The 72,089-nt window shown below is 34.5% G+C and overlaps 2 protein-coding genes, 1 long non-coding RNA gene and 1 pseudogene across 3 annotated transcripts; 2 read left to right on the top strand and 2 right to left on the bottom strand.

Moving 5' to 3' along the window:
• Nucleotides 1-16,646: 16,646 nt before the first annotated feature.
• LOC143580566 (putative E3 ubiquitin-protein ligase SINA-like 6) lies at nt 16,647-17,738 on the bottom strand. The gene is made up of 3 exons (XM_077063552.1): nt 17,676-17,738; nt 17,420-17,566; nt 16,647-17,297 (listed from the first exon to the last, which is right to left on the bottom strand). Exons 1-3 carry the CDS (start codon nt 17,736-17,738, stop codon nt 16,647-16,649), a joined length of 861 nt encoding a protein of 286 aa, XP_076919667.1.
• A 665-nt stretch (nt 17,739-18,403) lies between these two features.
• LOC143580565 (protein JINGUBANG-like) lies at nt 18,404-19,200 on the top strand (annotated as a pseudogene).
• A 1,629-nt stretch (nt 19,201-20,829) lies between these two features.
• Nucleotides 20,830-21,139, bottom strand: LOC143580559 (uncharacterized). Its single transcript, XR_013143678.1, has 2 exons — nt 21,007-21,139; nt 20,830-20,970 (listed from the first exon to the last, which is right to left on the bottom strand). It is a non-coding gene; the product is annotated as an uncharacterized LOC143580559 (long non-coding RNA).
• On the top strand, nt 20,999-33,896 carry LOC143580558 (phospholipase SGR2-like). The gene is made up of 22 exons (XM_077063549.1): nt 20,999-21,232; nt 21,782-21,882; nt 22,424-22,600; nt 23,677-23,832; nt 24,590-24,661; nt 25,238-25,390; nt 25,501-25,551; nt 26,490-26,660; nt 26,873-27,022; nt 27,160-27,225; nt 28,277-28,663; nt 29,062-29,113; nt 29,230-29,354; nt 29,767-29,839; nt 30,179-30,281; nt 30,554-30,647; nt 30,779-30,841; nt 30,931-30,979; nt 31,097-31,197; nt 31,287-31,333; nt 32,591-32,853; nt 33,549-33,896. The coding sequence occupies exons 1-21, from the start codon at nt 21,037-21,039 to the stop codon at nt 32,805-32,807; spliced, it is 2,604 nt and encodes an 867-aa protein (XP_076919664.1). The 5' UTR covers nt 20,999-21,036; the 3' UTR covers nt 32,808-32,853; nt 33,549-33,896.
• The last annotated feature ends 38,193 nt before the right edge of the window (nt 33,897-72,089 follow it).

The raw sequence follows: 72,089 nt of genomic DNA, 5'->3' as shown, positions 1-72,089 counted from the left end.
AGGGGTATTAAAACACCCTTAAACCTTCTTAAAACCCTAAACTCTCATTTCCACTTGGATCCTCACACAAACACTCTCCTTTAACCTGGATCCAGTCCGAGGAAGGTAGATTTCGTAATTCAAGCATCACCAAACAGCAAGAAACACGTCTAGATCTACGTGTAGACTCGAACTGAAAACAATATGTTCTTGATATAAAGGTTAGGTTTTAGGTGTCGGTTTGTCTTAAGATTTGGTACTAAGGAAAATCATACCTTAATGTGTAAGAAAAATATAAACTTTGTAATAAACAAGTTGTTTGGGATGAGTCGGAAAGAACTAGTGATGTTCTGGCCGAGTTAAAGTAAGAAAATGAAGATGTTATGGCCCAAAACTCATTTCATCAGTAAAACGGACATAACGGGATGTAAGAAAGTGATTACAATGGATATGCATGAAAAACCAGATTCAAATCGAGTTCCTGAGAAACTCAATTTGTTTGGAGGAAAAACGAATCGAACCGAAATGAAACGAATTGAATCGGCCTTTTTAAGGGAATCAAATCGAACTGAAACTTGATTCGATTAGAATGAAACTCGACTAAAATGAAACTCGATTTGTTTAAACTTCAGCTCGACCCTGTCAGGGGCGGGGCTTTGCCCATGAAGATGAAACGATCTGACACTTTGAGAGACTGTTCAAAACTAAGAATATGACATGTTGTGAACTTTTGGGAAGATTTGAACGGTTAAATCTTCTAGAATGAAGTAAAATAGGTAGAAGAGAAATGAAAAAGTGATTTTCAAAGAAGATAACCAAACAAACACAAGAATGATCAAAGAAAATGATCAAAGATCAAGAACAAACAGCAGATGAAGAGAGAAAACTAGCGAATCGAGAAAAATAAATGAAACGAAGAGAAGGATTAAGAATCTTGCCAAGATACCATGTAATCGTTGAAGAACAATGACAAGGAAAGAAAAAAATAAAAGAAGTAGGGAGAAATTTTATTTCTAACATAATGAAAAACTACAAATGCAAGAAACAAGAAAACTATATATATATATATAGAGAGAGAGAGAGAGAGAGGCAAACATATGCGGCACATATGTTTTACGCTCACAACATTTGCTGCAAAACGAAGGTGCTAGAAGCTGGTCAGGAGCTAGATATTTTGCTACTGCCAAAGGACCTTCTAGACCAGCCCTTAATCACCATATATGCTTGATATTTCCTTAGAAACTTCTAGGATTTGCCTTGATATTTTGTATGGAAGAAACTAGAGTTAGAGTGCTCTTGAAACTTAGCAAACTAGTATAAGTAGGTAATGGTAGGCTCATTTATGAACCACCCAAGCTTTTTGTAACAAAAAAACACTTGTAACTTAATCATACTTCGAGAAATATAATCGTCTTTCTTGTATACTTGAGTTCAAGTGTTACACGCATCATTCTCTTATTCAAATACAAGAACCAATACTTTCTTACAGGACTTTCGCTAAAACACTACACACCTAACTACCAAGGCTTGCTTACACCAAGTTCTATGGCCACACGAGAGTGCAAGAAATAAAATTTTGACACTAAGCTAACAACTTGGCTCAAGAACCATTGTGTCTTGGATGGATTCTTGCTCTTATATACGAGCAAATGAAGAGGAGTAGAAGGTGAAGTCAATCAATATCATGTAATCATTTTGTCCTCCTCAAAGGATTATTCATGTATATCACTGTTTTTCAGTCTCATTCTAGTTTTTATTATCATCTTAACAGTTCTGACCTTATGATTCTAGATTTTTTTGATTGGTATTTTGTATTTCGTCGATCGAATATGTTCTTGATTTTCGTATCTGGATTTGTAAAACTATGTTTGAAGTAATACGAGTTTAAATTCTGGTTTCCTCACATAACTAAAAGAAGCAAACAATATAAATTCAAACAATATAAAATAGTAAACTTTTGGGTATAAAAAAGGGTAATAGGTAATCAAATGAGTTACCAACAGGGGGGTGTTGGTAAAACCCAGGTTACCGAGGTGATATTTAATTGGAATCCGGCTTGTAAGTCGGGTAACAGGCGAACTTAAAGCACTATTTTTTTATTTTTTTTTTTGTGGGCGAAGAGTTGAGGAAGGTGGTCGGGATTAACATGGAAAGATGGCGGGCTTTTAATGTAGTTGATCAATAGGGGGTGTTGGGTGGTTTTTCTCTTGGGAGGGTTGGTCTTGTGAACCATTGTATTTCGGTAACCACTATATCTAGCACCTTGCTAGTTTTTTAATGAATTTTCTTTGTTTGTCGTTAAAAAAAAGTGGGTCTAATTTCAACTTAGTATAAAAAAACTTAACTGTAATTAACCAAGAAATCAGTAAACTTCAAAGCTTGGTACAATCTGCGTAGAATTTAAGGGTTCCATTAGGAAGTACGTAAGCAGCTTATGCTACGAAGTATGAAGTTCTAGCTTCACTCAACACAACAATTTGGCATGAAACAAAGCAAGTTTAATAGGCAGGGTTCTTAATAACCTCTACCTAGGGCCATGGTTATTAAACACCCTCGATTCTTGTGCCTAGACCCATTTTTTAGGCGAGGCTTATTAAATGTGCATCTAGTTTGTCTAGGTTGAGAAGGAAAAAGACATCGATCTTCAATTGCGATAATACTAATTCTGGATTCGTAAAATTAAGAATTGGACTTGAAGAATTTAAGGGATTCCAACAAACATCGAAGCCTATAATTAGGGTTGCGGCAGCAATGCCGTGCGATTGTAGAAGAGAATTGCAAATGTCATCTTATTCTTAGTTATTTATATGAGTGAATTATTAAAGCCAAAGATTGGGGCTGCATGCAACCAAGAAGGTGGCAAGAACACGAGAAGCTAAAACCTGAGCAAAAGAAACGCAAGGAGTGCGACTGAAACATAGATCTAGGAGGGGTCAAAGGAATTACATTGGATAATATTTTGTTATTCATGTTTTGGAATTTTAGTTGAATCTTGGATCATTTTAGAACTTAGATAGATGATATTAAATGTCATATAATATCTCTTATTTGTTTTGTTTGAAGAATAATACTATTTTTCTTATATATAATATATAAATAAATTATTTATTTGAGTTTTTCTTGTTCAGACCCTCGTTTTTTTTTTGCCTCAGCCCAGGCGAAGCCTATGTGCCTTGATTGTGCATACTGCATTTGATTACTATGCTACAAAAGTGTTGCAAACGTTTTACCTATAGTTAAAGCTATCAAAATATTGATCAGAGAAGTCGATGATTTCATATATTATTATCAAATAAAGTTTACAATAGGGTATTTATAATACTGGAACAAAGAAAGATTGAGTAGGACTAGGATTCCTATCAACAAGGAAAAGGATAAACGTAAAAAAAAGAAATAATATTATAAATATAAGATAAGATATCCCCAATGGTATTGATATCAAATACGTGTCTTTACTCCCCCTTAAGTTGGAGCGTGAAGATCACGGACACCTAACTTGTTAAGTAGCGTATGAAGTTGTTGCCCCCAAAGGCCTTGGTCAGCAAATCTGCCAACTGGTTCTTCGTGTCAACGTTAAAAGGACCAATTTCTTCATATCCAACTCGTTCACGTAGAAAATAACAGTCAATCTCTACATGTTTTGTTCGTTCATGAAACACGGGATTAGTTGCAATGTTGCGTGCAGCTTGATTATCACAAAACAAAGCAGTCGAATCATGTTGATTAGCCCCAAGTTCCTTTAATAACCATCGCATCCATAATATTTCACTAACTGTTGATGCCATAGCTCGATATTCGGCCTCAACTGAAGATCTGGACACAACCGTTTGCTTCTTCGATTTCCAAGAAACAAGAGCTCCACCAAAAAGTAAAAGATATCCCGTTCGAGACCTCCTCGTGAAAGGGCAACCTAGCCAATCAGGGCCACAGTAAAAACGAGATTCGTACCCCATTCTTTGGAAGCAAGATTCCTTGACCCGGTGTCGATTTAAGATAACGTAGAACACGAAATGCCGCCTCCAAGTGTGCTTCTCGTGGATCAGCAACAAATTGACTTAAAACATTTACTGAATAACATATATACATCCGGTCGGGTAGCTGGTAGGTAGAGAAGACGTCCTACAAGTCGACGATACTGACCGGCATCAACACGTTGTCCACCACTATCTTTATCCAGTTTAAGATTTTGCTCCATGGGAAAATTGCTAGGTCCGGAATTTTCCATGCCACTATCCTTTAAAATATCAAGTGTATACTTTCTCTGACTCAAAACGAGTCCTTCCTTTGTTCGAGCAACTTCTATACCTAGGAAATATTTCAAACTTCCAAGATCTTTGATACTGAACTTCTTATCGAGATAAGTTTTAACCTCTTGAATTTTATTCAAGTCATTTCCGGCTAAAATTACATCATCCACATAGATTAGCGCGGTTACATAGGAGTCTTGTTCTTTGAAAATAAACAAAGAATGATCAGGATTGGATTGTTTAAAACCAATATCAATTAAGGCTATAGTGATGTAACGTCCTAAAAATTATAATATTTAATAAATGAAGATTTCGTTAAGTTGTCGAGCGTTAAATAATATTAGCTAGTGTTTAATAAAGGATCATGGAGTTGGATTAATTATGGTGGATTAAAGGGTAATGGACCTTAGGTCCATGGGCTTTAAGGGATATAAATATCCCCTTAAACCATCCTAAAACCCTAAATCCTCATTCTTACCATCTTATTTTCTACACACTCAAAACACACACATCCTACACCACCATATTCGGCCGAGAGAGTGAAGGTGAGATCCAAGCCAAGCAAGCCTCGATTCTTGTTAGATTCTCGTGATACAAGATAGACTCAAGACCTAGAGCTCATAACCAAGCTAAACCGTAACCTCAAAACGCGTAAAGGTATGCCTTTTACCTTTAAAGTTTACGTTTTTATGAACGGTTAGCCTTGAAACTTGAGTCTAGAATAGATCGAGTATAAACGAAACATAAAGTTGTAAACTTGATATTAAATGCGAGTGTAATGAACCCGAAAATGGAAACGGCTCGATTAATGAACCCTTAAACCTAGTATTGAACGTTTTGAACTTAAAGGTCCAAACTTTACGTGTTTTCGGGTCAAATCATAACAAAAAACGACCATAGGAATAGTCGCGGGTTAGTTAAATACCATATCCATGGATTTCGCGTTAAACGGAGATGATTATGGGGGATTAGAGCGAACAGTGGCTGCGGCTGGGCAACTTCGCCTGCAGCTAAGCTCGTTGCACAAGTTCGCCAAGCCAAGTTCGCTAAGCCAAGTTCGCTGTGTAAGTTCGCCAAGCTATAACTTCGCCTGGTGGTAAGTTCGTTCAATGCTAACTTCGCCTGAGCTAAGTTCGCTGAATGCTTAACTTCGCTGGAGATTAAGTTCGCTTAAATGATAAGTTCGCTAAGATAATAAGTTCGCTTAACGTTAAATTCGCTTAATATTAAGTTCGCCAAAAGTTAAGCTCGCTGAGAAATGAATTAAAATCCTAGTGAAAAATTTGTTAAGACAGTTAATGAAAATAAAATTTTTCCAAGCTGACCTGGCAGCTTAACCCCAGACAGGGGCGCTGCCCCCGGACCCCCGTTCGTTGTGGGTTATATAAAGATAGAAATACGATACAAGTAGTAATAGTTAATTGATACGTGTAATTGTTATACAGTTAGTCGTGCACAGTTAAAGAAGGGAATTATGATAAACTGAGAAAGGAACAGAATTCAGGTGAGTTTCTAGCCCCACTTCCTTGTTATGTTTTCGGGACTGTGTGCATACTCGATGTGATAGTTAATACACTTACCTTAAGTGGTAAGTGTATGCCTTGTATGATGATTGCTTGACGGTGCGTGAACGATCTTCGGATATTGCATGTACCGTCAGGTGTTAGCTAAAGATGTGATTGACATGTATGATGTAAGATAAGATGTATGTATGGATATATATGATGTATGCATAGTGTATGTATGATATGTTGATGGTACGTGAACGCTCTTCGGAGATTCTACGTATTGTCAAGAAAAGTATGCAAGAACAGGTATGGTATGAAGGTATGGAAGAAAGGGTGACTGAACCCTAATAATATCCGAGGATGAAGGGTGACCGGACCCTAATAATATCCCGAGGATGAAGGGTGACTGGACCCTAATAATATCCAAGGATGGAGGGTAACCGGACCCTAATAATATCCGAGGATGAAGGGCACCGGACCCTAATAATATCCGAGGTATGTAGGGCGAAATGCTCTTTATAATGTAAGGTTAGATACATGTGTATTGTGTATGTTAAAGAAAGAAAGTAAGAAAGAATGAAAGCATGAGTATGGATGAGCGAAGTACAGGTTACGTATGTAATGCGTACCTTCGGGCACGTATGTGTGTATGAAAAGTAAATTATGTGATTAACTAGAACTCACTTAGCGTAGCTGACTTTTAGTATGCACGCAGGTGTGTAGGATGAGGCAGCTGGCTTGAAGGGAGACACATGGCGGATGAATAAAGAAGCTGGCATCTGAAGATTTACTTGTTATGTTGAACTAAAAGATATGTTTTAAAGACAAGTTATGAATGTTTGTAACGACTGTTGATGTTTTATGTTATTCCGCGAAAGTTTTAAGTAACTCTGATATTTAGAACTGCGTTTATGAGTAAATCCAACATCAAAGTAGGGCTACCGGTAACTGGGCCTTACATGTGAACTTTTGGTACCAATTCCGAGACGCTTGCTTCAAACCATATAAAGATTTTTGTAGCTTACATGCCCTTGTTTCGCCTTCTTTAGAGAAGCCTTGAGGAATCTTCATGTAAACGTCTTCGTTCAAGTCACCATGCAGAAACGCATTGTTAACATCCAGTTGGTGGATCACCCATTCTTTCTTAACCACGACGGCCAACAAAGTTCATGCAAACGTTTCGTGGTAATTATCTACACCTTCCATTTGGGTAAAACCCTTTGCTACAAGTCTAGCTTTGAACCTTTCAACGTCCTCGTTCGGTTTATATTTGATTTTATACACCCATTTGGAATCAATAGTTCGTTTCCCTTTTGGTAATTCTTCGAGCGTCCACGTGCCATTTTCTTCAAGTGCCTTAATTTCCCTTTCCATTGCTTCTTTCCACCTGTGATCTTTTACAACCTGTGCAAAGTGCTTGGGCTCATTGTATAATTCAATGGCACTTAAAAAAACTTTATGAGTCTGAAAAATTATTATAAGTGACAAAATTGGTTATGGGATATCGATATACCGTTGAGGACGTGGAGAATCGTTGATTCTTGTCGGGTTGTGCATGGTCTAAAGATGGAGGCAAATCAATTTTGTAGTCGGCGAAGCGCTTCGGTTGTCTAATGCTTCGTTTTTCTTTTGGCAACTCGTCATTCTCAACTCCATTCTCAATTATCCCATCTGACCGAAATTTAGAGCTCATATCAATTTCTTCCACACTAAATTCTGAACTGTCATTAAACTCAACATCAAAATCAAGGTTTTGGGCCTCCCCATGGCTTTGGGTTTTCGGTAGTGTGACTGATCCAACCTTGTGTTGGGCTCAGTAGTGGACTGATCCAGCCCTTTGTTGGGCTCGGCTTCCGGAGCCAACGCACTATTATGTAGGCTTGGGACCTGGTCTATTTGAATATACCACTTTATAGGAAACTAGGTTAGGTACCCGTGTGATACACGGGTTGGATAAATTATATTATAATAAAGTTAATGAATCTAAAGATGCACTTAAAACATCTAATAAATTACAATGAAGGCAGATAGAATTACATGACAAACCTCTCTAAAAATCTCTCTATATAAAACGTTCGTAGTCTTTTTTTAAACTTGATCACCTTCATAAAAAATAAGTACTTTGAGTCCTCTTGTTTTAACTCTAGACAGCGCAACATATAACTGGCCATGGGCGAAAACCGGTTGTCTAAGAAATAAATCAACCCTAGAAAGTGATTGGTTTTGGCTTTTAATGATTGTCATTGCGAAACAAACAGCAACCGGAAACTGCCTCCTTTGAAATCTGAACGGAATTATTTTATCTCTTGGTATAAGATTTGTTCTTGAAATATAAGTGCGGTCACCAATATTGGCTCCAGATATGACAACTTCAATAACACAATTATAAAGTCTTTTTACATGCAGTATTGTTCCATTACATAATTACATAGACCATTTTTTTGGTAAACATTTCTAAGTAGCATGATCGGTGCTCCAACTTTTAGTACTAACTTGTGATTTGACATTAATCCATTTAAAACCTCAGGAGAGTACATATTTTCTTGAAGCATGTCACGAACATTTTCATCTGGACATATACTATCAGAGCTAAGGTATTCTTTCTCTTCTCCTGGAAACATGGACAACAAACGTTCGTTAACGTCCTCAACGACCTCATTTGTTGGTGAGTAAGGTTCCTTCACTAAAGAAATCTGGATTTTCATAGTCTCTGAGGATACAAGGATATACAAAGTTAATTAATTATGAAATAGGATCACTGATATCTTTAATAAGAAGATCGCCAGGAATATCAAAAGTCGCGTCACCATCATTTTGACCACCAAGTTTTCCCTCTCCTAAATCCAAAAGCCAATTAGCGAACTCTTTTGTTTCTTGTAATTTAGATTTGTCACTTCAAACGACTAACCTCATGTTTTTTGTTAGTTTAAGTAGTTTGAAAATACCCCAAAGGTAGGATGAACACAAAGATGCATTAACAATGTCTTGCCTCGTGCTGCCTTGAACAATAGGAAGAGTTTGTCTAAAATCACCACAAAAAACGACAACTTTTCCACCAAATGGCCTTTCACAATTCATGTTACCATTTTGATCCAACATGTCTCTCAAGGTTCTGTCCAAAGCTTCAAACGCATGTTTATGAGTCATAGGTGCCTCGTCCCATATAAATAACTTTGTTTTCTTTAATAAATGTGCAGCATCAGTGTTTTTAATGCCACAAGATGAAACCTCAGTAAGATTTATAGAAATTCCAAACCTTGAATATGTTGTTCTTCCTCCCGACAATAATAAAGATGCAATGCCACTTGAAGCAACATTCAAAACTATTTCTCTTTTGGATCTGATTGAAGCAGAAAGTGTCTTCCACAAAAAGGTTTTAGCAGTTCCACCATAAACATAAACAACAAATACAACATTAGTTTTGTACATATTGTAACGATTATATGGTTACTATACACTAAAATTAATAATATCTAAAATTGTAATATTTAAATAATTTATGCAGGTAAGTATAATGTGTAAATTTAATATTGATGTGATTGATTGATAACGCTAATAAAGAATGTTTTAAATCTTAATTAAAATTGTATTTTAAATAATAAATTTAATTAGAAATTACATGATTGTGTCACTTGTCAAAATATTAGGCCAACTAAGGTTCTGTTCAAAGCTTCAAACGCATGTTTATGAGTCATAGGTGCCTCTTCCCATATAAATAACTTTGTTTTCTTTAATAAATGGGCAGAATCAGTGTTTTTTTAATGCCACAAGATGAAACCTCAGTAAGATTTATAGAAACTCCAAACCTTGAATGTGTTGTTTTTCCTCCCGACAATAATAAAGATGCAATGCCGCTTGAAGCAACATTCAAGAAGCATAAAGTGTCTTCCACAAAAAGGTTTTACCAGTTCCACCATAACCGTAAACAAAATATACAACATTAGTTTTGTACATATTGTAAACGGTTATATGGTTACTATTAGGGGTGGCAATCTTGGCCCAAACTCTTTCAAATGAGTCAATTTGAGTTGTTTTAAAAGTTAAATGAGCTGGTTTGGGTAAAAGGTTTTAACTAAATGGGTCAAAAGGAGTCATTTGAAATTACATCCTTTTATTTTTGGGTCAAAATGGGTCGACAAGTTCAAAGAAATGGGTCGATGTGGGTTAGAGTCCTAAGAAAATGTGACAGGTTTCGAATCGGAACGGGTTTTCGTACAAGGCAGGTTTTGGCACGAAACGGGTTTCAGATTGGAACGGGTCCAGTTCAGGTTTCAAGCCAATACGAGTTTTCACCCGTGACGTTTTGGGTTTTGGTTTCTTTTGTTTCTTTTGGGTCGATTCCGGACTCGTTTTTGTTCGGTTTGAATTCTTTTAGTTTCATTTTGATTGATTTTTTCGATTTCGATTGATGTGGTCCGGTTTTGGCTTTTTGTTTCATTTTCGTCGATTCTTTCGATTTCGGTTCGATTCTTGGTGTTTTTTTATGGAACGATGACAACGTAGAAAATTTTTAGTGTTTTTAATTTTTTTGTTAAGATTTATATTTTGAGTTATAATTTTTTTATTATTATTTTTGAATATTTTTTTGAGGGTTTTTAGTCTTAATAGAAAATACTTCAAAAAAATAATAAAAAAATTCATAACTTAAAATATAAATAAAAAAATGAAAAATCTAAAAAAACTAAAATGTTTCCGTCGTTATTTTCGTTTTAAAAAAAAATCAAAACCCGGTTCGACCATAACCTATTTCGACCCAAACCAAAACAACCCTTTTTTAATTGACTTGTTTTGACCCAAACTCATTCTGACTCATACTCGTTTTGACTCATGACTCATTTCAACCCATGACTCGTTCGACCCAACTCATCCAATTTGCCACCTCTAGTTACTATACACTAAAATTAACAATATCTAAAATTGTAATATTTAAATAATTTATGTAGGTAAGTATCAAGTGTAAATATAATATTGATGTGATGATTGATAAGGCTAATAAGGAATGTTTTAAATCTTAATTAAAATTGTATTTTAAATAATAAATTTAATTAGAAATTACATGAGTGTGCCACTTGTCAAAATATTAGGCCAACTAAGGGGTTTGTGGTTCAACCATCATTTTTGTTTATTATAATAGTAGATTTGAAGATCTCTTCCTCATGTTCGGGACAAACTATGGTTTTATATGGGAACATTGTCTCAATGAACTTTACATCTCTAGAAACAGTGACTTTATCTTGTTTTACGTCATATATTTTGTAGCCTTTCGTGCCCCTAGGGTAACCCAAAAAATACCCGGTCTACCCTTTCTTCAAACTTATCTCCTTTGGTTTCCGTGTTTTTGTAATAGGCCAGACAACCGAAAACCTTCATGCAACTATATTCTAGTTTTTGATTGTATAATACCTCATAGGGGGTCTTGTTGTCAATGACTTCCGATGGTAACCGATTTATGATGTAAGTGGCGGTTAGAATGCACTCACCCCAAAATTTTATTGGGAGATTTGCCTCGAATCTCAGGGCTCGTGCAGTCTCAAGGAGGTGTCTATGTTTTCGTTCTACAATTCCGTTCTGTTGTGGCGTGTATGGGCATGTCGTTTCTAAATTAATTCTCTCACTTGCATAAAAATCATGCATATTATTTGAGACGAATTCGCCTCCGTGTCACATCTGATTCTTTTAATTCTTTTATCAAATTGTGTTTTTATCATTCCGCGGAAATTTACTAAACACATGCTAGCTTCACTTTTGTGCTTCAACAAGAATACCCATACAGCTCTACTATAATCATCAACGATGGTAAGAAAGTAACGAGCACGAGTGAGTGACATAGTACGATATTTCCCCATATATCACAATGTATTAAATCAAAACAACCATATGAACATAGCAAATGAGGCAAACACAAATGTAGTTAGATTAAGCATGTTCAGAGTATTTAATCAAATTGCAATTATAATTCAAAAGATTATCAAGTGATCATACTATTTACCTTGAGACAAAGGAATAACAAGGTTCTTATCTAAAATGTTATCTGTCGGCCTAAAGCTTCATAAAATTTTTAATAGTTCGTTTTCGTTTTAACAATTGCGAATATAATTCAAAAGGTTACCATGCATAAACAAAGCCTGAGGTATAACACAAATATGCAGAAACAGCAAAAGTAGCACACAAAGTAAGCATTCTAATTAATATATAACAAGACAAATCCCAAAAGGTCCGTAACATTATTCAACCACATCAAATCGCAGTTACACATACAAATCAGAAAGTAACTCCTAGAAAAAATAAAAGAACACTTGGCATACACGACATTTATTTGTTCACAGTGTTAAACATATTCGATCAAGTGAATCAAGAAACCAAACACTATATATATACATATACATATACATATATATATATGCATATATAAGCCTTATGTCCCTAACAAAATACAACTAAAATGAAGATACTGATGTGTTTATATAACATCCAAATCCCACTTCTACTAAAACAAGGAAACAACAAATACTAAACAATCTTTACCTTAAACATTAAGATAAATATAAATATAGACTTAGACGCCAAGAAAACGAGATTGCACCTTTAACTTTATATCTCCTCCAAACCGCCCCTTTGTTGGTTTTAGGCCCAAAACAAAATCTGAAAACACTTCTGTATTGTATGTGTGTATCTGAGGGCCACGGGATCGATTAAACAAACAATAATACGTAAATAACAACAATTATAATAAACGAATCTTGTATTATTGATTTGTAATTGAAACGGATGATTACAATGGTGGTGGCCGGAGGTATTTATACCTGTCGAAGCACGAAATGAATCTTACCTGATCCATGACGATGTTTCCACGGATTTTCGAGATGAACGAACCGCGTCTTGATCTTCTTCTTCTTCTGCGGTTGCGCCGGCGACCTGCAATGGTTTCGGGGGTGTGGAGGCGACTGCTAAGATATCCTGAGGATTTCTTGTTCACAGACACAAAAAAGTGGTGGTGGCTCTTACTGAGCATGCCCTATGATAAGGAGGTGGAGACCTCCTTATATAGAGTCTCATGGCCACCATCATGGTACCCTAATGGGCCTAGCCCAGTTAGGGTTACCTCCACAAAACCCCCTCGGCCCAATAACATCGTATTAGTCCATGTAATGAAATAAGCCAAACATAATAGATTTAGGGTCGTAGAACCGGGTTTTAGTACCATACCCCTACAAGCCCCCCAAGTCCAGTGTTGCTCCTGGGCGCGCAAGCGTCTAAGTGGAGTGCTGGACTTTATAAGGTGTGAGGCGGTTTTTTCCCTTTTCTTTGGCCTTGTCTTTATTGTCTGAGTTTTGAGAGGCCTTCTTCATGATGGTGACATGTTGTAATAAAAGCCTGCGCGCGAGGCGACTTACAAGCTATAATAATAATGAAGCTCGCGCGTGAGGCGACTTACGAGCTATAAAATAATGGAGCTGGCGCGAGAAGCGACTTACGAGTTATAATAATAATGGAGCTGGCGCGAGAAGCGACTTACGAGCTATAATAATAATGGAGCTAGCGCGAGAAGCGACTTACGAGCTAAAATAATAATAATGCCTGCGCTCGAGAGGCGTCTTACGAGCTTAGAATAATAAAAGCCTGCGCGCGAGAGGCGTCTTATGAGCTTTGAGAATAATAATTGAGCTGGCGTGAGGCGACTTACGAGCTGTGAAAGTAATAAAGCTTGCGCGCGAGAGGCGTCTTATGAGCTTTGAAAATAATAATTGAGCTGTCGCGTGAGGCGACTTACGAGCTATGAAAGTAATAAAGCTTGCGCGCGAGCGGCGACTTACGAGCTATAAGAATAATGAGAGCCTGCGCGCATGGCGACTTACGAGCTGTAATAATAAAGAAGCTGGCGCGCGAGGCGACTTACGAGCTGTAATAATAAAGAAGCTGGCGCGCGAGGCGACTTACGAGCTTGTAGAATAATGAAGCTGGCGCGCAAGGCGACTTACGAGCTTGTAGAATAATGAAGCTGGCGCGCAAGGCGACTTACGAGCTATAATAATAGAGCCTGCGCGAGTGGCGACTTACGAGCTAAGAATAATAAAGCCTGCGCGCGAGAGGCGTCTTACGGGCTGTAAGAATAACAACAGCTTGCACGCGAGGCGTCTTATGAGCTGTGTGAATAATAAAGGCCTGCGCGTGAGGCGACTTACGGGCCATAAGAATAACAACAGCTTGCACGCGAGGCGTCTTATGAGCTGTGTGAATAATAAAGGCCTGCGCGTGAGGCGACTTACGGGCCATAAGAATAATAACAGCTTGCGCGCGAGGCGTCTTATGAGCTGTGAATAATAAAGGCCTGCGCGTGAGGCGACTTACGGGCCATAAGAATAATAACAGCTTGCGCGCGAGGCGTCTTATGAGCTGTGAATAATAAAGGCCTGCGCGTGAGGCGACTTACGGGCTGTAAGAATAACAACAGCTTGCGCGCGAGGCGTCTTATGAGCTGTGTGAATAATAAAGGCCTGCGCGTGAGGCAACTTACGGGCTGTAAGAATAACAACAGCTTGCGCGCGGGGCGTCTTATGAGCTGTGTGAATAATAAAGCCAGCGCGTGAGGCGACTTACGGGCTGTAAGAATAACAGCTTGCGCGCGAGGCGTCTTATGAGCTGTGAATAATAAAGGCCTGCGCGTGAGGCGACTTACGGGCTGTAAGAATAACAACAGCTTGCGCGCGGGGCGTCTTATGAGCTGTGTGAATAATAAAGCCAGCGCGTGAGGCGACTTACGGGCTGTAAGAATAACAGCTTGCGCGCGAGGCGTCTTATGAGCTGTGAATAATAAAGCCAGCGCGTGAGGCGACTTACGGGCTGTAAGAATGACAGCTTGCGCGCGAGGCGTCTTATGAGCTGCGAATAATAAAGCCTGCGCGTGAGGCGACTTACGGGCTACTTTATGTCACGCGCCACGTGCAGATGTTGCATGCACGTGCGTGTAGACTTTGGTTTTGTGTTAAGCGCCAAGCGCAGATGTTGCGTGCGCGTGCGTGTAGACTGTGACATGTGCGAGCATGTGATGCGTAAGCATGTGTAATATGCGTGAGCATATGTGATGCGTGAACATATGATATAAGGATTCCCAACCCCTAAGTTTGGCGTGTAGCCATATGGGATCTTAGGAGGATTCCCAACCTTGCAGTTTGGCGCGTAGCCATATGGGATATTAGGGGGATTCCCAACCTTGAAGTTTGGCGCGTAGCCATATGGGATATTAGGAGGATTCTCAACCTTGAAGTTTGGCGCGTAGCCATATGGGATATTAGGAGGATTCCCAACCTTGAAGTTTGGCGCGTAGCCATATGGGATATTAGGAGGATTCCCAACCTTGGCGCGTAGCCATATGGGATATTAGGAGGATTCCCAACCTTGGCGCGTAGCCATATGGGATATTAGGAGGATTCCCAACCTTGAAGTTTGGCGCGTAGCCATATGGGATATTAGGAGGATTCCCAACCTTGGTGCGTAGCCATATGGGATATTAGGAGGATTCCCAACCTTGAAGTTTTGGCGCGTAGCCTGATACGTGCATGCACGGCGATAGTGGTGACTCGCAAGTGCGTGTGCATGGCGGAGGTCTCTTGCGCAAAACCCAGATGGTGGTTTCCGCGGCGGCACATGCACGGCTGCGGAGTGAGAACCCCCGGGCGTGCGTACATGGCGGCGGAAGTCTAGTAACTTCTGGATCTGCAATTTAAGAGTCAGATCTGCAACTTTAGACCTAAAATCCAGGTCTGTAATCTAGACCTAGATCTGTAAATCAGATCTGGACAGATCTGAAGCCCGGAGCAGATTTAAAACCATCACAGATTCGGAGATCTGATCATTCCAATCACGGATTTTCCTTCTTGCCCAGATCTGGAAGCCTCTTTTTAGATCTATGGATCTTTTTGAGCTTTAAATAGAACAAGCTTTGAAGCCTTTTTCTGTAAACTTCCAGATCTGCGTTTTTCTTGGGAGAGATCTGACAGCCGAGATGAAGATCGAAGGGCAGTTCGTTGCCGTCCCACGGATGGCGCCAATAATGTCGAAGCACGAAATGAATCTTACCTGATCCATGACGATGTTTCCACGGATTTTCGAGATGAACGAACCGCGTCTTGATCTTCTTCTTCTTCTGCGGTTGCGCCGGCGACCTGCAATGGTTTCGGGGGTGTGGAGGCGACTGCTAAGATATCCTGAGGATTTCTTGTTCACAGACACCAAAAAGTGGTGGTGGCTCTTACTGAGCATGCCCTATGATAAGGAGGTGGAGACCTCCTTATATAGAGTCTCATGGCCACCATCATGGTACCCTAATGGGCCTAGCCCAGTTAGGGTTACCTCCACAAAACCCCCTCGCCCAATAACATCGTATTAGTCCATGTAATGAAATAAGCCAAACATAATAGATTTAGGGTCGTAGAACCGGGTTTTAGTACCATACCCCTACAATACCCATGCCGGCGGTTACATTCTACCGTCACGACGGTTCGTATAAACGACGCAACCTTTCGTTTATATTCTAACTAATTACAATAATATACACAAACTATCTACTAATTACACTTTGTACCCTAACTTTGTTAACTGAACTTTCTAACAAAGTTTATCTATTCTATAATAACCTAACAAAATATTTAAAGGAACTTTAACGAGATCGGTGATTAACCAACAGTATTGAAGTAAAGAAAGAATAATATTGAAAAGCATTTGTTGCGGTGGAAAGATGATAAAAGATGCACTCTTATTCAATAAGGGCTATAAATAGCCTACAAGCAAGCATCCAACGGAAATTTAACAACTAATTGAAACAAATACTAAAAACCGACTCATAAACCCACCCGTCAAGATTAGACCCAACGCCCTTGAGATATTCCGTACCACTCTTATACTTTTTTCTTAGCTACATGAAAAACAAAACTTTCTGAATGCATAAATGTATACACAGATACTCCTTGTAAGTATAAAAGTCAAATGGAATCGTTAAGTAAAACTTTTTAAGCGGATGTTCAAACCACTTTGTATATACTTCAGGTACGCTTTCAAGACAAAGACTTGACCATAACATCTGAGCACTTAAACGATATTCGAAACAATCTGTTAACGTGTTGGGACCCACACAATCAACACTCAAAACTCGCCCGTGTTCTTTAAGTTGATGATTGAGGATGAAAACAGTGTTTTCATCTTGTTCTTGAAGAAAGATGTGTTTTTCGTGCGGTTTCACAAGAACACAGAAATTTTCGTGGTATGTGAATCGGGTGGTTGAAGCTGAATGTTGGATGCTGAAATGGAGGTACAGGTTTTCGGAAGAATCTGCAAATTGGCATGACGGGTGAGGGCAAAAGCATGTGGCGTGTGAACACATTTGGTCATGCTCGTTTTGTTTGCCGTAAGGTATGGTGTTTTTGCAACCGTTTTTGCATAATACTTTTACTGAATCCATGAATTTTTCGAAAGCTATGCAACGGTTGTAACCAATTAGCATGCTGCAAGGATATTTATGGTTCATCTTTGAACAGCACGAGGAGCACGCTATATGCCCGTTCGCACACTACAACATTATCAAAAATAAAACAGATCAGTTATGGCAACTAAGGCTTACATATATGAATATAGCACTAACTAGAATTAACACACACACACACACAAACACACATTATTTACTATTAATACCTGAAACACAGGGGAGCTTAATGGCCGGTGGCAAATCGGACAATCCAATACATCAGGATTGGAAACAAACGCCGTTTGGTTTGTAACACCGGATGATGTCATATGTTCCTCCTCTACAACGTCCAACTGAGATGCGGTGTCGGGTATCTGCATATTGATTTTTACTTATTAGAAGCATGGTAAAGCATTTGTTTTAGATTTTACATGTCTACTTGAAAATTGAAATCAAACTGAAAAAAATAATATATAATATTACCAGCTCCGAAGAAGACGGAAGAGAAGGAAAGTTTGAAGGACCGGCGCGTGAAAGATCAGACATGATGTAAATCGAAGATGAATACGATACTGAGATGAATGTGTAGATTTTCGCATAGTAGTGCACTTTGTATAGAGGATTTGATGCAACGGTAACATTGTAATATGATACTTGCTTTAATTCTAACGGCTACTTAGTAATGTAAACATCATAATACGATTCTCACTTTAATTCTAACAATGGCTACTTAGTAACGTATATCATTAATTCGGTGTTTAATTTCAAAATTCAAATTTGGAATGTTGTTTTTGTGTGAAATTAATTATGTGCCCAATATGATTTTTTTACATATGAGTTTAGTTAGTAATATCTTGAAATGTAACATTAGTTTGCAAAAAGTATTTAAAAATATCATAATCTATGCTTACATTATTATTATTATTATTATTATTATTATTATTATTATAAAGCAAACTGGATGGGCAAAATTGTCATTTGACAATATTTTAAGACGCTTTCTGTTTTAAGGCGCCTCCTGCTTCTTCAATGAGGCTGGTTATAGGTTTATACTTCCAAATGGTTTTTAATCTTTAGGTTACATTGAGCTTAGGACATGTTAGTTGCGCGCATATGGTATTTTGATGGTTCATTGAATTTATGATCAATCTTTAATTGATAAGATGTAATTTGTACCTGTTCTAAGCCATCCGGGGGGCAACATTCTGGCCATGTACATATGTTGTCACTCTGTATGGTACATCAACACGGTAACTTAAAGTCCTCAAGACAGAAAAGTTTACCATGAAATGAATCAAATCATTTGAAATCACAAGAAATCGACATGGGTTGTCCATCATCTTCATACCGTGTCAGCTCTAGCATTGTCCAACGATGGATTACTTTTATACTCGGTCTCATGGGACAAAACACTAAAAATTTGGCAGACATCTGACTTCAAATGCTTAGAGTCAGTTGCAAGTGCACATGATGATGCAATCATGCAATTAATGTGCTAGTATTGTCTAGCAATGGACACGTTTATACTGGATCAACCGATAAGAAAATCAAAATTTGGAGGAAGACTTCAGAACGAGAGGACCACACTCTTGTTGCCACCTTGGAGAAACATAAATCTTGTGTAAATGCACTAGCACTAAGCGTCAACAAAAACACATTATACTCAGGTGGCAGTGATCAGTCGATTATTGTTTGGGAAAATAATAAGGATGGGCGGATGGCAATATGGTGGTAGTGGATGCTTTAAAGGGGCACAGTAAGTCTGTATTGTGCTTGAGTGTGGTATCGGATTTGGTTTGTAGCGGCTCGGCTGATGAAACCATAAGAATTTAGAGAGGTATTGATAAATGTTACTTTTGCTTGGGTATATTGGAGGGCCATAAAGGGCCTGTCAAGTGTCAAGTGCTTGACTTTGGTAAAGGATGAACATGAACCATCTTATCTAATTTACGGCGGCGGTTTAGATTGCGGCATCAAAGTCTGGCAAATTTTCGTTCCTTCAACCTAGACAACTTCCTAATCTCGTAACAAAATCATTGCCTTGTTGTTTGGATAAGCCGTTTGTTATTTTTATTCGTTGTGAAGTGAAATGTACTAATTATGTATCATAATCTTTCAGGTTAGTTTTGGCAGCTTTGGTTAATTAATACAAATAATCTATACAACATTGTAAAAAAGAAACAAGAGCATGGGCCAGAACATGACAAATGCATTTTTTTAATGATTTGCCATTCATGAGTAAGTAAATAAAATATACCAATAAAAATGTAGTTAACTTTACATTGTTATTGTATGTACACAATCGACCTCACATAACATGTAAACCAAATTCCGAAACTTAACTTACACTACTAAACGGACCTATCGGTGAAAGAACGTCGGCAATGTGGGCCTGAGTTATTTGTTTACCAACGTATTACGAGGAAAAGTACTAAGAGATTACCAATGGAAAATTTAGCGAGTGATTACCAATGGGTACCTGTTGGTTAACTGGAAATTAGTTAACAATAAAAGTACAACAAATTAACGTATTTAAAACAAAGAAAAAAAAACCTGCGTGTTGCGGGTGGCCAACCAATGCCTATCTAGTCATTATTGATACTAAATTTTATAAATATAAATTGGTAAGCCAACTCCCCCCCCCCCCCCACCCACACACACACACATCAAACAAAAAAATAGAAAAATAAAAAATATATATAAACATAAAAAACCAGTCAATGCAACCACGTAACCAAAACACGTGCATCGTAGTGGCAAAAACAATAGTAAATCAGTCAAAATCACGCGCAACCACGTGAACCAATGAAATCATTACCACATCAAACCATCCATGTTTATCTATATAAGTTTCATATTACTTTTTACAAATTATTACCAACGAATCTTTCAAATGGACTACTGACTAAATTCACCACATTGGGATATACTCGACTTTCGATCTAGGGAAAATCCTCACCTAAGACCAACTCTCATGCATACTCGCTAGAAGGCATGACAGTACGATAAAGTAAAACCCGTTCAGTTCAATTATTCAACTAGTGAACGTCACCTACTCGTCTAGTCTCATATCATCACCTGGTGTCACCAAAATTAAATAATAAGACGGAAATCAAACACGAGTCACATAAAATACCAAAGTATTAAACTACAAACTTTATTATCTTTTGTTGACTCTATGACCCACATATGCCACCTAAGGTTAGGTGTTTTATACACCGCCATCACATATAATATTATCAAAAAACCAAAGTCAGAATATGCCACTCCAATTTCTTAAACATTCCACTATATTCTTTGCATCTAAACAAACCCAAAATAATCATCAATTAAGGGTTTTTAACCATCATATATTCAAAACCCAGAATCAATTCCACCTACTTTCAAGTTTGTGGGTCTTGATCGAGTGTGGGTATTGAATTGGAGCGAGTAATTGTTACTTTATATTGGGTTTTTAGTGGGTTTGGAACTTGCACACCAAGTGTTTGATGAAATGCGTGAATGAAGTTTTTTATCGGATTTAACCCAATTTCAAGTTTGTGATCGTTGATTGAGTGTGTGAGAATCTATTTGCACGTTTTGGATTACTGGGTTGTGTTAATTGGTAGTTTAGATTGTGATATTAGTGGGATTGCAGTTTGCACACCAGGTGTTTGATAAAATGCTTGAATGAAGTTTGTATCCGATTTAAGCCGATTTTAAGTTTGCGGTTCTTGATCGAGTGTGTATCTATCTGCCCGTGTTAGAATTTTGGGTTGTCTTAGTTGGAGAGTATTTGCTAGTTTAGATTGCTGGTTTGATAAATTGCCAGAACGAAGTTTACATCTGATATAAGCTAATAATAATGGGGGAAAGCAGTGGGAAGTATGATGGTGTGGCGACTTCTGCTGAGTTACGGAATACACCGTCTAATATTAGGAGATTAGCTGATGAGATACAGCAGTGTGAGGGGAGACAGAAGTATCTTGCACAGACGAGAAGCCCGTCGGATGGTGGTGATGTTCGGTGGTACTTTTCTAAGATCCCAATGGGGGAAAATGGTGAGTTGTTCACTTGTTTGATTATGATGTTTGACTTCACGCGGTTTTGGTTATATTGTATGAATGTTTTGAGTTATAAATTATAGTCATTCTTTTGGGATTGTGAGTTATTCATTGCAAGCGTCTCTTAGTGTTCTTTCTATTGGTTAGATAGGTTTAGAAACTTTCTATGACTCATAAACACATTATATGGATTCAATTTTCAATGGTGCTCATTTTATTTGTAATTTTTATTCCATTTCTAGAGTACTTGTATATATTAGATACAAAGGGTAGTTTTTACATGAACTTGTCGCGCGGGTTAGTTACGGGTCAAAATTTGAAACGTGCTGGGTCGGGTTGACCTTAACATGAAAACAATAGTATACCATAATAATAATAATCTGAATCTTTGAATAAAGAAAAGTTAACGAGCTTCTATAAGTTAACATTTTTTTCACAGTCCTCTTTAAATCTTAAATATGATATCATGCATAATCAGTTAATCTCTCATGAACGTATCCCTTTCATATTTGTTTACTTAAATTCTATTTTCTTACTTATATACAGAGCTAGCTGCTGCTATCCCACAAACTGAAGTGGTAGGGAAAGGTGATTATTTTCGATTTGGTATGCGGGATTCTCTTGCTATAGAGGCATCGTTCTTGCAGGTCATACCATTTGTTCTCATTTTCTTTTGTATTTAAAATTAGTTGTTGATTTGATATCCATAGTTCATATAAGACTTTTAGGATTACTCAGCATGATGTTGCATATTTGGGATTTTATTCTTCCATGCTTGTTTGATACTAAAATTTGTAAATGAAACATTATTACGTTATTCTATAGGTGGCCAAATGGGCTGGTCTTGCAATTTAATAATGGGTCATAATGGGTGGGCTGTGTTGACCAAAAACATTTTTTTGCTGATAATTTTTATGAATAATTAGTTGGCCATATACTTCTACGCAAAAGTGTGTTATTTTAATATAATTTTGTATTTTGGGCAGTTTGGGAAACTTTTCAATTTTAACCCATTTGACCCATTTCCTTTTAGCTGTTTTCTTGTTTACTCATCTGACTGTTAAATAGATAAACAGAAACCAAGTTGACTCATTCATAAGTAAATGGGCCGAATTGCCACATGTGGATAAGCATTCTATGAAACAAAGCTCAGGGATTTACTGATATGCATACTATTATGTTATACAGAGAGAAGAAGAGTTGCTTTCTAATTGGTGGAGAGAGTATGGTGAATGTAGCATGGGCCCTAAAGGTTCACTTCCTTCAATTTCAGAGTCAAACGATTCACCAAACACTCAATCAAGCAAACTTTATGCAAATGAAGAAGAGAGAGTTGGTGTCCCTGTGAAAGGAGGCTTATATGAGGTGTTGTCTCTTTTCTTCTCTTTTTATGGTTTAAAATACCATCTTGGTTTTAGGCACTTTGGCATAGTTATTGTGATTTTCATTTTGGAGTTGTGTTTTGGTAGTGATTATGTGATATTGAATTATCAGAATCTTTAATAAAATGGGCTATAGGAAATAGTGTCTAGATGTGCCTTTTCCATTTGAAGTCAAAGAAAAGTCCCTTAAGTTAGATTATCAATTTTGTTGTAGCTGGTATGAAACCGAGTATCCAAATCTGATTACTGTCCCCTATACAATCAAGTGATAATTATCAGAATCTGTTTATTCAAACATTAAAAAGTGATCAAGTCACTATAATCAAATAATCATTCATTCCAAAATGGAAATTGAAACACGCGCCCTAGTAATATAGACTTTGGAGAATGTGAAGGTTTCAGATTAAAATATAGTCAGGCTTGTAAACGAACCAAACACACATGAATGGAACATGTTCGTGTTCATTTAATTAAATTTAACAGAACAAGCGATCGAAAGCGGACAATTAAATGAACAGGGCTTTCTTGTTCGTGTTTGTTAAGAAAATGAACATGCTCGCGTTCGTTTATGTTCGTTCATTAATTAATACTATAAACGAACAGTTCATGAATGTAATCGAATGGAAATACCTGAACAAAGATGAACGAGCGTAAGTACATAACTGAGCAACTACCAATTGAAAGTAAGCTGAACATTAACTGTAATGGGTCATATCTTAATTTCATAAACTATACTACATTATGATAGGCCTTAAAAATTAAGTGAATACATAAACGGACGTAAATGAACAAACAAAAACAAACGTCCAAGAACATAAATGAACGAATGAGGCCTGTGTTCACTGTTCATGTCTGTTCGTTTATCAACTAAACGAACTTCCCGCCAAACGGTTCAATGAACTCTTGGTTCATTTACAGGCTTAAATATAATTCATCTATTAATAATAATGATATTGATATATTTATGGGTGCATTTGTTGGCTTTTTAAAAGTCTTATCTTAGTTAAGAAGTTGATTTTGGTGGTATAATGACTTATTTGTTACATGTTACTATTGCAGGTAGACTTATTAAGAAGACATAGTTTTCCAGTTTATTGGAATGGAGATAATCGACGCGTTCTACGAGGCCATTGGTTTGCTCGTAAAGGGACTCTTGATTGGTTTCCACTTCGTGAAGATGTTGCTGAACAGTTGGAGTTTGCTTACCGCAGCCGTGTAAGTGAAGCCGGGCGCGGTTGCCCCAAAATCTTTTTGAATTTTTTTAATAGTGTGATCTAGAAAGCTATACGCATTTTAAATACATTGGATGACTTGTAACTTTTTAGCTTGGTTGTTTAATAGCAAATTACAGATTTTGTGTTTTATGTTTATACGAACTTGCAGTTTCCGTCCTTTAACCAAGGAAATTACAGAAATGATCTTATATTTAAAAGTTCACATTACGTGCTTTCCACTAACTGTTAAAAATTCTGTTGACTTACACAAAATGACTTTTTTGCCCTTTAACTAAAGGAATTTTCACAGTTTTCTGTTGTGAAAAATACACATTTGTGTCTTTTAGTTATTAGGGGGAAATAGTCATTTTGTAAAAAGCTAACAGAAACTTAACAACATTAGTGCAGAGGATAAAGGAGGATTTTTGTAGTTTCTCTAGTTTATGGACGGACCTGCAAGTTGGTATATAGATACAGAAAAAAACTGTAATTTACTCTGTATATAATAAGACAATTTGGTCTGTTAATGATAAAAACATAACAAAAATGGACTAAGTAGATGTGTTGAAATTGCCACAACGTCATGGTTGAATCTCTCATTCAAGGAATCTCAAAAGTTCAATGTTTTAAATTGTACTATTATATTCATATTCTCTTGTTTAATATCAACTTAACATGTATTAAAGCATATTAACTGCAATTGGGTTGCTTTTCTGTGATAGTTGTTGTATTAGGAGCTAATGTGAGCATTTTGGCAGGTTTGGCACCGTAGAACGTTTCAACCATCTGGGTTGTTTGCTGCACGGGTTGATATGCAAGGGTCCAGCCCGGTATGTTTGTGCTTATTTTCAAACTTATATAGTTATTTTTGGGATTTTGGCAAATATCATTTGAGTAACAAATTTGCAATATATTTTTGCTTTTAGGGCGGTTTTGTATTTAAAGTTTTTCTCATCTCTTTTGTCCTTTTTTTGCTGATCTGTCAATCTCTTTTACTCCTATTAATAATAGTTTTAGTGGTATCAATAAAATAGACACACACACACACACACACACCCCTCACATGGAGATTAAACGCACTCACAATACACACATCAACATATAATTTTAATTAATAAATAGGTAAGAATGGCGATTTTCTATTGGAATTAACATTATTATGGTAATACCAAATTGGGTCATATAAAACCTTCCAACTACCAAAACAGGTCTTTCCAAATGACTAATTAAGGCCACATCAGCTTCTTACAAGTCAACAAAATTACCAAAACAGCTAGTCAATTAACTTATGATTACCAACATGAATTGAAAAAAAAGTTAACTACTAAAACGGATCCGAGGTGAAATTATATCTCTCTTTAATATATTTGCTCTTGGGAATTCTAATTATTACTTATTTGTTATAGGGGTTACATGCTCTTTTTACGGGTGAGGATGATACATGGGATGCTTGGCTAAATATTCCCTCATCTGGATTTACTGGCATAGTTAAGTTTGGAGGGACGGGCCTCAAATTAAGACGTGGGTATGCTCCGTCTCATTCACCGAAACCAACCCAGGTACAATGTTATTGGTCAACAAACTTCTTCAATGGTCAAACTTATACGAATCCTGCAGCAATACTCCAGTGCCTTATATTTATTATTTGGTTGGTAACTTGTGTTTATAGGATGAGTTACGGCAACAGAAAGAGGAAGAAATGGATGATTACTGTTCACAGGTAATACTATATATTCTTACATATATATAATAATTCTGACTTCACAAACACAAGTTCTATGTTGCTGTATGTTTGTTAAAGGGGTGGCAAATGGCAATTCGTGTTGGGTTTGAGTTTATATAGCCCTAGTTGAACACTAACCTGGACAGGACCTGCTTAGTCCGATTATCTAAATGCGCCACGGGTTTAAAATAGAGGTGTTAAACATGTTATATACGTGGGTTTGCGGGTCCAACACGCCACGTACGCGAGCACAACACGAACCCCAAAAATTGTGTCAGACATAGGAACCAGAATCCGGCATGAATATTTGCGGTTTGACACAAACATAGCCCGTTTAACCGATTTTTATTGTTATTTTATTATTTTTTTTTTGTATTTTTTCACGAGTTCTAATTTACATTTTAGTTATAGAACCATATGTGAATGTCTCTTTTTAAGCTTTAAGTATTGTCTAAAATACCCAAAATATTGCCATAAAATACTCAAACCTATTTAACTTATGACACAATTTTTTTAAAAAAATAAATAATAAAATTAAAATTAAATGGGTTAAACGGGTCAACCCGCGAACCCACCGGGCTGACACGAACCTGACCTATTTAGTTAAACATGTTCAGCCTAAAACTGACCCGAAACCATCTATACTAAACTCAACCCGTGAATTTTGTGTTATGTTCATGTGAGAAATTGACATCCATAGTTTTAAACATGTTGGCAGGTAAATGTGTCGGTTAGGTCAACTTGTACCCAACCTGTTTATCGGACAGGTTAGCCGTGGGCCTCTGTCGGTTCGTTTGCAACCCAAACCCAATTAGCCCCAACCCTGTGGCCCATTTAATTTGTTGCTCATTGTTGAGACGTCATAAATGTATGGAATTATTAGCTCTAAAGACCCGCATGAATTAAAATTCCTTTGGTGTTCAAATTGCTAACAGGTTCCGGTTCGACATCTAGTCTTCATGGTTCACGGTATCGGTCAAAGATTGCAGAAAGCAAATTTGGTTGATGATGTTGGAACTTTTCGCCTAGTCACACAAAATCTTGCTGATCTGCACCTCACATCTTACCAACGTGGAACTCAAAGAGTTCTCTATATTCCATGTCAGGTAATAATCATGTTAATTGTTATAAACTAGAGCTGGCTATATCAACCCATTTACATAGGGCTATTGTTTGTAAGACCACACAATTATTATACCCCTTTCATTGAAAACATCCTTACCCGTTTTGACCCCTTATTTGAACAGCCTGTTTCACCACCTCTAATCTTATTATTTCATTGTTATCCTTGATGTGATTGGTATTTTTGTATTGCCAGTGGAGGAAAGACTTAAAACTAAGTGGTGAAGCTGCTGTAGAAAAATGCACATTGCCAGGTGTACGCGGGTTGAGAGTAACATTAAGTGCAACTGTTCACGATGTATTATACTACATGAGTCCAATATACTGCCAGGATATCATTGACTCGGTATGTCTGATCAGTATTATAATTGTATTTAGTTTTTTGATAATATAGATTTGGAGCTTGAAAATTACTTGTAAGTTTATGTTTTATTCTTGAGGTAGTTGGTTACAATTTAGATTAATTTCTCTTGAACTTTTCAGGTTTCCAACCAATTAAACCGGTTATATATGAAGTTTCTTAAGAGGAATCCGGGTTATGATGGAAAGGTACACAAATTTGGACCAATTTTATAGGTAAATAGGTCAAATTTGGTATTAATGTATTATACTAGGGAAAAATTTTAAAAATCCCTAAAAGTTTTTTTGTGAATTCACACATCAGTCCTACTTTCATGGTTAAGTTCCTAAACTTAAAACTTAAAAAAATCAGATAAAATGGAAATGACTAAAATCTCAAAAAAGTGTATCTAAACTGCATACAACGTTTTGGATAGTTTTATGAGCTTGTTTTATAAATGATCACAAGTTGAGCTTCACGTATTGAGCTCAAGCTAGCTTGCCAGCCTAAACGAGCCTATTATATATATATCAATCAATCAATCAATCATACCCAGTGAAGTCCCACCAACATCAAAGCTATAAGTAGGGTCTGGGGAGGGTGGGATGTAGGCACACCGTACCTCTATCCAAAGGGATAAAGAGGTGGCTTCCAGAGAGACCCTCAACTCTAAAGTACATATGTTTTTGGAGCAATACAAAGGAAATCAAAGTGCAACAATAATATATAAATATTAATAATACTAATAATAATAATAGTAATAATAATAATAATAATTCAAATACTATATATATGTAAAGAGAATATCATTCTGGTGTGTGACCAAAAAAAGGGAAACATATATAATTTATTTACTATATTAATAACATGTTACATAGTAATTATTATTATTATTATTATTATTATTATTATTATTATTATTATTATTATTATTATTATTATTATACGTAAAATGGATAAAATAATTATGTGTCATGTTACATATAAAAATTATATCAAAATATATACAAAAAAATAATTAAAACATATATAAATAATTAAGAAATTATAAGCGAGCTTAACTTGAGCTGAGCTGAGCAGAGCTCGAGCTTTAAAAAGTACTCGCGGTCCAACCTGATTTTTTTAAATAAAGCTCAAAACAAGCCGAGCTCGAGCTCAAGCTCTCCTAAGTTAAACGAGCTAAGCTAGAGCTTGGGTTCAGCTCGACTTGTGTGCACCCCTAGTTTTGACCCGTTAGGCTTGCTATTTTCGTTTGTGCAGGTTTCCTTATATGGTCATTCTCTAGGAAGTGTACTCTCATATGACATACTTTGTCACCAAGAAACTTTATCTTCCCCTTTCCCAATGGAGTGGATGTACAAAGATGAACCCCATGAAATATCTCCCGAGTCTAATTCTTCCGTAAGTTCTCAAAACCAAGATTTAATCACAAATAACGTGGGTACGGATATGATAGCTTCACCTGTGGAGGGCATAAATGGAAATTTGTCAATACCAACGGATACTGAGAAACAAGATAGTCCGGTTTTAGATGAATTTATAATCAATTCCGAGAATGATGATGTGTCAACAAGCAATTCTAGTCAAGTTAATGAGGAGGTTAACGAGAATGATGAAAGCGTAGTAATCAAGTCATTGAAGGAAGAGGTTATAAAGTTCAACACTGCTATTTTTAGTATTTATATCAGGCTTGTAAACGAACAGAGCGTTCAGTGAACTGCTGGGCAAAATCTTCGTTTATGTTTGTTTACGGACATGAACACAGTTTTTTGTTCATTTAGTTGAACTAACGAACAGATTGATGTTCGTTCGGATATGTTTGTTCATTTGTTTATGTTTGTAAACCGTTCATTAATACTATTTACAAACGAACATAAACAAACAAGAACAAGAAAACCTTTTACGTTGTTCGTTAAATTTTTCTGTTAACGTTAAACGAACACGAACATATCCCGTGTGTGTTTGTTTACAGGCAAATTAGTGAGTATATAAGTGGTTGATGGTTCTATCTTTAATTCTGATTGTTAGTGTTTTTGATCTTGCAGATCGATTGTTTACAAGCTAGAATCAAAGAATTAGAATCACAAGTAGCTGAAGGTACCATCTTGCAACCTGTAAATAATACCATCCATTGATGTGCTTTTTGATGGTCTAATATATCATGTTAATTTGGTTTCATGTGAGATTGAAATTGTGTTTACTGTGTATAACAGTTAATAATAAGCAGGATACTTCAACCGCAAGAAACGAAGACGTGCCCGAGAGTTCTCCATCCTCAAAAAATGATTCTATGAAGAGTTACACCCCTTATATAAAGTACACCAAGCTAATGTTCAAGGTAACGTTTATTTATGTTTCTAAATGTCTTTCTATATTAAGTGCATTTAAAATATCTTTTTTGCCCTTAATGATAAAGACAAAAGATGTTAAAAAATGTAGCAATATTATATATTATATAAAGTAAAGAGTGAGTCCCCTTTATTTTAAGTTTGATTTAAAAACTGATTTTTTTCATTTTAGCATAAGGGCATTGTGGTCATTTTAAAAAAAAATGAAATAGAAGTTTACCTCCATCCACTCCAATGACCATTTGTGTTATGTTTGAGTGAACGATAAGGACTGCCAGTGTAATTGTAGAAACATGGGGACTAAACATTCAATATAGGCAAACTAAAAGGGCCATCTGTGTAATTAAATCTAAATAAAAAAATCTTGCTTTTGATACTTATCCTGCTTTATATTCATGCCAGGTGGACACATTTTTTGCAGTTGGGTCTCCACTTGGTGTATTTCTTGCTCTTCGCAATGTCCGAATTGGAATCGGTAATAATTATTCTGTTATCCTGAAAGAGTATTAACATCGAGTAAACCAAATTTAGTGTTATTGTTTCCAAATCTTCCAACTTTTAATAATAAGCACATGGGTCTTTTAGCATTTTATATGGCATTTAAAGGTCTCACTTCATCTGAACTACCAAACTCTTTTCACTGAATCTTTACACACTTTTACAAAGTAATATATCATAAATGTTATTAATGTGCATCCTTACTGCAATGGACTTTATGCATATTTGATGCATGGTTATAATTTGATGCAGGTTATAAAATTTTTTAGTTGATACTTTACTCTTAAATTTTTATTTTATTTTTAATATTCTTCAGGAAAAGGAAAAGATTATTGGGAAGATGAAAATATAATTGAAGAAATGCCATGTTGTCGTCAAATGTTCAATGTTTTTCATCCTTATGATCCAGTGGCATACAGGTATCTCTCAGCCCTTTTCTTATCTTTCTCTTTATATATAATAAAACAAATAAGCATTACTATTTATATTTATTTCTGGTATACTAATATGACAATTTCTGGTTTGTGTTATTTTTTATAAGTCAAAAGTAGGCCAAATTTAACTTCGTTTAGGGTCACTAGTTACAGTATTATAATACCTATTGATGCTCACATGTAATCTTTTTCATATAGTTTATACTGTATCAAATTAATTATGTTGACACTGGCATTAAAACTGGTCTTTTGCTCAGAGTTGAACCACTTGTTTGTAAAGAGTATATAGACAGACGTCCCGTCATTATTCCTTATCACAGAGGTGGAAAGAGGCTGCATGTCGGATACCAGGTAAACACACTACACGTATACTTATCAACACACCTATTTGGATTGTATTGTCTTAAAACGGTTTAAAGGTCAAACAAAGAAAGTGTTACCTGGTCAACCGACCAATTTTGACCTGTTATGTGACGGTGCAGGAATTTGTAGAAGGAGTTGCATTACGCACTCAAGTGGTGGCTGATCAAATGAGCTTGGCAAAGGTGGTTGTCACCAGTTGGTCTCAATGCCGTTCATTATATTTTGTTTCTGTTGTATAAAATATGATTTAAATGGGGTTTACTTTTTTTAGGTTAAAGTACTCACAATATGTCAATCAAAGGACAATGATGATCACGAAGGTGCATATGATATTTTTAGTGTTATGAAAGCGCAAATATGATATCATGAAATTTTGAAGATTATATATGTGATTTAACTTTTATAAAGTTAATTACTTGTATGTTTTTGTTTTGCAGAAACGTCAGAAGAACCGAATGAAACTGAGAGATCGTATGGTTCAATAATGTTGGAGAGGTTGACCGGGAGTCAAGATGGACGAATTGATCATGTACTTCAAGTACGTATTTTTAACTAAATTTGGTCAATTTCATTTGTAGCTGAAAATACGTTTACTTTTTTAAACTTCATGAAATTGTGATAATGCAGGATAAAACATTTGAGCATCAATACATATCAGCTGTCGGAGCACATACGTAAGTATCTATTAGCCGTATCATACATTTGAGATAACATATATGTTTTTAAGCTTGTTGAAACTTATGTTAATAACATAGAGGTGGCGATTTCGACCCATATAGTTGCGAGTAGGTTACATACTATCTTAAATGGGCCAAAAAATAATTAAGCTAAAAGGGGAAAAAAAGTCAATAATCTATGCATATAAGTTGACAATATTACTTCATCATCATCATCATCATCATTATCATCGTACTCAGTAGATCCCGCCAATAGCAAAGCTATGGTAGGGTCCAAGGAGGGTAAGATGTAAACAGCCTTACCTCTACCCCATAGGGATAGAGAGGCTGCTTCCGGTGAGACCCCCGGCTCGATAGCGGTTTTGCATCAACCCTTAGACATAAGTAACATAGCACTCAATCATCGGGACATCGGCTGATTGGTGCATGACTGCATATATCCTTGTCTTTCGGCTATCAACGCCACCACATGATGCCTAATTAACCTTCTGCCGCTTTTAACGTTATTTTCACGAGATTAGTAAAATAACGTCAAAATTAGTGCAATTTCACTTTTGCCCACCCGAGGGTTTACACATATATACATTATATGCGCGCACCGCAAGCAAGGCGTAAGCTGACAATATTACAATTTCCTAAATTGTTTTCATTCAAAGTTTTAAATTATTATTGCAACAATATTGTTTTTGTAATCCTAATACTGCTCCAAAGGTGTTTGCGGGTCAACCCAGCCTGATCTGTCCAGCTTTGATCCACACTAAAAAATGATCCATTATAATTAGTGGTGTAAACAAGCTCGAGCTTGGCTCATGAGTAGTTTTTCAAGCTCGGGCTTGGCTCATTTTCTATTTATTACTTTGTTATATACGTTTAGAGTTATTTTTCATATGTATTTTAATTACAATTTTTATGTAACAAGATATATATTATTTAGCTACTTCTATCATAATTTTATATATAATAGTATTATATAAATAATATATTAAATATTTTATAGAGAAGTTATATAAATAATAGGCTCGTTTAGGCTCACAAGCTAGCTTGGGCTCGTTTTTTAAACAAGCTTATTTTTAGGTTTGGCTCGTTTAAGCTTGGCTTGATTCAAGCTTTTAGCGATCACATCTCGAGTGACTTGACTCGTTTAAACAGTTCTCATTATTTTTAATGATCATTATTACATGATCGCTTTCAAAACACATGTTCAGTGTCATCTAAGCTTTAAAAAATTCTTCACTTTCTTCCTTTGTTTTGCAGAAAATACTGGAGAGACCGTGATACTGCACTATTCATATTAAAACATTTGTATCGTGATATACCAAAAAAGCCCAAAAGACCCTCGGAAGACACTTCAAATGAAGATAACGAAGACTTGGAAGAAATGTTTGATGAAGAACAGGTTCCTTTAACTTTCGCCAGTCAAAAATTTCTGAAACAACTCTCGGTTGGAGTCAAAAAGTTGGCAAGCCAGTGAAATCATGCCCGATTTTCCTCTTGATCTGTACATAATGTAAACACAGGTAAATAGTAGAAAAAAGTTATCTGACTAGCCCGTTTATATGAAAATAGGATTATTTTGGCTTTATTATAACGCTAATGGGTCGAACGGGTCAAATTTAAAACGGTTGAAAGTAGCCCAAGAGTTACCATATTGTTTTAGTAAATTTAGGATTTGATCACTATGGTAATTATGGTTTTTTTATTATCTATATACCATATCGATTATATGTAAAATTAAACAAAAAAGGGTCAAAGAATTTTTACGGGTCAAACAACCCGACTTGACCCGTCTTATAGTTTACTTGTTTTGACCCATCGGTTATTACTTATCAGGTATACTTGTTATTTTGTTAAAAATTACATTTTGGAATTTTTAAATTCATTATTTACTGTATTTATTTCTCTATATTTCTATATCTCAAGAAAAGATATTTTAAAATTACGGTTCGGGTAAATGGATAAGTATATGTTTCGGGCAATCGGGCCCCGGATATTACCTGATACAATACTCGTTCCATGCCTGCGAATGCTTTCTAAAGTAAACCCGTACCAAGTCCCATACGCGAACACTCGTCCTAAATGTTTCGGGTTTTTTTTACCGGGTTCGGGTTTCTTTGCCATTCCTACTGTTACAACTTTTTTAGTTTTTCAGTCTCATTTTCTTTTTAATTCATTTCGTTTTGTCTTTTTTTTTTTTTTTTTTTTTTGTATACAGGTGCAGAAACTTTAAATTTTGCTGGAAATATAATGCAGGATGTTGTAGTTACCTTAAGTTGCAAATAACTTCCTCTTAATTGTAATCATGTTGTACCTTGTGCTAGAAAAATTGTACAATATGTAAGGGTGAATGGACGAGTAGAACACGTAGTGTGCGATTTGAAACATAGTGCTTGAGTGGTCGTATATAACAACTTATAGCCTTGAGAAACATGCATGATCTTTGAACCAAATGCCAAAAGATAGAGATGACTAAGTTCATATTCCGATTTCAATAATTTCTAGCGAATTGCAATGAACAAAAACATACAAGTGTTAAGTTCATTGTCGAGTTTATATCTTGTGTGCGGCACACAGTTTGGGAAGGTCGTAAATGGATACAGTCGTCCCCTTGGGGGCTCTGTTTTCCTCTTTACTATTTAAAGGCGAGAAATCGAGCATATGTTCGGCCATCTTTAATCCACCCCTGATCATCATCAAAGCCGGAACCACCCGGCACAGGCCTGACATCCTCATAGGCTCGAATTTTTATTATTTTTTAAATTATATATTTTTTTGAAAAAAAAATGTGTATTCTTAATGTTTAAGTCCAATTACTCAACTAATTTAATGCACACTTTTTTGTATCCATTGGCCCCGAAATTTTTTTTACGATTCTTGAAGACGGACTTGGTCATCAACAATCGCTACTAATGCGCTACGCCATCTCAGTTGCCACCATTAACCCTATGTATGTGTTACCCGCCTAACCTCACCTATCCTGACCAGATAAACCCCACACCCTCTCATGGCCTCTCTCTTCAATGAGGTTTATCAATGGTAGTTTGAAAGATTAGTTTGTGATTATTAAGTTTATTTGTTTAAATTCGACGAATAAGATTGTTTTTGTCGTCGTTTTTACAACCAGATTGGTGGTTTAGATTAGTTCGACGGAGAAATGAGCATCGACTGGCTGAATTTCTAGTTTTTAAAAACATTTTATCTTCTTTCATTCAAAATTTCATCTTAATAAGTCATTATAGCTTGAGATTACATATTTTATTTAGCTTTATTGGATTTTAATTGATTTTATTGAATAATATTTGCCAATAATAATCTATATTCATTTTATTGTCACAGGCGGTCTCAAAGTTAAAAAAGTTGGCCGCCAATGGTCCTTCATTAAAAAGGACTTAACAACATTATACTTCTTTCCAAATTTTATACTAATGTTTTAGGGATTTTGATCGGAAGGAGGATACGGGTCGATTGATATAAAACTTAGCTCGAAACGGTGATCCAAAACGATGAAACAATGCTTCAAGTCAGACATTTGATAAAAAAACCGTCTTGATTTGTGTTAATTATAAGTTCAAAAACATAAAGTATGTTAATAATATACTAATATATTATTTAGAACAACATCGGATTAGTGAACTAATAAGACGATCAGTTCGCTGCCTAGTTCGATTCTCAATATATTTTCTCTTATGAAGAAGCAATGGGAAGGTTTGAAAAAGTTTTGGGTAATTGCAAGATAAGAAAGAAAAGAGTTTGGTCCAAATGATTTATTTATTGTAACAAGGTTAGGTTAAAACCTAAATTCTTTTTGGTAGGGGATGTTGATTGATATCAAAATTTAAATGTAATTTGTAATTGCTTGTTGGAAACCATTAAAAGTTGGGTGGGTGGTAGTGATTTATAGAAGTAGTAAAAGTTTAGTGTGAAAATGAAAGTTAATTAAATTTCACGGCCAAATAATTAATGTGGTGGGCTTCATGGAATCATTATTGGAAAACTGGACTTTCACCGACGAAAATCTATCGGTGAAAGTTTGAGTGTTTACTTGCTACTAACCAACGGCTATTTTTCTGTCAAAGTTTGAGTTGCCACAGATAACCCGTTAGTAATATTTAAAAATTTTAAAAATGAATTAATATTTTTAAATATCTAGTAATAATAATAAATTTCCAGCAATAAAAATTTTAAATATGAAGTAAATATAATTTGTATATTTGTTTGTAAATACAAACAAATATGCAAATTATATGGAAACACTTACTCGAAATCTTACTTATTAGATTTCATTGTGGAAGACATAATTTTTTTTGAACAATTCGCCATGATATATCTGATCCATGCATAATATCATAAAAATTGGATACAAATTTTTTACTGCTACTTAGTATTGGCAATAAACAAATATGCAAATTATATTTAATTCCCGGCATATGATTGCAAATTAAAAAAGTGCAATATACATTATACAATGTCAACCAATCTACATTATCCCATATTTAGCACATCTTTGTGCCAATAGACTCTCGAGTATAATAACTTCGGTAATCCTGATTTGAATCGAAAACAATTTTTCAAGTTATTTTCGAATAAGCAAATAAGTATTTTTTTAACTCAATGCCAAACATACTCTTACCTCTGCCACACATGCCCTATGTCTTTAATTGCACGGTATTTAAAAGTCTTCTTCGAAGAAAGCTCAATGAGAAGTTAACTTTTGTCGAGTGGGACGATGGCACTTCCCCCGGTTTTGTCATCTTACCTAAACCTGCCATTTTCTATTTCGTTTTCGCATTCGTTGTAAACAAGAACATAAAGTAATGATCGATTTGAAAGAGGCGTAGTTTGTAATTACATAATGAATGCATATCAAATGTATAATGATATGTTTAAAGGTTTATTTTTGTTAAACAAAGATTGAAATTATAAGACACATTTTAACCTCTAAATCATCTACACAACCCAAGCTTTGTATGGGTCCAAAATCATGTTGGACATGTTCTGGGTTACCAGATGAAATTCAATCATAATCCGAAAAAAGAGATGAGGGAGTAAGGGAATTGGACGTATAGAGATTCAAAAAAGAATCGACCTAATCTAAATCATAATCTATATGGAATTTTAAAAGATGTTTCAGGTTGGGCTCGGAGATTTTTTTTTCACCTATCGTGGGTTTTTTAAATACCCGGTTCCGGGTATGGAACCAGGTACGGGTATGACCGGGTATTGGCAATACAGGGGTTGGGTTCGGGCCCAGGTATTGTCTCTAACAACCATACCCTAAGTATCTGGTTCGGGTCGGATATAGAACCGAGTATTTGAATACCCTATTTCCGGTATGGAACAAAACCCTATTTTCAGGCTTTCCGGGTATAAATTAGATTTTTTAAGGGGTTGCACTTTTTAGTGGTATTTTTCGGGTAAAGATCGGGTATTTGAAAAACCCGATTTCGGGTATTGGAAAAACGGGGTTCCGGTTTTTGGTAAACCATGTACAAACTGGGTCCGGTTCGGTTACATGTTTTGGTACGGAAATGCATACCCTATCTGTACCCTACCGGTAGGGTCGGGTACGGGTTCGAGGTATTAAAAACCCAAGTATAAAAAAACCAGTTCCAGGTTTTCTTTTCGAGTCCGGTTCTGGGTTCAGGTTTTTCGTGCACCTCTATGGTGGGTTTCCCTTTGTTGATGGAATGGAAATGATTGGGTGGGTTAGTGGCCTATCATCGATCCAAATGGTTGTTAAAAATGAATTGGAGTTGAGATGTATATTGTTGGATTACTAAGATCAATTAGGTGTGAATTCAAGTTTAAAGCCAACACTTGCTTCTTACCTCCCTCTATAAATACACATCAAACAATACAGCCTTTCACTCAAGAATTCAAGGATCAAGTATGGTATCTTAGAAGTTGAACTTTGTGTTGGTAACGACCATCGCAATTGCATATACACATTTTCCCACAACGATGGCGGCTACAGCCTGGGTAGTCGGCGGTATTTATGGGTGGGCTATACCTCCGAGGCCTAATTATTATGAACAATGGTCGAAAGGAAAGAAATTTGTCCCAAACGATAGCTTATGGTTTGTCTTTGAACTCCATAAACATATCGTCTCGGATGCAACAAAGGAGATATACGATACATGCAACACCTCAAGCATCGAGTTCCTCATGGACCTGGGTCCGTTTATAAACATATTAGATGAACCAAAAATTCACTATTATGTTTGCAAATATCATTGTAAACAAGGCCTTAAATTAGCCGTCGATATGAGAAACTCATGGCCATAATTTTATAACTGTTATATGTTTTATAGTTCTTTTTATTATTAATTATTGGAGTATATGTAACATCCGAAAATTTATAATGAATAATAATGAGTATTATTATAAATTTATGGATTTATTATCTATTTAAAATAATAATAATAAATATTTATATGGACTAATTATAGTTGGGCTCTAAAGGTTTAATGGACTCACCAGGAAGACGTGCTTCGGTAGAGATAGGCATGTTCAAAACGGTTTGGGACTAGGAACCGGAACCGGTTCCTAACCGGTCCCTATATTCAAAACCCCCTTTTAAACCGGTTCCAGGCTCGAACCGGTTAGGGAACCGAACCGGTTCTCCCACCCTCGGACCCCTAACCTATCTAACCGGTTCTTACCGGTTCCTAACCCGGTTCCTGTACCGTAACCGATTCCAACCGGTTACAGTGTAAAAATTTTATTTTTTTTTTCGTTTTTCGTTTGCGATTTGGATTCTAAACTACGATTCGTATTTGTATAACATGAAAAATAAAAAAAACAATTAACATAAACATAAACAATTAACTGTATTGTGGTTGAAGCGTATCTCGAATCATGGCGGTTAAGCGAGGGTTGTCGAAGTGGCTAAACGGCAAAGCTTCTTGAATCACAAACTTCGCCATACGATCTTGAACTCGATCAATTTGGTATGTAAATATTCCGCCTTCACTATCCATTTGCGTTTGTTGCGAATCGACGTTCTTTTTCAACGCCTTGCAATACGGTTTTTCGATGTGTTTCTTCAAATTTGAATTCGAAAGTGGGTTTAAATAAATCCCACAAAACTTGCACCGAGCCTTCAATGAATGGTCATCACTCAATTCAACCAAATCCCAATTGCACCAAATCTCTTGATTACGATTATGAGGTACAATACGAACGAAACTTGGTTCGGCGTTGGAACCTTGACCAACCGATGATTGTGAGGCAGCCATAACAACAAATATGAATATAGAAGAAGAGAAAACAAGAGATTATAGAACTCATAACGTTGTAATAGCGTTTTTTTGTATTTTTTTGCGTTCGGGTTTGCGTTTTGAGTGTTGTGATGAACCCATGACACCAAATACCTATTTATACTAGTAGTGGGGTGCTTGGGGGAGCCAAAAAACGGCTATTTTTGACCCCAACGGTCAAAAAACGGCCAAAAAAAAACGATTTCCAACGGCTATATTCGATCCAACGGCTAGAACCGGTTAGGAACCGGTTCCGGATGGTTCGGTTCCAGAACCGGTTCCGGTTCCTACCCGCCCCCACTCAGAAATGCAAGAACCGGTCACGGATCATCGGGTTGAATCAGATAGGGTCCGGTTCCTACAAAAAACGGGTAGGAACCGGTTCGGGTCCACCGGTTCGGTTCCAGGAACCGGTTTCGTTGAACATCTCTAGGTAGAGGTGCACAAAAAGCCCGAGCTCAGAACCGGACCTGAAAAAATACTTGGAACCAGTTTTTTTTATACCTGGGCTTTAAATACTCGAACCCGTACCCGACCCTACCCGTATGGTACGTATAGGGCATGCATTTTAGTACTAAAACCCATACCCGAACCGGACCCGATTTGTACCCGGTAATACCCGAAACCCGAACCGGTTCCATACCTGAAACCGGTTTTTTCCAATACCCGAAATTGGATTTTTCAAATACCCGATCTATACCCGAAATTACCCAAAAATAACTGGAAAATACCCGAAAAATACCCCAAAAATTGCAACTTGTAAAAAAATTCAATCTATACTCGAAAAATACCCCGAAAAAATCCAAATGTTTTTTCAATACCCGGAGCCGGAAATAGGGTATTCAAATACTCAGTTTTAGAACGTGATACATAGGGTATGGTTTTTAAAGGAAACACCCGGACCCGACCGGGTATTGCTAATACCCGATTTTCCAATACCCAATCATACCCGAACCCGGGTTTTTCTAATACCCGATTTGTACACCTCTACTAATATGGACTAATTATAGTTGGCCTATAAATGTTTAATGGACTCACAACGAAGACGGGCTTGAGGAGGGAATGGGCTTGGGGTCTATGGGTATAAATACCCTAAAACCCCAACAGGGCGAACACCCTCATTCAATCCATAATCTTTCACGCTAAAAAAACACACACATATAATCTTATCCTTTCCTTCATTTCGGGTTTCAACAAAAGATTCAAGACTCGTTTTGTAATCTTTAAACGTCTAACAAGAAAGCATCAAGTGTAAGCTTGGTTTAAGACTAGGTTCGAATCGGATCTCGTTTAAATGTACGTTTTAAATAAAGGTGATTCATTTATGGTTAGTTGGACATGAAAATTTAGTATACTTTTAGATCAGGTTAAAATGACTAGGAAAGTCGCAAACTTGGTCCTTCAAAGGAATTGGAGTTGGACCTATTGTTTGATCTAGCATCCGATTTAATAATAATAATAATAATAACCTAAAAAAAACCCAAAAAAAAACCCGAAAAACCCTGTCATATAACCTGACTATACCCGGAATCGATTCCTACCCAACCCGGTTTAAATTATGTTGACCATACCCGGTACCGGTTCATGAAAATACCCGGTTTGTGCACGTCTACAACTACAAGCAAGTTCCTGCAAGCCCATTTAAACAGGGGACACCAAAGTGGGCCTGTGCACATAGTTCTAGTGGTTGTTTGGGCCTAGTCTAAATCAATAAAGAGTCCAGTTGGTTATATAAAGTGTTAATGCCTGACCCAGATTAACTTAATGAAACAAACCGATTTCCGTTAGCCCCTGTTAACAAACCTCGTTAACTCCTATGAAGTTAAAGCAAGCTAGTTAGCACCATTAATAAGATAAAGTCAGTTAGTTACCCCAATTAGTTATAATAGACTAATGTTAGCAAGAAAAAACTTAACTTGATCTTATTCAATCTGGTCGGTTAACTACGCTAACTAAGCTAACCTTGTTAACTATAATTAACTAAGCTAACCAACCATGTTAATTAAGATAGTTTTGTTAGAGCAGTTAATTAATGCCTATGTGTTTAACAGTTAGCCGTGTCTAGTTGAAGAAGAGAATTACTATTAATTCAGGAAGCAACAGGATTAAGGTGAGTTCTAGTCCCTCTTTACCTTTAAATGATTTTGAGGTTGTATGCATACTCGTATGTGAAAGGATTGATATGCGAATTATTAATGTATATCTAGTAAGAATGTGTTTATATATTATTTTATTATATTCTTATGTTGGTTGATAGAACAAAAAGAATTAGAGAGCAAACCCTTCTAACACCTGTGTAGAATGTTTGTATGAATGTAAATGTGTATGATTGATACGTATAGAAGTATGAGTACGTGTTCATGTGTAGAGCCTTCAGGCCTCATACATGCACGAGAAGTAAGGATGGAAAATCCCACTAACTTCGAATGGCCATGTTTGAACAAGCATAGACGGCTCGGTTATGAGCAAGCATGTATGAATCTAGTTATGGATTGATTGATTGATAGTCCGACAGAGAAATAAGAAAAGAATAAACGAGTAATGAAAAGCTATGTATGAATGTTTAAAAGGTGTGATTTTATTATAAATCGTATTTTAATAAAAAAGTATAAAACGAACAAGAACCTAATGTTTACGTAAACTAGAACTGACTCAGCGTGTAATTGACTTTTAGTATGCATGCATGTATTGTAGATGACGTGGCGAGCTTGGAGTGCGTGCGAGGTTATCCACATTAAAAATTAGTTAGAAAAAGAAGATAAATATAAGTTTTAGTTTCCACTGCAAGTTGTATGTGTTTCCGCTGCATTAATCTGAGTTCATGAGTAAATCCAACACTAAGTAGGTCGCCCGGGTTTGCAGCCTTACATTATACTTCTTTATTGTTTTTCTATTAAGTAAGAAATAGTCAAATCTAGCCTAAGTATTTCCAAAAGAGCATCCTCATTGTTAAGATCGTTAAGAAGTGGACAGAGACGTGGAGAGGGCGTGACACAAAAGGGGATAGATTGAACTGTTGACACTCACCGTTCTCGATTAAAATCAAATAAAACATTGTTTGTGTTCGCTCGTGTTCATGAACCGTTCACGGACAAGTTTATTTCCATAATGAACGAACACGAAAAAAAATTTCGTTCGGTTGTTCGTGAATCATCCGCTTGTCCGATAAAAACGTAACGGACAAACATGACAACGCCTTGTTCGATTCGGTTTAGTTCATTTACAGGCCTAGAGAGAGAATCAGAAAATTGCATGTATAAAAATTTTACAAAGAATCGACCTGATCTAAATCATAATCTACATGGGATTTTCCAAAATATTGATTGAAAGTCGACCCCAAGGAATCAAAGAATTAAAGATGAGTTTACAAAGATTTATTTTATATTTATATAAAGAAAAGGGTCGCATTTATTCGCTTGACCACTGAAACCATGTTATCAATGTTAGAAGGAAAGCGAGAGATGCGAATCATCCTCTAATCGTGTAACATTCATCAATTTCGAACACGAAACTCGACCTGGTTTTGAACTTTGGATGACGAATTTTATTTATCAAAGTGGATATAGAGTTTCTTAAAGATTTTTGATAAAAATGTAAAATTTCAATAAAATCTTATTAAATATTATAATGCATTATTGCTTCAAGTTTGTGCCTCCATCAAGTTAAATCGACATGTTTTTAAATTACTTCCTTCATATATCTCATTTGTTTCTATGTTTATGAAAAAAAGAAAAGTTAGTTTTCAAGTAAGTTTAAGGGTTGTTACACTCTTTGGTCAAAGTCTAGGGAGCAAAAATGAAATACTTAATTTAAATTATGTGTTATCACTCCATCTTGGCTCCTGTTTTCCCGGCTCCTTTCCGACCACCGCCCCGTCTTTTCCGGGGAGCATTTATCACGAAATTTTATGCCAAAAACTGATCAGTTATTCCCCAAATTGACTCGCGATCTTTGACCAAGATATAAGCGTTTGTTAGCTGTCAAAAATCGTTTATTTAGAGAATTTATCATCGACCAAAAATCACGAAGTTGCCATATATGGAATACGCGTTGTTGACAATATATTAACCAACCCTCACCCTTGTTTCAGACACACCCAACTCGCATACCCTTCCCCTCACTTGAAATCATATCTCCTTTATTAACTTTTGTCGCTTTGTTTCTGAAGAGGTAGGTCCCAGCAGAGCCCAGTTGGTCCCGCAAGACTCACCTTCAACAGGGACGTTTGCGCAAAGGCCATCTACTCCCGCAGGACCCACCATGCTCAGAGAACCTTACGCGCAGTACGCAAGCTGTACACGCAGGGAAAGCCTCCCAATGGTAAAGTACCCCGCCTGTTCCCGTAGTTGCGGATACAAGCCATCAGGGAAGGCTACCCGCAGACAGCAGGGCTACACGCACAAGACAATAGCTACTTCAGTAGTCACATGAAGGAATGAGCAAGGCGGGAACAATCCCGCCAAAATGAGCCAGTCCGTATGATTCTGAAAGATCTTTTGTACTATACCTACCAAGGTATGGATAGGACAGACAATCTGACCAGAACAGCCCATGAGCCAATCACAGGGTGACAGCTCACCGACAACAGTACGAGGAGGAGCACCCTCTAGTATTGTTTGTCACTATTAGCCGCTGCCTACTCACCAACTCTTACTGAGGGGCGTGCGCAGCCTACAGTTGGTAGAATAGTGTTACTGTTAGGCTGTAACCTATTCACCAACCAGCATGGCCTGCGTATAATCCACAGTAGGTGGGACGTGCATAATCTACAGTTGGTGGAATAGTGCAGCCGACTTTGTTACTGTTGGCCGTAACCTATCCACCAACCAGTATGGCCTGTGCATAATCCACTGTTGGTAGAACAGGAATACTATTCAGCTGGCTGTACCTTCTAGGAAACCTACCTTCGGCTATAAATACTCCAACATCTTGGAATGGTAAGATCATCTGCTATCCTGTTATCTAGCAATCTCTTAATATACACTTATATTCAGAGCAATCTAGTCTGATTCTCACGCCGGAGGGTGGTCACAAGGAGGAACCCCCCCCCCCCTTCTCAGTGACGAGCTTACGGTGTTTGTTTTACAGGTCCCCTGAAGAACAACCGTCTCTGTTGGACCTCATTCTCGTGGGAAACATTACTTAACCCCCAGATTATCTATAATCTGCACCGGGTCACTTAGTGTTTCTTCAGTTTCGTTCCAAGTACTTTTCGGAGTAAGTTTCTATACCAATAGTTTTCATTTTGATTTTTGAAATGAAACAAGGTGCGGGTTCATGTGTTGTTTCTAATAATGGATAAGAATTGGGACAAAGGAAATGGTCTCCGTTTATTTTAGAACCCCATCTTTCATATCTAAACCAAGTAATTTAATACTATTTGTTTGAAATGCCTACGATATATCAACCAAGAACACAACAAAATGTTTTCCTTAATATACACACACATACATATATATATATATATATATATATATATATATATATATATATATATATATTATAGAGTTTTCTTTAGATATCTTTGTATACATATGTATATATATATTATAGAGTTTTCTTTAGATATCTTGGCCAAGCGATTAAATGTTAAATGAGTTGTTAATTTTATAAAGGAAATGATGTGCTTATTATTATTATAAAGGTATATTATTATTATTATTATTATTATTATTATTCATCGTCACTGCTTTAATTAATATTATTGGATATTTTCTATAAACTTATAGTCTGTAACCTACTTAATATATATATATATATATATATATATATATATATATATATAATTGATGCACTTGATTTATATATTTTCTTAACGTGAATTCTATGAGCACAACAAACAAACTAGTGGCTTGAAACAAGAAGTATGTTACTAAACATCATTTTTAAAAATATAAATGAATTACCGTTATTTGTCAATAGTAAACTAAAATGGGAATTTAAGCCATTATGCAATAACGATCGAAGTTTTTTTTCACGTTGTTTATTTCTCGCTCATGGGTCCTCTCATTCAGATATTCTAATCGTCGGGACTTATCGTGGAACTAACTAGCTCTTTAACCTATCTTCTCATTACCGTCTCCATTACTACATGTGAGTTTACATACCCCTCTTTCCATCTTTTATATTTGGAGATAGCATGTATACCTTATCAATTTTTTTATTGTTTTATTTTCTACATCTATTTCAAACACAATTCGTTATATGTTTATGTGTGATGATCGCAATATATATGACTATACTCTATATATTTAAGTGTTTATTTTATGTTTGGTGGTTGGTATCACATCCTCGTATATTCTCATCTAGTATGATCATACATTTACCCAAGTACATTGATTTCGTATCATTAGGAACGAGTTCACATCAGTTTACTTGTTTATATTTTCATAAAAATTGTAATGCTCATCATATACATATGAATTGTGGTTTATATATATATATATATAAATATATATATATAGGTTTAGGTTCTTTTCAGAAGTATTTTTAGTGCGAGAAATGCAAGAAGTAATTACAACCAATCATATATTTTCTTTTTATTTTTTCTTTAAATTATATATAAGGGTATATTGGTAATCTGTTTTATTCTTATATTTGGTAATAATTAATTATTAGTTGTAGAGGTTTCAAATCTTTTTTATATCTTTGGTAAATATTATCTGTTAATCCCGACATCAATAGTTTAAGAACATAAGCATCGACCTTCTTCACAATCCCAGATTTTCATCAACAACATCGATAATTCAAAGCCCATTGTAGATTAATATTAAATCGATATGTCTAATTCGAATCTTATTTAGCAATCGATGGTTATGCATAATTTTATATTCTGCCCTAAATCGATTTCGATGTTGTTTAATTCAGTATGCGACGCTAATCAGAACAAGATGATACATCTAATCAAACTCAGCAAATTCAGGTTTCATTCAATTCCTTTATATTAATTTAAATTTTATATTCACCTATTTATCTTTTTAATTTTTAGTTTTTAGGTTTAGCGTTGAGTATAACAAATTGGATTTTATTGTACTACCTTTAATTTGATTTTATATGAGATTATCAGTTACTAGACATTTAATGTGCATTATATTACATTTCGGTTTGATTTCTATTGAATTCCCGGCGATTTGTTAAGTATCTGAGTATGTCTCAGGATTATTATTTTTTTTTATTAAAATATCCAATTTATTAAGTATTAGATGCTTATTTGAAAATACAATCATATTTACATTAATGTATAGAAGTGTTTGTTGATGTAGATAATCATATTGTTAATTGTTAATGTATGTAGGTAGTTTTACTGTTATTTATAATGTATTTGATTTTAGTTATTTGCTATCTTCAAAAAAACATATCAGTTAATCTGGTAACTGGGTATGAGTTTTTAGTTAATCTACTAACATGCTTAAGGATTTAAGGGTACAAACAAAGTAGCTTCCATCCACTAATATAAAAGCTCATATTGTTTCATGCTGTTAGATACTATAGGCATCTACTTACTGATTATGTATAACTTTACATGTAAAAAACAACTAATAAACTTCTGTTAAATTTCCTTGAATCTGCAAAGATTTGAATGAGATACATAAAATGAGTTAGATTTATCCCTTGAAGCTGCAGGGATTTATTGAACAACAAGAGACAAAATTACCAACCTTTAGATGAACAAGAGTGCAAGTTCTTAAAAGTTCATTGAATCATTAGTAGTTGCTTGAAGAGTAACCTCAAGCTAGGCTTTAGAATTGTGGGCATATTCATAGACATATATACAACACCTACACATATCATGATAATATTTCTAAACATATAGACAAAGTAGGGGATAGTGTAGGGAATAGTATGTACTGTAGGAAACATGTCAAACCGCATTCAGTGGGCATCAGATTAGAAAATGTATTAATGGTTTCTAATGTTTGTTTTAAAAAAATTCATAAAATAAATTTCCATTTTGTTAGAAATACAAAGATGATCATAACTCTGATATTTTTTTTAACATTTCAGGGAATACATTGGATGCACCCAACAATACGTTCAAACGCAAACAAATCACAAATAAGAGGAATTGATCAAGTACAGGGGACTGAAGGATTTAATCAAGTAAAAAGGATTTTAACTTTCTTCTAATCAAGCCTTCTAGGAAATTGTGATACCAGTTGCATTGCAACATCTACTTACCTAATTCTACAATAATTGTTTTTTCTTTGTTCATTGTATTCATCGGTAATCAATCTGACGAGAGTCGTCTACTATTCTATGTAGTTTGAAATCTGACGAGAGTCGTCTACTATTCTATGTAGTTTATTTCAACTAGTTTGTATTCATTTGTTATAGTTTTAACAATTTTAATCATTTGAATTTTCTATTACAATTTTCTATGCTTGAGTATAAATTCAAGTTTTTCGTTGTTTTGTAACAATAGTATAATTAGACGGGTGATTAGCTCTTAAAAATTTTGTTGTGTAGTGTTACCTATATTGGTTTCCTACACAATTTGCAACATAATAAAACAATTATATTAAACCAAAAGTTACATCCATGAGTTTAAATTTTACAAACCCTGTAAAAAGGCCAAAACAAGTTAACAAAACATTAAATTCCTACAACTTATTTTAAACAACATATTACAACCAATGAATGAGTTAAAATTAATAAGTAGTAGTCATTCTCTATATAATCCTTCATTAACATAACATTAAGCCAACTTAGAACCTTCAAAATATCTAATTTTTTATTGTTTATCTTTGAAACGATAACTCTTCGTCACATCTTTAATCCTTAAATGCAACAATCCAACATTATATATTGTAAGAATTCTAGAGTCTTCGTGGTTTTCGGGTGTATCCATTTTGTCTTTAACCAAATTGTGTCAAAGAAAGCATCACGTCTGCCCTCGAATGCCCAACGACCCACAAGTAACTTACAAAATATTTCTTTGCATAAAATAAAATAATAGTAAGCGACTAAAATACTAATAAATTAAACATACAAATGAATTATCAATTATGCATCTAAAGTGTATAGGTTTTAACATTTTTGAAACACTTACACATATCATCATTATAATATTAACAAATCGGTCATAATAGATATAACTACACAAATAAGTGTAGTATTCCTACACACATATACAAAACCTACACATCTTATATTATAATATGTCTACACAAATCATCATATACCTACACATCTAACGTACACCTACACAGATTATCATATACCTAAAAATCTAACATACACCTACACGGATCATCATATACCTACACAGAGCATAAGATTCCTACACAACCAACGACACTATAAAAAGCATATAAAAAACCTACACATATCACCAATTACCTCACAATCCAATCTCAAATCAATTACCTCAATTAAGTCTCAACTTAGTAACTACCAAAATCATGTCAGCAAGGAAAATATTTATTTGAATCATCCTTCATTATAATTTCAAATGGCTGAACATTTGATACAAATCATCAAATACCTGCACATCTAAACTAGCAAATCACTATATAATAAACAAATCATTGTACTATACCTACACAAATACATAACACTTTTACAGACCATGATGCACCAGACTTGAATCGCCATGATATACAAAAACATATTACACATATAAGTATACATAACATAATAATTCAATCATACATTTGTTCTTAACAAAATACACTTTGAACATAAAAGTCCTAATTTTAAAACATAATATAATACTGATACTTAATGTAGGTTTTCAGACTTTGAACTTACTTATATTTAATTCATCTACTTTTTATAAAATTCAAATAGTGAAGAAAGAAATTTTGGTGTCAACCCAACACAATTTAACATGTACTTAAATCAATTTTGTCTTATTACCAAATCTGTTCATTTTGCCATCTCTTGGTTTCAACTCATCATTTTAAGAACTATGAATATACATACACATTCTACAATTGTTCATAATACCACTTACACCGATCATCATATTATTCATAACGTACGGTGTAGGAACTAAGAGATTTCTTTAAAGGTAGTGCAGAGATATTACTACATATATCCACATACAAATTGTTGCATTAACCGAACAATTAGTCAAGCTACACATACGCTACAAATATACCACTACAAAACCATTAATATCACTACACATATGTAACTTAACTTCTAAACAACTTACACATAAAATAAGTTTTACTCAGATTAATACCTACACAACTTACACAATTTGTAGATACACCGTTCACGACCTACATATAACATAATGTATACTCAAATCAACACTTACACAACCTACACAACTTACGGATACACCATGCACATCATAACTGGTTATGCTACATATGCAGAATTGGAAACCTACACAAAAAAATTAGAGTAATAACCAAACATCCAAATAATAACCCACAACATATAATATAGTTAGTAGGGTTTTTTATACCTTTCTTTACCAAAGCAACACGAATGCAAAAAAAAAAAAACAAACCTACTCATAAAACAAGCTAAATAGGCAAAATTAACAATGTACATCATCTAATATCTACAATTATTAACTCATACACTAGAATTTTATACTTTGATTGAAACAAACACATGTAATTATCCTACATACCTTGAATCATTGTGTAGGTTAGGTCGATGTAAAAAAAAAGCAAATTAGGCTGCAAACCATCGTGATTAAGAACAACGATGAACAATTGTAGAATCATTCTAGTTAAATTCGTCGATTTTGTTATCAATTTCAGATGAAGGGTCGAATTTTACACTAGGGTTAATGACAAGCAGCTTGGGAATGAAACAAGGGACTCCATACGTTACTTATTGTTTGCCTACACAACCTAAACATATACACATAAAAAAACTTATCAATTTGTGTAAAACATCACAACACCCAGGTTTCAGAATTGTTTTCATTATATGTCTTATCAAAACTAACTACCACACCCACTAAACAAAATAATCACAACAAAAATATGTGGTGTATTGAACTATGAATAACTACATCCGAATTCGTTAAACGTGCTTTCATTATTAACTTAATAACCTACATGTACTTAAAAAAAACAACAAAACCTAAAATCGCCCAACATACCTTCAACACCTTATGTAGGGTTCGATCCCTCTAACATACGATAAAACCCCCAATTCACCTTCAAAACCAATTTCGTTCAATGCACATATGACCGATTGCTTCTTATACTTAAGGAATAGAAGTCGATCAACTTTAATTTGGTCGATTGTGTGTATCAGTTGGATATTAGAAGAGGATTTTATGGCTTGAGCTGTGTGGAGGAGTTACTGAGTGAATCCAGGGATACTCCAACCGTTTCTTTTTGATAGCTACACACTAATGACTTTTTAAGCCCTTCCAAGCAATAAAAATCTGGTTAAAAGTTATTTATATATACTAAATTGCCATGTTTTAACATAAACCATTGATCCTTGTAATCAATGGTTGAGATTTACTTCTCGCGCTTCTCGTGATAATATTACTTCTCGCAAGATCCATCCCCTATATATATATATATAAAAACTAAACTTGTGTATTCTCACCAACATTCGTGTTGACAAACTCTATTTTTATACATGCTACAGGTACAAGTAGTTGCTATTGTTCAAGATTGAAGATATTAGCTGACCTTAGATATGTATTGAAAATATACAAAAACAATGATGTATTTGTTTTATATATTGAACTTGTGTACTTGATAATATTAATGAAATTAAATAATTATTGTCACTTTAATTAGTGTCTTTTGAGCTACTGTCCAATCAATACGTTACGCCCCGGCATGTTTCGCCGCCTTTGGTCGGGGTGTGACAAATCGGAGGTTCAATAATCGATGGATTGGGATTGGAGGTTCGGTTGATGGATCATCGCTTTGTGATGGCCAGAGCACTTTTTTTTTCTAGATGTTGGTATTTTGGTGATGTTTAAACATTTTCGTTGAAATGTTTAAATTCCATCACTAAAATGGTGAAACGAGTTGAATTTCGGATATAGTGAAAATTCATTGAAATGAGCTCCAATTCCAACTTTTTTATTGATCAACCGAACACGATTCAAAATTCATACTAATATCGATTCAATGCGCCATAAGGGTCATTAAATTCATGATAATAGCATTTGAGAAAGCAGAACTCAAGTTATGAGAAACAACAATTAGCACAATATATAGTGATATGCAATGCAATGCAATGAATTAGATTATATTGTTCACATAAATATTTTTATTAATGCATTATGAGTTTTTGATCTTTTCTATCAAATATGAAATTCACCAAATCTAATGACTTAGTTCATGTGACTTGTTGTGACCGATTGAAGCATGAGTAATTAGTGTAATACTATATTCAAAACTGGGCAATGTCTTAATGAGACTGCTCTAAATATTTTTTTTTTCTGTAAGTTAATTTTACTTTTCACACTCAATATTTACAAACATGTAAATTCAATATATGAAGTAAAATATAGTTAATTATCTGTAATTACAATGAAAAGTAAAAATATTATAAGGATGTATTAATAAAATCTCAAAAAGAGAGTTACCAAAAAAGTATGAAGTTTAGTGTAAGGTTGCATCAATTTATAGAAAGTATATTGCTACTTTACCACAAAAAGTATATTACCCCGGTCACACGGGTATATGGTTAGTGTGCTAGACATATACTATAGTACATAATTCTTGTGCAAGACATCATATATATATGTAATGTATAAGCGTAAACTCATATATACATATAATAAGATGTTTTCATATTAATGTGTGAAAGAATTAGACGCAATGTATAGAAAAATATAAGGCCATGCATTTGTAAAGCCTTTTCATAATCTTTGAAAGCATGACATCGTTTTTATCAAGCATATATATTAGCCTTAAAAATAGTAAAACATTTTAAAGCGGGCTCATATAACTCACCTCGAACGTGAGAGCGTCCCATTGTTCCACTTTAACTCGCTCACGTACGCCATGAATCGGCCGACGTTGCCGTCACCCCTGTCGTCACCGAATCATCCCCTAAAGACACGTTTGTGGTTTAGGTTTGAAAGCGGACCTATTAACTTATTGGGTTTTTCAAAAACCAATAACTTATAAAAATATTTGACAATCAGAAAAATCATTTTTAATTTAGCTTTTTAATAGGGTTAAAAACCTGTTTTCTATAAGCCACAATCCTAACTTTTTAAAATGTTTTTTCTTTTAAAAGTTAATAAATCAATAAGTTATTTTTAAACTTAATCCCAGGAGCATGCTCTAAAGTCAATATCAAAACAACACTACCACCAATCGGTTCTTAACAATATGTGAATTGATTCCAATTATATCCATAAGGGCCCTCCATATTTTAGTCCCAAGTAAATCGGTACGGGTACCAAATGACTAAATTGGTGAAGGTATCGGTACGGTACCGACATTCAATAAAATATAATATCCAAACTATAAGCCTTGAATCGGTACACAAAGGTACCTACCGCCACCGCTTGAAGATAATACGCACGAGTTGAGTGACATCACAATAAAAACCTCAACATCTTAATCCAAATGGGTACTGAGTATCGAAATACCCGTACCGGATACCGTATCCGTTGGTACCGAATACCGAAACTCGAAAATCTTAATATCGATACCCATACCAAATTGGCAGGTGCGGGTATGGCCATATCCTAAACGGGTACGGATATTCGAAAAAGAAAACTCATCCCTAATTTAAATACTATATTCAATCTAATGAGACTGCTCTAAAAGTTATTTGTTATATAAGTTAATTTTACATTTTACCTTAAATGTCTACAAACATGTAAATTCAATAAATTATAATAACGGTTATCAAAATAAAAGAATATTTTAATAAAATCTCAAAAAGAGAGATACCAAAAAGGTATGAAGTTTAGTGTAACGTTACATCAATTTATAGAAAGTATATTGCTACCTTACCACAAAAAAGAATTGAGACATATTATGTTGGATTCCTAAGAATTAGGTGTGAATTCAAGTTTAAAGCCAACACTTGTTTCTTATCACCCTCTATAAATACACATCAAACAATATAGCCTTTCACTCAAGAACTAAAAGATCAAATATGACATATTTGAAGTTAAACTTTGTTTTGTTTATGGTCGTCGTGGTTGCGTATACACATTTCACCACCACGATGGCTGCTACTTCCTGGGTGGTCGGTGGTGCTTATGGATGGACTTTACCTCCGAATCAGCCTAATTTTTATGAACAATGGTCGAAAGGAAAGAAATTCCTCACAAACGATAGTTTCTATTTTATCTTTGAAGACCATAAACATACCATCGCGGTTGTAACAAAGGAGGGGTACGATACATGCAACACCACAGGCGCCGAGTATGAAGAGGACTTGAGCGGGCTCATAAACATACTAGATGAACCTTCAGTTAACTATTATATTTGCCAATTTCATTGTAAACAAGGCCATAAAGTGATCATCGATGAAAAAAAGTCATAGTTCATAATCTTATAATTGTTATATGTTTTACAGTACCTTTTATTATTAATTACTGGATTACACATTTAATAAACTATAGTGTTTTCCTTCTTTCTTCTCACCTCAGTATATTGTAAGGGCCAAACCCTTTAGTCACAAAATTCAATTCCCACAACCCTAGGTATTAGGGGTGAGCAACTTAACCGCCATAACCGTTTAACCGAACCATAACCGACATAACCGAACCGGTTTTAACCGATAACCGACATAACCGGTGGGTCGGTTTAATGAATTTATAAAAAACCGTCAAATACGGGTCGTTTATGGCTAAAGATAATTCCAAAACCGCCATAACTGAACAGACCCATTTATTTAACCAACAATATGTTTGGGATTTACTTCCACCAAACATGTTGTTGGATTATATCATTTTGATGTTTTGATTCAACGTTTGTTATCAAATTAAGTTGAATTACATTGTTGGATTATATAATGTCATTCTTTTTTTGAATATTTGGTATTAATATTAACGATTATATACTTTGTTAGATTATGTCACGTTGTTTTTTGTAATAATTGGTACCAAACTTTTAAGCCCAATTACATTTTTTGGTTACGGTAAATCGACCCATAACCGACTCACTATAACCTACAAAACCGATTAACTATAACCGCCATAAAGGGTTGGTTATGGTTATGGTTATGGTTATTGTTATCCATTAACCGACATATCGGTTATGGTTATGGGTTTGGCTTAAAACCGCCCCAAACCGACCCATGCACACCCCTACTAAGTATATTCGCTATTTAGATGCAATTGGCGATAGGGACTTCCCTGGAGATGCTCAATAAGGGTTTCACCGTTTAAAGAAAAGTCGGGTCATGAGAAATGGGTTAGGATAAGATGTATTAGATCCCTCATTTTTTGACGGGAATTTGATGGTGAGGAGGGTTGTGGTCATGACAAGTGTCCCCAATATTTTATTTTATTAGAATGTGTAGATGTGTGGTGCGTTTCTAACCACTTGCTAGCTCATCGTATTTAATGAGTTACCACCTTTCAAAAAAAAGTTACTTAAACCAAACATGCATTCGAGGCATCAAAGAAAAAAAGAAGTTGACAATCCCTCTGTCTTTTGCTTGATATGTTTGAATTCGGTGGAAGTTTAGGATCACATTTTTGAAGGGTGTCTATTAATATAGTTTAGTTATTCTTGTGTACACATCTTGTATTTGCGTATTTTCTCATGTACTTTGTTGTAACTTTGTTTTTTATATAATACATAGCCCTCTTATTTGGTAATACTTCGTCCACAAATACAGAGACAACCTGAAAAATGAGCCAGCATTGGAATGAAGTAGCTTAGATATCAAATCATCATGGTAGAAAATAAAGTTTCCGCTGCAACATGATACTAGTTACTTTTAATTAATCAATAAAGTTAAATAAATAAAAAAAATGAAATGAATAGGCGGAATAACAACAATGTCAACTTCGAACAACAGGAGTTACTGTAGAATCTGTAGAAAAGAGTTTTTAGAAATTTCAGTTATTGAAATTTTATTTACGATCCACAATGCTCCAAGAAAGACTTAGCGGGTTGATAATGGTAGCTATCAAGAACTAGATATTAAAAAACATAAACTACGAAGAGTTGATTCACTAAATTGCAACCAAAAATGTTATGAGAGCTTAAAAATCCTCGATTAGTTATTAGCTTATTCAGTTTGTCATAAACTCATTCTAATATCATTATTTTGATCATTATTATGTTTATTGCCATAACTTCAATCGTCGTTTAAAAAAATGTTAACATTATTTTATACGTTAAGACTTAAAGGACATATTTTTTCTGACTCGGCCATGGCACGTGAATTCTCAGGACCAACCTTCCTAGGATACATGCAACACAATTAATATTGATGAGGACAGTAATATATAAATATATATATATATATGTGTGTGTGTGTGTGTGTGTGGTTGGTATCCTTTAAGAACTCAAAAAAAAGTTAAGAACTTCTAGGAACTATTATATACAGATAAATACATATGTTTCCCTTGTATATTTTGTGTCGGTTTTTATTTGTTTTCGATTAGAATTGGTATGTTACTAACTAAATAGGGTTTTGTAGGTCTTGAGTGTTATAAACAGTTGAAAAGGAGCTAAAATGAGCATAAACGGAGAACCAGGACGAATCAGGAATTTAAACCATTGAACTAGCACGAGAATCGAGAAGGAAGGACCTGTCGCGCCACGCGACTAGGATTGAAACTCAAGTCGTGCGACGTGGCATGGGTAGGTGTGGCCGGGTTTGTTGTTTGGTAAGCCACGTGACGCGAGCCAACTTCCATGTTCTCTTTGTGCGACGCGAAGAGCCTATTTTTCCAGAAAGTTATGTCGTTTTGAAGGGTTTGGAGGCCTAAATCACTATATAAACATCCTTAATCAAAACCCTGACATTACACACGAATTAGAGGTCACCAAGAACAAATTATGGAGTCAGTATTGCAATTATGGATTTCTCGGAGGTAAGGAATCACGGTTTGAAGAGCTACTAGTGCAAGATTGAAGGATTTTATCATCCAGACTTCTTTATTCTTTTTAATTTGATTAATCACCATGAATTCCGGTTTTATGTTTTGTTTTGTTTGATTTATCAATGCTAGACTGACTGCCAAGGCTATATGATGAACCTTTGTTGAAGTTAAATTTTATTTTGGATTTGCTTTTCGTTATGGTTTTGTGAATCAACATTAAGTAAAGAGTTTAATATTATTTATTCGATGCATATGTGTGCTTGGTTTTTTTATAAGTTTTATTGTTTCATGGAGTCTTTGGAGATTGTTTCCTATGATAAGATTCTGTTAGATCATTTACTGTGTGTTCTTGACTAATTTGTTATTGATTAATAATAAGATCATAGAAACAATATTATTAATCAAATAAATAAAAGTGTGCTGCTAATCTAAAAAACTGAAAGGTGAGAGATTATTTGATAGGCCTTTGTTAATTAAATTGCTAGATTTAGTTCTTCGTAAGGAACTCTAATATGAAAACAACTGTTTTTAAGAACTTAATAAAAATTCATAAGTGTCTTCTTGAGAAGGATCAGGTTCTGTTCGGTTTTCTTTAAGTGACTATTTTATGATCCTAGTTACATAACAAAGTATTTTCTGATTAATTGATAGTTGAAATTTTGGAGATTGTAGCCTAGGTGGTTTTTCATCATCATCTGATTAAAATTAATAAAATTGTCTTTTGTTTATTTCACTTGTTTTTTCTTAATTAGTTAAATTTATTTTTTCAGTAAAACCACCCCTTTTAAATAATAATAATTAAATAGTCGTGCCGGTCAGTTGAGTCTAATTAACTAGTTTACGTAATTTAAAGAGTCTCATGGGTTCGATATCTGGACTTACTTAGCTTTACTAGAGTCGATCGGTTCACTTGTCGGTTAGTAGTTTAGTCAAGTTTTAGAGAGTCTAGATTATAACTTCGTGTCTATTTTAGGTTATATTAGTTAATAATAATTATTAGACCACTTTTAGCACATTAAGTTTTTGACGCTGTTGCCGGGGATTCTTGACAAATCCGTTATGAGCTTTGATTATACTTGCTATTGATACCCATACCGAATTGACATGTGCGGGTATGGCCAGATCCTATCCTAAACAGGTTCGAGTATTCGGAAAAGAAAATATATCCCTAGTTTAAATACTATATTCAATATTGGGCAATCTAATGAGACTGCTCTAAAATTTGTTTTTCTATAACTTAATTTTACATTTCACGTTAAATGTATACAAACATGTAAATTCAATAAATAAAATATAATAATGGTTATCAAAATAAAAGGATATTTTAATAAAATCTCAAAACAAAAAAGATACCAAAAAAGTATGAAGTTTAGTGTAAGGTTACATCAATTTATAGAAAGTGTATTGTAACTTTACCACAAAAAGAATTATTTTGTATTCCTAAGAATTAGATGTGAATTCAAGTTTAAAGCCAACACTTGTTTTATCACCCATTATAAATACACATCAAACAAACAGTATAGCCTTTCACTCAAGAATTAAAGGATCAAATATGACATCTTTCAAGTTAAATTTTGTTTTGTTTACGCTCATCGTGGTTGCGTATACACATTTCACAACCACGATGGCTGCTACTTCCTGGGTAGTCGGTGGTGCTTATGGGTGGACTTTACCTCCGAAGCCTAATTTTTATGAAGAGTGGTCGAAAGGAAAGAAATTCCGCACAATGGATAGTTTCTATTTTATCTTTGAAGACCATAAACATACCGTTGCAATTGTAACAAAGGAGGTGTACGATACATGCAACACCACTGGCATCAAGTTTGACACTGACTTAGGCCGGTACATGGTCGTAATAGGCGAACCTAACCTTTACTATTATGTTTGCAATTTTCATTGTAAAGAAGGCCATAAAGCAGTAGTCGATGTGAAAAGTCATAGTTCATAATTTTATGATTGTTATATGTTTTATAACATATAACGGCGCAACTTGTTGCCCGTTTGACTGCCACTTTATTATAACGTTTTCTAGAAATGGAAATTTTGTGAAGAATCGAATGTTTTATAGTTCTTTTATTATTAATTATTGAATTATACTTCTTTATTCTTTTTCTATCACGTAAGAAATTGTCATATCTAGCTTATGTATTTCCATTAGACTATAAGAGCATCCTCATCGCTAAGAAGTGGACGAAGACATGGTGAGGATGTGTCACAAAAGGGGACAAACCGAACTGTTGACACTCACCGTTCTCGGTTCTCGATTAATCAAATCAAATAAAACACTGTTTATGCTCGCTCGTGTTCGTGAACCATTCACGGACAAGTTTATTTCCTTAATGAATGAACATAAACAGACAAACAAAGTTGTTCATTTATCGTTTGATTGCCTGATAAAAGCTTAACATACGAACATGATCGAACAAGGCATTGCTCGATTCGGTTCATATACAGCCCTAGAGACTGCATCAAAATATCTTTTTTTAAGTTAATACAACTTTTTTTTGTTGAATATTTTACAAACATTTAAATTCAATAAAATATCAGAAAGAGTTAAAAAAAATATGAAGTATATAGTATACGTAAATTTAGAAAGTATATTGTTACTCCACCACAAAAGGAGTTGAATCCTATATATACAAATCAAACACCACAACCTTTCACTCACAAATCAAATATGGCATCTTTGAAGTTAAATCTTGTGATGGTTACAACTATCATGGTGGCATATACACATTTTTCCCAAATGAGATTCAAAACAATTTCAATGAAATGGTAGATAAATGGGTAACAAGCTATGTTGTAACTCCTTTTTGGATAGTAAACAACTAAAAATAAAGTCTTAAATATTATGAACTGAAAATTACTATTCATGATCAGCTAAATCATATTCAAAAATCAAAAGTTCACAACCTGGCTAAAACCAAAAGTATCAAAGGCAAGCACTAAAAGAAAGAAAATATGAATAGAAATGTTTTAACATTTACATCAAGTAAATTAATTCAAGCCAATTAGTTTTAGCTCAACTAACATTGAAGAGGAAATGAGGATTATATTTGGGCCGGAGATTGCAAGGTTTCAAGTTTGAATCTGATCAACCATTTTTTATGAAGTGGGTTTGGGCAACGCGATTTCCCTGAAACATGAGACGTTAGGCTTAGGCTACCAAGCGTTGTCTACGATCGCAGGCGTATCAAGTCTCCTTAAGTCATTGAGTTACCCCGAGTAGCCGGGATTTATTCATTGTTCGTTAAAAGAAAACGCAACTAGCTTCAAAGCATTCGTTTATCCAAAATTAACACATATTTAGTTTTAACAAGTTATTTGAAGTATTGTTATTTTTTGAGATCTTTACTGCCCAAAGAATGAAATTATGAATGCCAGGGAAAACTTAAAATATAAAGGACACAAAAATAAGAAGTGTGAGAAGGATTTGTGACCGCACAAAAACCTCCTAAAAATTCAAAAAATAAAAATAAAAAAACCATAACTAAAAATGTTTTAACATTTACATCAAGTAAATTAATTCAAGCCAATTAGTTTTAGCTCAACTAACATTGAAGAGGAAATGAGGAATATATTTGGGCCGGAGATTGTAAGGTTTCAAGTTTGAATCTGATCAAACCGTTTTTTATGAAGTGGGTTTGGGCAATGGGATTTCCCTGAAACATGAGACGTTAGGCTTAGGCTACCCAGCGTTGTCTACGATCGCAGGCGTATCGAGTCTCCTTTAGTCATTGAGTTACCCCGAGTAGCCAGGATTTATTCATTGTTCGTTAAAAGAAAACGTAAGTAGCTTCAAAGCATTCGTTTATCCAAAATTAACACCGTATTTAGTTTTAACAAGTTATTTGAAGTATTTTTATTTTTTGAGATCTTTACTGCCCAAAGAAAGAAATTATGAAGGCTAGGGAAAACTTAAAATATAAAGGACACAAAAATGAGAAGTGTGAAAAGGATTTGTGACTACACAAATAACCCCTAAAAATTCAAAAATAATAATAAAGAAAACCATAACTAAAAATATAAATAAAAAACAAAAAAAAATTAAAAAAACTAAAATGTCCAATCATTCCCGTTAAAAAGAAAACTCCGAAAAGACACAATGCCGAAATAATAACTAAAAGAACACAATGATAACTAAAATAAGACACAATAAATCGCAAAATATAACACAATGACGAACAAAATATAACACAACATTATGTGTTATAACACATTATCAAGAAAAAAAAGAGGACACAATGTCAATGAAAAGGAACACAATTAATAACAAAAATGAACAAAAAACACAATGATATATTTCCCTCAACATTGTGTCTTTTAAAAACGAGGAAGACGGTGAAAACAATTTTGTGTTTTTATTTTTTTTGGATTTTTATTAAATTTTTAGTTATGATTTTTTTTATTATTATTTTTCTATTTCTTTAATGTTTTTTTTTTTTGCTATAAATCCTTCATATATTTCTCATTTTTGTCCCAATTTGTAGAATAACTTGACCCATGAATACTAATATTTTAAACTTTGAATCATTAACATTAAACACCAACTCAAGTATGATCAAAAAATTAAAACTGATTTAAATCTAGCATTTATTGGATTTAAATAATCTCTAATGAAATGTTAGTGACCGTCATATTTTTTTACATATTTTCTCCCAACGATCCCTTACCCATAATAATGTAATCTTAACGTTGTTAGTCTTTTGAAGATGTGTCATGCTTGCATGTAAAAAACGTGCTTATGTTTCAAATGTGTGGCAAAATCTTAATTATGTGTCATATTGCAGCGCCACCACCGCTATTACCATTACCATATGCCACCACTACCACTGTCACATCACCCACCTCTATCATCATAACCACGGTCTTCCGTCTATTAGAGCTGTGAGGCCCCATTTTGCATCTGCAAGAGACTTGTAATGTCTAGGAGCATCGAATTCACATATGCGAGGACCTAATTCCTAATTTATGATATATGAGTGGCAAATTGAATTTGTGTGCGAACACAGATTGCTTACATGTGATTAAGTTTCTCGTGTATGAACCCTAATTGAATGTGAAACCCTAATTGAATGCACACCTTAATTGAATGTGAAACCCTAATTGAATGTGCAACGCCTAATTTTTCAAATACCGATCAGAATTTTAGCGCATGTATACTACTAAAACAATTTGTTTCACAGGTAACGTCCGATCCCCGCACCAAACTAGTGGGTCCGCACCTACTGAAAAATTATTGAAAATATATGGGCTAGATTTATCAAAAATATATGAGCCATATTTATATGCTCTGAGCTCAAAACATGGCGGAACCCCTCCTCGCCCCTGTACAATTCCGGCCATATTACACCTCTCCTTTTATACAAACTCTAGTTACAATTATCAATTCAACATACACATGTGCACCTTTAGACCATCCGTACTCGAACGTTATGGGGGGGCGTTTTAGCCTAAAACGCTGGGGAACACCGCCCCCCCCCCCCCCCGCATTTTGGGTTTTTTTTGAACGTTTTGAGTATAACACAGAAATGGGCACACGAATAAAAAAAAGAGCCGTTGCATCATGTCGTTGGGATTTTTTTTTTAAATTTATATTAATTAAATTTATACTATAAAAACAAATCAAACTCATATTTTTTTAACACATTCCTCTATTCCTTCCACTTCTATATATTTTTTACTCAAACATTTCTACCAAAATGTTTCCAAATAACAACCAAAATGTTTTCGTTTTCAGTCAATTTTCCCGTCAAGGAAACCAAAATCCATAACCGAACCCATCTACCGCCCGATGCCAACCGTTCCTATGATGGACCCGCAAATGGCCGCGTACATTGCATTGTTACAAAACTCTATGCCAAATGCGGTGCCCGGTTTCCAAAACCCAACGACAAACATTTTTCCCGTTTTGGGTTCCCAACCCGACGTCGAGTTCGTGCCGGAGACACAACCCGTCCCAGAGACCATAGGCGGTTCGAGCCAACGCGGACGTCCGAGAAAACACGCAAAGAAGCCCGCCGGCAAACCTCGGGTTAAAAAGACGGTGATACCGTGGAGTATCGACGAGTGCGTACTATGTGCTCGTGCTTGGTGCGCGATAGGAAGATGCCAAATGCGGTATGTTTTTAAAGTACATATATATTTTTTTAAATTTCTTAAAACAATCATTGAGCATGTAATGTTTTTATTTTTTTAGCGAACTATCAAAAAACGGGGGTATTTTGGCACAAAATTAAAGAGTTGTTCCATGACCTTGGCGGGGACTCACGTCGAGAAAAAGATTTGTTATTGTCGAAATGGGGCGACATAAACACCAAATGCATGGGTTTCCATATGGTTTACTCTCGAATGAATTGAAATAGGAGTAGCGGTGTCTCGGACGCGGAAGTCATGAAAAACGCGTTAGTAGAGTATCAACATAAGGTCTCGGGGGCCTTCAATTACTTTGGCATTTGGAAAGAACAGTTGAGGTTTCACCCAAAATGGGGCCAGGTTTTGGATGCCGAAGCCGAAGGTGGTCCGCGTAAAAAAAGTCTAAAACATCGTCTTCGGTTGATCCAGACACGCCCCGTTCCGATGCTCGAAACTTCAACTTAAGCGATAATGATGTCGTGAATACTACCGAGATGCCTCGGGCGGGGAGTAGAAGAACCAAGGGCAAAGGAAAAGGGAAAGAGGTCGCTTCGTCGTCGAATCCCGAAATGGATAGTCAGTTCAAAGAAATGAACTCTCGACTCAGAGATTTACACGAACTTGGAACCGAACGACTTAAAGTAAATTTGGACGCCGTCGAACTTCTTAGAAGAAATCAAATGGACAAAGACATCGAGATTTTATCAAGTGAGCTAACCGAAGCCGACCCGAGAGTCCAATCTCTAAAAGCCGCTCGACAAGCGAAAATTTTAGAAAAATATAACATGTAGTTTTGTTAGTATTTTTTTTGTATTTTTTTTAATTTGATGTATTTTTTAATTTTATTTTAGTTTTTATTTGAAAGTTTAATGTAATTTTTAATTTTAAGTTTATTTATTTAAATGTTTATTATTTAAATGACTAGGCGCCACGTGGCGCATAACGCCTGGGGGTGTATAGTTATGACTACACCCTGTTTTGGTAAAAAAAACCATAACTCTGACCGGGCGCCACGTGACGCATAACGCCTGGAGGTGAAGAGTTATGAATACTCGTGGTCTTACGCACACTTAAGAAATTTAACTTTAACCAACTCTATAGTTGATATACATGTACGTTTTTCAAAGATTTAGTTAATTAATATATACTTGCAACTAACTAACTAATAGGAAATTTAAATACTACATTCAATATTGGCCAATGCCTAGCCTGAACAATGAAGAAAAGTTTTCATTGTAAAACAATTTAAACACTACATTCAATATTGGCCAATGCCTAGCCTGAACAATGAAGAAAAGTTTTCATTGTAAAACTAGCAAGATGCTAGAATAACCAAAACAATAAAAACTCAATCAACACAACCCCAACCCTAAACTACCATTATATACTAAACCGACATCAATCCATCGAAGTAAGGTCTCTTCTTCTCGTCCTATTCTTTATACAAAGGAAGCCCATGACCTTAATTTTCTCCACCAAATTTGAAGATGAATCGGGGTCCCCTCATAGACTAACGCATTCCTCTTTTTCCCTAATGAAACTGCTCTAAATAATTTGTTTTCTCTGTAAGTTAATTTTAGTTTTTACATTCATAGCATGTTTGGGATTGAGTTTGAAAAGTGCTTATGGTTTTTCGAAAAGCCAGGATTTCGGACTTTTGAAAAACTGTTTTTTAACTCTTTTAAAAAAACTAAAATAAAAGGGTTTTTTTTGTGATTGCCAAACACCATTTAACTTATTGGCTTTTTGAAAAAGTTAATAAGCCAATAAGGTATTTTAAAGTCAATTCCAAACATGTACAAACATGTAAATTCAATACAATATAATAACAGTAAAAAATAAAAGGATATATTAATAAAATGTCAAAAGAGAGTTACAAAAAAAAGTAAAGTTTAGTGCAAGGTTACATAATTTACAAAAAGTATATTTTTACTTTACCAAAAATAAGATCAATTAGGTGTGAATTCAGTTTAAAGCCAACACATGCTTCTTATCACCCTCTATAAATACACATCAAACAGTATAGTCTATCACTCAAGAATTAAACGATCAAATATGACATCTTTGAATTTAAATTCGGTTTTGTTCACTGCAATTGTGGTTGCGTATACACATTTCACCACCACGATGGCTGCTACTTCCTGGGTAGTCGGTGGTGCTTATGGATGGACTTTACCTCCGAAGCCTAATTTTTACGAAGAATGGTTAAAAGGAAAGACATTCCGCACAAACGATAAGTTATATTTTATCTTTGAAGACCATAACATACCGTCGCGACTGTAACAAAGGAGGGGTACGATACATGCAACACCACAGGCGCCGACTTTGAAGTTGACTCGGGCGGGTACATAAACGTACTAGATGAAGCTACACATAACTATTACATTTGTCAATTTCATTGTAAAGAAGGTCATAAAGTGATCATTAATTTGAAAAAGTCATAGTTCATAATTTTATAATTGGTATATGTTTTATATTGCTTTTTATTATTTATTACTAGGTTCTTGACCCGTGTACGACACGGGTGGAATATAGAAATCGTCAACTAAAGACATATTTAAGATGATAAAAGTTTGTTTCATATGTTTATTGGGAGAATTATTTGATATAATTGCAATTCATATTCCTAGGTAAACAAAGTACTTAAAACAAAAACTTACTAAAAAAGAATATTCATAAAACATTGTTTGGAAACATAATTTAAAACTTTAAAAATTACAAATTCATAAACTGCTAAATATTTACTTATAAACCATATTTGTTGTCTTGTTTGTAACTTTACCTTACTTTTCCAAAATATGCATTTTAATACAATATCTACTCTTCATTATTGATAAAGCAACATATTGTTGACCATAAGTAGAAAAGGGGTCTCTCATATATATTCCAACTCTTGCTAGAGATCTGCTTTGAGTCGTTACAATTATATCGCGCTAATCTATTGTGTCACCAATATCACCAACGATTAACGCTACAACTTTAGAAATTTTTGGCAGGTTGTAAGTCCGTCCATCTTTTTGCCTTGTTCCAATAATGCACAACTTTAAATCCATACCGGGAATCGCTTACCATACGGTATCCTTGAACCAAAATATTTTGAGAATCCAACATTATCTTCAAGTAATTCTTTATTTCTTTATCTAACATTTCCGAACTTGATTCTAAGTCGTTACGTAAGAAAATGATTATGTGTTAAAAATAATAGATTGTTCATAAAAAATATTGAAAATAATAAATGATGTTTTAAATATCCACCTTGAGTCGTGACAATTATGATATACAATACGTAAATTCAGTTATTTTATATAATAATCTTTATTTATGATTTTTTAATAAGTTTTTGATATATTTATCCACTATTAATTCAAAGTGTCAAACCAAAATTTGGTGTGATTTATTATAGAAATAAAAATTCATACCGATATTATTATATTACATTTTGTGTGCATAAAAATGATATTTTCGAAAAAAAATATTGTCACGGATTTAAAATATAATTTTACAAAGACTAAGATTTTGTTGTAAAAAAATTATCTTAAAATAAAAAGAGAAATGTTCAACACGGGTTAGTAAATCAAAGAACCGTTTACCACACAGATGGAAAATATATATTATGTTATACACTATAATGAATTGTAAAAAGTTGTATTTCTAAAAAAAAATATAATTATATATGAATTATAAGGTATTTATAAGAATAAAATTACAAGTTCAATCATCTTTATAACTTAAACCATGAACAAAAAAACTACATTAAGAATAACATGTAAAATCTATTTAATTCATATGTTACATGCCCAAAAACTTTGTAACATTAAGAAAAACGTTCAAAAATATATGCTTTAGTAGGTTACGGGTTAGTGACCTGTGTACTACACGGGAGAAAATTATATAAAAAATGTCAATCATAAATATATACTAATATATTGAAATATATTGTGAATTTTTTACTTATATGAACTATATAATTAAATATAAATGTTATGTTTTTGAAATGTATTCAAAAATGGAATGTATAGTAAGTCATTGCTAATAATTATAATATTTCATTTACTGAACTACTCACTGAACTTTCTTTGAAAATTATCAAATAAGAATGCAAGCATTGTTATGATCCTTAAACTCTTTTTGTTTTAGCCTATCACATTTAAATACAATCACAAAAATAATATAAAGAAAGTTAAGTGAATGTTTAAGAATCCACTTTGTGACATCGTTACCATAAAAAGAAAAAACCAACCACAAAGTAAAAAATGAAATTAGAATATATATATATATGTCAAAATTTGAGAAATCTTAAATCACTTAATGATTTGATTAATTTTACATTTTTTGAAAGTATTAAAATCCTGTAACAATAATATTATATAAGACATTTATGAACGTATTAAAAGATAAGTATTCAAATATTGATATTGATATAATAAAGGAAATCATTATTGTAAGTCAAATCAAATATTAAATGTTACCATAATTATATTAATTATACATCTATATACCTATAAATAACTATATAATTATGGTAATACTTTGAATAATTGACTGAAAATTTAAAAGCTGCAATATAACTTGTTGATCATTCAAAAAAATAACTACAATATAATAAAAATCTATAATACCTAAAAACAAAATATGAATAATAACGCGATAGTAACCCAGTCACCAACTCCACGTATTAACTCACAAATCTGTTACCTATACAGCTTGAGAAATCTTGACTAAATAATTTAGATATAATTACAAAATTTATAATCAAATCGGTTATTTAGAAATACTCCCAAAAATTTATAACAATTGATAGAAGTTTCAAGATAAGATTCACACGTGTTTACAGCCAAAATAAAAATTGATCATATAAAAATTATTTAATTTACATGAACTGTGTAACCTACATAAATACATAAATAATAGTAACTTAATATCCATTGTTGTACAAAAAGAAAACCAGTTTTCCATCAAATACTCCTTCCAGGCAATTAGCTATTTTATAAGTTGGGTCGCTATAACCTGAAATGATTAAAATTAAATTAATGTTACATAATATACTATTCCGGCTAAATTAAAAATAAATACATATATTTTGGTCTAGTTAGAATTACCAATGGTGGATAGATGCAATTAGAGAAATTTTAATCACAACCTAAATAAACCATTCATTGTATGAAATATAGAGTAGTTATAGAAACTTCAACATGTAATTTGAATCTTGGAGTTTGATGTAGAACCTAAACAGATTATAGGAAAATCATATTAGAATTAAAAACAATACAAACAACAAAGTGCAAAGAAAGTGAAATGACAATGACAATAGCGAATAATACATAAGAATCGACCATTAGCGTAGAATAAATACATTACCGGAAAATATGGAAAAGAAAGTCGGCAAAAATGGCTAACCCGCAAGAGAGAGAGAGAGAGAGATATATATATATATATATATATATATATATATATAGAGAGAGAGAGAGAGAGGGGGAGAAAGATATAAAATCATTTCTATGGACCAGTCCTCTCCTGGTTATTGTTGTCCTTCAAATGCCATAGTCTGAGTATACAAACCTTCAGTACACAATCGTTGTTCGAAACATCCAAACCGTTAAACATGGTAATGTTTGATGCTTCCATGTTGTTGTGTAACAAATAAAAAATTCAAGCAAAGATTCAATATTCATTAATTAACTTTTAGATGAGTTAAAAAAAATATTTATCTGTATGAAAGAAAATGAAAAACGTTGACAATGATACAAATATGAATAGAAGAGTAAGTAAGTGAGAAGTGTGTGAATCTCTTTATTCTGGTTATAGTATATATAGATAAACAATATTTGGTAGAAAATTTGAATTGTTAAAAAAAAGGAAAGGTCTAAATACAGTTAATTTAGGGAATACAATCAGGGATTTCAAAAAATGTAATTGATATTGATATAAACTTATTTTGCTACTAATAAATATAGTAAAATTAAAGAATATATTAGGGATTTGTATAATAACCGATTAATAAATATAGTAAATTTGCATATTGTAATTAGGGATTTATTTTTAACAAAATCATAATAACTCATAAGTCATAAATGATATAAATTCAATTATATTATAATTAATTATAATTAATGTTTACAAAATTAGACATTAAGTTGACTACGAATTTAAATTGATATAAATTCAATTATATTATAATTAATGTTTACAAAATTAGACATTAAGTTGACTACGAATTCAAATTCCGATTTTGAAAAGTTGTTAGGTATTATTAATTATATGAATCAATAAAAATCAAAATAATATAATTGTAATTTGGAATCAACTACACATTAAAAATTTAACAAATACCATAATTGAAAATTGGAATCAATGACACATTAAAAATTAAAAATTTAACATTTAACATATAATGTAATTGAAATCTGGAATAAATTATACATTAACTATTAACCTTAGGAAACATAGGTATTATCAATTAAAAATATCAATTAACATTAACAATTAAGATTAAGAATTAAAAATGCTATCCTAACAATATAAAATACTAACCTAGGATAATTAAATATACTATCCTAACAATATAATTTACTAACCAGAAAAACATCGATTGACGATAAAACAACCATCGAAGTGAAGATTTGATTAACAATCGACATGGATCTACTCATCGATTGACGGAATTCGTTTCCAAGATGTAATTGAGTATTCCGTTTATCGTCGATTGCCTTTATTCAGACGAATGACGGTGTCAATTGAATATGTCGGATCTAATCAAATCATTGTCCGATTGACATAAAATAATAGCCGATTGTATGGAGGATTTTTTTGATTAGGTAAGGTTAAGTATGAAGGAAAGGGTGTAATGAAGTTGAAAGAATTGAAACTTGGAAACCAGTATTATTATTGACTTAAATGAATACATTAATTATTTTAATTATTAGGAATTAAATTTAATTTTGATTTATTTAAATGGTAAGAAAAATAGAGAAGTGCAAGATAATTTTGGAAGGAAAGGTAATATTTTAATAGGAAAGAGGCATGTGGAGGCAAACTAATTTGTTTTAATAGTATAGTAAGATGTGATTATCTATATCGCATTATAATACAAAAAAGTATCCTTTCATCTGTCACATTCTCTCTCCTTCATACATCGTTAAATTAAATATTAATTAAAGCTCCGACAACTTCTCGGCAACTATCCCAGCGAAGAATCACGATCCGACGCATTCAACACAATCATTCAAGCCATCCGTTCCCTCTCCTTTAATTGGCATCCGTTATGCACTCTCGCATTAACAATGGGTTTAAAATCCATTGAATACCATGTTCCATCTTCTCCATATTCATTAGTATATAGTATATACCAACTGCCCAGCATACGGAAGCCAAAACCCTAATTTAGGTTGTAATGGCCTGTGTTTATATTCCGAAGGAGGAAATACGACCGGCTCTTAACCAAGCCAAACAAGCTCCTCTCGATCTCTTCCGGCCTCATTATGGCGGTTAGTTTCAATTATGTAGTTGTATATTGTGTTTATCGTAACTCTAATGCAATTACCTCATATAGTCATATCTATTAGGAAGATTTAGTTATTATTTCATGTTATCAAACATTCACGCGTTTAATTGAATTAGATGAGCAGTTTAGCTTATACTGTGGAGCTCATAGAGTTTAATTTGAGTGTAGTTTGAAATTGGGAAAGAAAATCCTTAATGTAGGTTCAAAACTGTCAACAATTATTAGTTTATGTTGGCTCTTGTTTTGATTTTGCTTCAAACGATGTGGTTAATGCATTTCATGAAGATATGCATGCAGTTAATTAACATCGAATAAAGAACGAAACATGCCAGAATTAACAGCCACTTTGTTCGAGATAAGGTACACCTTGAATATTCAGGTTTCCCATATTTTGGGCGGTTACCAATATACCGACATAGAATTTCCAAGACAACTGTTCTAACTACTACTAGAAAATTGAGCAATTGCAATTATAATTTTGCTACTGAAAAAAAATGGTAGCAAAATTTAGCGACTGATTTAGCAGATTGGCTACCGAAAATTCCATATTCTATTTCTTGCAACCATTAATTTTCTAGTGGCTAGGTGGTCGGAAGATTTTGCGTCCACATCAGAGGTAGCAACATTTGCGACATTGTAAGGCTAATAATTTGTGACTTACGATATAAAAATGCAAAACCCGTTAAATATAATATGGTCAAGTTAATAATTAAAGTGTGCGAGAATATGGATACGAGACGGGAGTTTCGGTGCACGTGTTTAGCTTCAATGGAGAAAATGCTTCTAGAAGAAATATGTTAGGCTATAAATAGAACATTTGTTGTCTTCGTATGTGTCTTTTTTATTGTGTAATCAACCACCCAATGGGAGCTTACCTTGGGTGTGATGGTTCTTTAATATATTACATCTTTTATTACCGATTACGAAGTCGTTCACCATCCATATTATCATCATATTTTTTGTTCGATCGTTTGTTTATACCGCACCCGTCTCGATCGCTTATAAGAACGATCCATTCGCCAGTCTAGTTTAGGGACCTACAGCAGTGGTTGCATATGCGACTGCTGGTTGGCCGCACATGTAACATCGGTCGCAAATGGTCGCAGCAAAGCAATTATGACCTAAGTTTTTTCCACCACATTTTCGGTTGCAAAACGTTCGCAACAGTGCAATTGTGACCAAAAAGATGGTCTCAAATGCCTAGTTTTCTAGTACTAAACGCTTAGTCCAGTCTTCGGCTCCATCCTCTCGACCTTAGACTTCGGGGCATATTACCCAACATATGTTTCTATTTTCCAACAACAACTTTTAAACCCGGTTTAATGAGATTGGTTTCATAATTATTAATCACATTAATAACAGAATACGCAGCGGAATATAAAACGAGTAATCACCATTTAACGGAACCGTACAGGATCCGGTTACAAACAATACGAGTACAGTCAAACAATCAAATTAAATATAAACCAAAACCCACAATATTTAATTTTACCTCGGTTAATGAATAACCGGTTGAGACACCGAGGTTCAACGAACAACGCTAGATGATGAACAAGTAACCGGACAGCGGCGACGACAACCTTTGATGGTAGCGACGGCGTGTTCCGATCAGCGGCAGCAAGAAACAAGGACAGCAAGTGGCGGCGCGGGAAACGGAGGCGGTGACTACGCTGCGGTGATGTTCGGCTTTTAAACTGATATAGTCAGTTTGTTTTCTTTTCGTGAAAAATCCAAAATCCCAACAATTGGAATTGAACTCCACGTAATATGGAGCTTGGTGGCGGCAGTAAGAACTTTCTCCAAAAGTTAGCCATATTTTAGGTTTTATTATATATATATATATATATATATATATATATAAATATATAATTATTGGCCTCCAAAGTCCAACTCGTTTAAAGCCCGAACAAGTTTATTTACTTAGTAAATAAACTATAACATTTATAACCATTATAAATGATAATTCCGTCATTTACCGATTATACAATGTAAGCGGATTTTTAGTTCGTTGCCCAAGGTGTAACTCTCACGGGTCACAACCCGATCGGTCACGTTGACTTAAGCGAACCGGTCCATATTTCCAACACAACAATGGTCCAATGTATTTGTTTATGGAATTGTATCAGAAAATTCATATATCTAATAGAAGCCCGAACTATTGTGGTACTAATACTTGAACCTGATACAACTATTTATTGCAATACATATTACTAATATAAACAAAATGAATATAATACCAATGAATGGAAATTATCTTGTGACATAACCTTCTTCTTTTTCTTGTTCAGGATGATCATCACACATAGTCCCAACAGAATGACTTATCCAAGACCAACAGGGATGATAATGGCCTAGGGTTTCTTTTTGTTTTTCGAACTCCTTTGGTCTTTTTTTTTTTTTGCAAATATCACAAAATCGGGCTAGAATCGTATACATTACAAATCGCATCTTAACTAGACTAACAAAAAGAAACGTTTTGTAGGGCCAACATTTGTGACTTGCGATATCAATAAGGCAAAACTCGTTAAATATATTTGATAAGGAAATAACTAAAGCGGACGTGAATTTCGGATCCGAGACAAGAGCTTCGACACGCGTTTAACTTCAACGGGGAGAAAGCTTCTAGAAGAATATGTATTAAGCTATAAATAGAGTATTTTGTAGTCTTTTGTGTGTTTGTGTTTGTAAGATGTAAATCACCACCCAAGGGGAGCTCACCTTGGGTGGGTCAGTTCTTTGTTTAATTTATCAATCTTTTAACCGATAACGAGATCGTTCACTATCCATATTATATTTATATTTTTGTTCGGTCGTTTGATTTACCGCACCCGTCTCGAAAACAGTGTCAAGAGCAAAACCGTACGAGTGGTTGTTTTGGGACCTACACGT

This window comes from Bidens hawaiensis, unplaced genomic scaffold (assembly GCF_021521415.1).
Source record: "Bidens hawaiensis isolate Kalapana, Puna unplaced genomic scaffold, B.hawaiensis_p1.1 tig00030524_1, whole genome shotgun sequence".
Lineage (NCBI taxonomy): Eukaryota > Viridiplantae > Streptophyta > Magnoliopsida > Asterales > Asteraceae > Bidens > Bidens hawaiensis.
This window is presented reverse-complemented; position numbering and strand designations above follow the sequence as displayed.

What these genes read in the sequence shown, in the direction of transcription:
- LOC143580566 (XM_077063552.1), bottom strand. Translation starts at nt 17,738, where the DNA reads ATGTCTGATCTTTCACGCGCCGGTCCTTCAAACTTTCCTTCTCTTCCG. An exon ending in TTCCGTCTTCTTCGGAGCTG is followed by an intron (nt 17,567 to 17,675) that starts GTAATATTATAT and finishes ATCAATATGCAG; the next exon opens with ATACCCGACACCGCATCTCA. An exon ending in TAAGCTCCCCTGTGTTTCAG is followed by an intron (nt 17,298 to 17,419) that starts GTATTAATAGTA and finishes ATAATGTTGTAG; the next exon opens with TGTGCGAACGGGCATATAGC.
- LOC143580558 (XM_077063549.1), top strand. Translation starts at nt 21,037, where the DNA reads ATGGGGGAAAGCAGTGGGAAGTATGATGGTGTGGCGACTTCTGCTGAG. An exon ending in ATATGCAAGGGTCCAGCCCG is followed by an intron (nt 24,662 to 25,237) that starts GTATGTTTGTGC and finishes TATTTGTTATAG; the next exon opens with GGGTTACATGCTCTTTTTAC. An exon ending in TCAGCTGTCGGAGCACATAC is followed by an intron (nt 31,334 to 32,590) that starts GTAAGTATCTAT and finishes TTTGTTTTGCAG; the next exon opens with AAAATACTGGAGAGACCGTG.